The sequence below is a fragment of the Hetaerina americana genome, unplaced genomic scaffold (assembly GCF_022747635.1).
Source record: "Hetaerina americana unplaced genomic scaffold, ioHetAmer1.1.p SCAF_9, whole genome shotgun sequence".
Classification (NCBI taxonomy): Eukaryota; Metazoa; Arthropoda; class Insecta; order Odonata; family Calopterygidae; genus Hetaerina; species Hetaerina americana.
Genome location: NW_027287538.1, coordinates 74,929,552 through 75,001,640, shown reverse-complemented (window position 1 = coordinate 75,001,640; position 72,089 = coordinate 74,929,552). Strand labels below are relative to the sequence as shown.

Below are 72,089 nucleotides of genomic sequence, written 5' to 3'. Positions count from 1 at the left end.
TGGGGGAAATCCTATGCAGGCAAGAAAAGTGGATGGAGGGCATATTGATCGGTAGTGGGATGCTGGAGACTGTAAAAGAGGGAGAATGAACGATTTTATGAACTCCCCACTGACTTTCACTACTTTCTCCAGTTCTTCCCATGCCTCTTGATCCATTTCCTCCACGTGTACGTCGAAAAGCACCGGTGATCAGCAAATGTCTATCATTCCATTCTTTCTATCGCTACGGATAGCTCCATTTCTCCCAGCCACAATCGCATACAAACAATTTGAGACATGTACAGGTTTCCGGATAGTGATATGATAGTAATATTTAGTAAATAGTGATATTAATATTTTAATTTTTGATTCTATTTGATTTTTTTTCATGGCGGCGATCGAGAGTCGAGGTCTGATTTTCGTTGGCGAAACGGCCTCAAACTGATAGACAAATAAGAACGGTATGTGCATCTGAATCGTGTTGAACGCTAACATGGAGGCGGATTAATTTCTGTACCAAACACGAGCGATTGAGATGGAAGCAAAAACTTGAGGTCAATATTAATGCCAAGCATTGGAATCTTTTTTTTATGCTTCGCACATTTTTTGTCCCAAATAGTAGGAAACTGCTAAATTGCGAAAATGAAACTGCTATTCGACAATTAATTATCAATCCAAAAAAATGTTTGCTGGCACCCAGGCCACAGGCAGGAGGAGGTGTGGGTGAAACAATAAAGTGCAATTAGATTTTCAAGCCTTCGTCTGATTTAATCATTTTTTACTGTCTAACTTTAGTTAACTTCGCCAGTTGATCAAGGAAATATTCCTCATTGGTATATTGTAATTAAGATTCGCAATGTAACATAGTTTTAATATACCATCATGTTAGGATGTATCATAAAAATATTTGAAATATTAACTTCAATGGATGTCGATAATCGGTTAAATTTAATTATGCGCAGAGATGTATTTTTTGGGGATATAATTTTCCAATTATTCTGTGACTACGACAAATAGTTTTCATTAAACTCTATTTATTCCGACGAATTCATCTCCGTCTACACAAAATCCTCCAAGCCGCTGCTAGGGCGTGTGGCGGGGGGTGATAGGAAACCACCCGTAAAACAGAATGCAGCCACATGCAAAACAAGCAAAAACATGCCAATTGACACCCACACAAACGAACGTATTCATGCAAAACACATTTCAACTCACACGCACGCAAATAGATGTACAAACAACTAACATGCACCTACGAATGAACAACATTTGCAGTGTTTAATCTTGTCCTCTCGCTTGTAATTTGAATGTCTTTACTGTTTCTCGTATTATAACCTGCATGGGTTGCATTGATCAATCGTGTAGTTACTGCATTTTCATGTTACTCTTAGTATATGTAGTCTTGGAAACACTAAATGTTAATTCCTGAGAATTTTATGGTCCTAGTCGTATTTACCTTTGATCTTCAATAAACACGCACAGCCTTCCTTCCGCCTCTCGAAAATTCTATGCTTAAATTATTGCACATAATTTTGAGTGATTCCAAACGCCTTTCTTGTCTAAAATAAATTACGACTTTTCGGCGTTTGACGAACTTTCCTCTCCGTAGTATGCGCACGGGGTTCTCCACAACATAGTGGATCACCCGTATAAAACCGATCAGTGCCCGAGTTCTCTTAGAGGTCACTGTGTTTTATTCACCTTAACCTCAGTAGAGTTTTTCGTGAATATTCACCTCCTCGTACCGTTCGGCTCTGGAAGCTGGCACGCATTTACAACTGAGTAAAGAAATGTATTTTATTGAGGGTACATCTACACATATTTAATATTACTCTTCGCTTACCGTAGCGTCTTCATTCTCACAGTGGCCATGTGGGTACAAGTAATCGTCTTACTTTAAAAAAGTCTGCTTTAACTTCGGGAGAATTTGATTTCACAACTTTGTCATATCTTTGCGTACTCCCAACACTCGCCCAACAAAAACAATTTATCATAACTGATTCCGGAGTTATTATTGTTTGTCAACAAACCAAAAATTGGAACCCAATCACAACATCAACACGCTCTTCAACAATACGACGATTCCATATTGACAGGAAATCAAAACAAAAATGAACATTTTTCGTTTTTCCAAAATCATCTTCCCAGGACATGTGATGTGGTATTGTGATGAATGTTTTGAAAAAACCTACGTTTTGGTGTAGCATTTGAAATCTGGTTCGTGCTAATGCAACGACACTGGTCAAATATTTCTGCTCCTCGCTGCTCTAGCTGGAGTTAACCTAAACGCCGGAGACGTCATCTGTGGCACCACGTGCTTGCCACGTAGGCTAGATGCCGTCTAGGGTAACTTATTAGGAATGGTAACGCCACCGCTATAGGCTGACCACTCGGTTCCTCATACCAACGAGTAAAGCTGGATAGTCATCCGTAAATTTCTTATTCAAAGTACGAGATGCTCTAAATTTCACACTCTAAGTACCGCAAGCGTCATAAGTGTTGCAATAGACTCCATTGCAAGTTTTGAAAGGCCTATATGAGCCGAATTTAGAGATTCTCGGAATTCTAAACGCATTTCTCCAATATTCTTGTTACATTTTCCAATATCCTGCTGTTAATGGGCTTCCCTAGCGATTTTTAATTAAGTTTAATGCCTTAATAATTGCAGAATATATGTGCTCTGACAGTTGCATCCGCCGTTTTTATGTAAATGAATTGAATGAATTTTCCCTTACCATAATTTTAAAAAGTGATACTTTCTCCGATATAACGCATTCTAACAAGTCTCGTATGCCAACGTGCTTTTATTACGTGTTATATGCCCACAGTTCATGTGTCTATGAATTACTCTTGAGGTCGTTCGTTGGTGCTTGGTCTTCAGCGGCGCGGCGAATAGGGACAGAGGCTCCTCATTCCTGTCTCTTCGGCAATTAATTTCCGTTAGTTTCGCGTTATGGCCTAGCATGCCAATGATATGCAGGACTAAAATTATTTGATTACTTCAGAATTTTAGTTGAATGCTTAGTATTTATTTATTCACTCGTTTGTGACTTGTGGGTACCGCAATTGGCCTCCGTTTCGGGGCATTTAATAAAAATTTGGCTCGTACTGCTTTGTAGTTTCGTACTGATCCTCACAAGCAAAACATGGAGTAAAAAGCGTCGACAAAGCGGGAGGTGTTTTATTAGCTGCTGGCGTGTTCATCTTTTTATTACCCTTGGTGAGAAACTTTGCAAAGAATAATTCCAATTCTTGAAACTGTCTAGAGTCCAATCTCCTGGATTGTGTTCACTTTTTTACCCCCCGATACAGTGCGAATCTAGATTTTAGACTCACAATTAGTACTTAACATAAGTATAAAATTAGTATAAAAATAATCGATCAATAACTTTATTCCCAGTTCGAGTCCATCTGAAGTGACAGGTCGTATCTCGAAGCCACTTTAAGAGGGTTACTCAGCAATTAATATAATTTATATGCATGCATAGGCATTAATGAATTTTTCCATCGCATTAGTTTTTCCAATAACTGTTTCACATATTCTAGATAATCATTTCAACGCCATGCCTCATAAGATACTCATGCAAAGATACCTCCGTGGCCGTTCCCTCGAACTGAAATATTAACGACGTCTAACCACGCTTAATTGCAAATTCCAAATCGTTACGGTGGGTTCTTTTCCCGCCCAGGACGGTAGTCTCTATGCTTACCATCATTTAATTACTATTTTCACTGCACAAGAATCCAGGAACTCTCCCATGCATTTTCCAACCTTGCATGACTCCAAATAGGTGGCTTTCGCTTTAATCGTTTGCCGTTAACCAATAACTAACAGACCCTCCTATCTCCGAACCTCCCAGAAAAAAAAATCTCTACACGAAGCTCAAACACTGCAAATTGATTTGTTGCCGACCCATGAGCCCGACGAGTCATTAATCATGAATTGAATGAGTAATGCCCGAATACATGAGCGGAACTTGAAGGAGGATGCTTCTTCTCGGACTCCAACGCGTTCAGAAGTTCTTTTATTTGAGTGGAACGCCGGGCTGACTGGGAGCTGATGTCCCCATCCGTCCGAAGACACGGGAGGCGTCATCCCGAATGATTTTATCCCAACCTCCCCGACTAGACTTCCTTTTTGTTTTCCCTCATGTAATTGCGTTCCATTAATCAAAGAGGGGACTCCAATCTCTTAACGGGTAACAATTTATTGACCCGACGCGCCCCCGCTCGAATAACTAACTCGGAGATTTCGCCGCATTCTCGGGGCGAGAATCCTTAAGAGGGAGGGCGGGCGCATGCAAGGAATTTGCCACAACCCGACCTCCGCACCTTGGCTGGTCTTCGCTTCGAATTGGCTCGAAAACACTTCCTCAAGAAATAGGATAACAGGATTGCCTTGAATGCCATTTGCCGATCTGTAAATTCAATTGTTACTTCAAATCAGTAAAAGGAAGACCGAGGTCGGAGTGCGTCGATGTTTCCGGCGTCCAATGCAACAAGACCCTTCAAACTGCGAGCCATCGCCAGGCAACGGGACGCGGGCTTGGCAATGAAAACGCAACAAAATTACGAGTGTTGCGTGAATGTCAATTGTAAATGGATCCGTGTCAATCCATACAAATTATAGAAATGTTTTGAATAGTAAGTAAGGGCACTACGTTAGCATTTATATATCTTTCCCTATGACGGAAGTCTTCAAAAATCCTAAAATTTCAACAAAAAAGCCTGGTTACTTTATAGAAAGAGGCATCAATATGCATATGTGTGTGTGTGAGAGTGCATTATTATATATATAAATATAAATATATATATATATATATATATATATATATATATATATATATATATATATATATATATACATATATATAATTCTTATTCTCATTACTTCTATATCTTCTGATGAAGCCGGAGTGTTTCCGTCGAAATATCAAAAAAAACCTGTGAGGGTTCTTCTTTTTTTGTGTTTCTATATTGTGTGTTACTTTTTGTTGTACTATATAATTCTTAATATATATATATAAATACATATATACATATTATTATTATCATTAGGTAATCTACCGGTTAAGGTAGGTTTTTGGATGGGCCAAATTACTAATTCAACAATTAGTGACCCCCTGCAAAACACAACATCTTACTCTACATTAGGTCCCCCTTCATCTCTTAGTATTGCCTTCCTCCCTTCATCCCGTCCAACATCCCTATCCTGTTCCTTCCCTTTCCTCGTTTGCCCAACATTCTCCCCTCTATTACAGTCTTCAACCTCCAACTGCCGGTCAATACCCCCTTCATCCACTTTACCTGCCTCCAAAGGTTTTCTCCCAACAACCCCTTCTCTTCGCCCACCCTACCAAGTACTTCCTCATTTGTTTTCTTCTCAGTCCATTTCACTTTCTCCATTCTTCTCCACACCCACATTTCTAAAGCCTCCAGTCTACGTCTATCCTCCTGCTTCAATGACCACGTTTCCGCGCCGTACATAGCTACGCTCCATATCAAAGTTTTTACGAGTCTTTTCTGAACATCCTTACTCAACGTCCCTGTGATCAACTCCCTCTTTCTCGTGAAAGCCTCTTTGCCTAGCGCAATTCTTCTTCTTACGTCCCTACTACTTTGACCGTGTTGGTCCGAAACACTACCGAGATACGTCAACTGTTCTACCTGCTCTAGTTTTTGCCATCCTATTTTAATGTTTAGCTTAGCCTTTTTCTTTCTAGAAAATCGCATAACCTTTGTTTTATTAATATTGATTTTAATCCCATACATTTCGCACTGAATTTCCAATTCACTTAGCAATGCTTGCAGCCCCTTGGCTGACTGGAAAACTATAGCTTGGTCATCATCAAACCTAACCGATTTTACGAATTCCCCGCCCACTTTCATTCCTACCTCCAATTCTTCCCACGCCTCTTTGATCATTTCCTCTGCATACAGGTTGAACAGCAACGGTGATAATGGGCAACCCTGCCATACACCTCTTCCTAACACTGCCCGTCCGGACTCCCCGTTCCCCACTCGCACCTGAGCAGTCTGAGACATGTACAGGTTGCGGATTAGCCTCCTATCCCTCCAATCTATTCCTATTTTCTTCAATATAATCATTAGTTTTTCCCAGTTTACTCTATCAAACGCTATAACGGGAAGAATCCACTCCAGCCGTACTCTTATAAATGGGCAGAGGATGGGTGAGGGAAATTGGAGAAGATACAAGCAGTAAATCAATAAAAATTATAAAAATAAATAATTAAGTGAAAATAAGACCAATAATAAATATTGTAAAAAAATAATTGAAATATTTATATACCGCAAACGGTTAGAACAGTGAAATGGAAGACTGCAAATAAATCAATCAATCATAAATACTATACAGCATTGATCCATGCTAGTCTCAAGCACTCAAACGCACGTAATAAAATAAAATTTAAAATAATAAAAAAATGAAAATTAATCACGCATTCTCTAGCTTGGATGTACTATGCCGCAGTGATCCTTGCTAGTCGCATACACTCCCACTGTATCAGGGCTTACGAGAGGTTTCCCTCTGCGTCGGGGGCACACCAATTACTCCCTTGCTAATTACTTACACCAATTACTCTCTATCCTTTTGTTTATGATCCTGAGAACAACTTTAGCTATGTGGGATATCAAACTTATTGTCCTATAGTCCTCACATGATATAGGTTTTACCTTTTTCGGAATAGGAACTAAAACTGATCTCACAAAGTCTTCCAGCCAGATACCTTCCTCATAAATACTACGAATCAACCAATATAGCCTCTTCCTCCCACATTTTCCTAAACATTTCAACAGTTCCGCGGGAATGTTATCCACCCACACGGCCTTATTTAGTTTCATCTCCCTTAATGCCCTTCCTATCTCATCGTCGAGTATGCCTGGACCTAAGCTATCTTCCTCTACGTCATGTTCATTTTCTATGTCTAACTTTGTTGGTCTAAGTTCTTTACGATACATTTCTTCTATATACTCCTTCCATCTCTCTTGTATCTTTCCTGCGTCAACTATTACCTTACCCGCCCCATCTCTAACTGTCAACATAGCTCTTCCTTTCTTACTTCCCGTTAACGATTTAACTTTGCTGTACAGCGCACCGAATTCACCCTTCCTCTGCAGACTTCCATATCCTTGCACTGCGTCTTCCACCATTTTTTCTTCTGCTTTATTTGCTGCCCGCCTCAATTTACTGTTTAATTCTTTGTACTCCATTTTACCTAATTCTGTTTTTACATTCTTCCATTTTCGCCGCTCATCCATCTTTGTAATCATCTCATCCGTGATCCATGGTTTCCTAGTCCTTTTAGCGTTAATTGTTCCAATAGTGTCTTTTGCGGCTTTAGACAACCCTTTCTTTACACTTTCCCATTTTTCTTCGATGGTACTTAGCTCTTTACCATCCTCCATGATTTCCTCTACCGCCTGTTTGTATTCCTTCCTTTTCAACCCATTTAATGTTTCTACATTCCATTTTCTAACTCGCCGCCCCTGCCTTATCTTTTTGAAACGTACGCTACATTTCATAACAACTAAATTGTGGTCTGAGTCCGCATCCGCTCCCGGGAAGCTGTGGGGAATTTATCATATTGTTCCTAAACCTGTCTAACCAGGATATAATGTAGCTGATACCTTTCTGAGCCACCTGGCATTTTCCATGTATACCTGTGTCTTTTGTGGTGTCTAAACCAAGTGTTGGTGATGACTAGTCCCTGTCTCCCGCAGAACGCAGCTGCTTTCTCCCCACGGTCATTCCTCGCGCCTAAACCGTAGTCCCCATGTCTTTCTTCGCCTACCTTCGCATTCCAATCCCCCATCACTATCAAATGCTTCCCTGCAGGAACACACGCAATTATGTCCTCTAACTGATCGTTTATCCTATCGACCTCTTCTTCCTTATGGTTGCTCGGTGGCGTGTGTACCTGAATAATAACCAAGTTCGTCGGTTCTGCTTTTATCTCTACAAGTAGTATTCTATCCGTTACCTGCTCTATGTCGACTACGCTTCTTCCTACCTCTTTATTTAATACTATGGCAACCCCTCGTTGGCTCTCGTCCCCGCCGCTGTATATCATTCTATAGTTATCGCTCCATTAATCCCCGCTATCTTTCCATCTCATCTCGCATAGACCTAAAATATCTATTTTTCCCCTTTCCATCTCTCGCTTAATATTCTCCAGATTCCCTGTCCTCATCATTGTCCTAACATTCCAAGTTCCTATTCTAACTAAAGTGGTATTCTTCTCTCTCGTCTCCGTGAGCCATCCTGGAAATCATTCCGGAAGGTTAAGAAATTTAGACTCGTTTGCATAGAGGCGGGATGAGATTCAATATAAATAATAAAAGGAATATGCGATTTTCTAGAAAGAAAAAGGCCAAGCTAAACATTAAAATAGGAGGGCAAAAACGAGCAGGTAGAACAGTTTACGTATCTCGGAAGTGTTTTGGACCAACACGGTCAAAGTAGTAGGGACGTAAGGAGAATAACTGCGCTAGGCAAAGAGGCTTTCATAAGGAGGAGGGAGTTGATGACGGGGACTTTGAGTAAGGATGTTCAGAAAAGACTCGTAAAAACTTTGATATGGAGCGTAGCTATGTACGGTGCGGAAACGTGGTCATTGAAGCAGGAGGATAGACGTAGACTGGAGGCTTTTGAAATGTGGGTGTGGAGAAGAATGGAGAAAGTGAAATGGACTGAGAAGAAAACAAATGAGGAAGTACTTGGTAGGGTGGGCGAAGAGAAGGGGTTGTTGGGAGAAAACCTTTGGAGGCAGGTAAAGTGGATGAAGGGGGTATTGACCGGCAGTTGGAGGTTGAAGACTGTAATAGAGGGGAGAATGTTGGGCAAACGAGGAAAGGGAAGGAACAGGATAGGGATGTTGGACGGGATGAAGGGAGGAAGGCAATACTAAGAGATGAAGGGGGACCTAATGTAGAGTAGGATGCGGGATTTTGTGTTTTGTTAGGAGTCACGAAAATATTTATTTGGAAGCAGTGTCCATTTGTAAACCTACCTTAACCGGTAGATTACCTTAGAATAATAGTGAATAATGTATGTGTCACTTTAATATTTACTGTTTAAATAAAAAAAGTGATTGATAAAGAAGCCCGAAGGAAGATTTAAATGGATTATTTACGATACCTTTGATGGAAGATATTATGTATTTGATCAGTCTGTTATAGTCTAGCGATCGCCTGATTGCGCCCCGTCGGGTTTACATTGCAAGTATCTCAATTTTGGTATAATTCCATTTCTCCTTGAAATTGGATGAGATCGTAAAATCGGAACCAATAAATCGGGAATTTGTCTTCGCTCCGTCTCAGCCCATTGCACGCAAGGACAATTAAATCCTAAGGATATTATTTAACGCGGTATTTCCTATTTTTTTTGGCGCGCGGTCGTGTTCTCACTCCGCCTCTCTCGACTTGCACCCGAGTTTCAATTAATGCCGCCCATAAAACTCTTCAGAGCCCACACGTACTATCGCGTCATATAATCGCAGCCAGCGGTGGTCGCATTACACTTTCACTTGTTCCCCAAGTTTTTCTCTCTCCAGTTAGTTCCGTCGTAATTCAGGCGGCACTTGGCGTCGCCACTGTCGCCGCCACACCGAAGGGCGCCTTCATTTCGGCAGGCAGCCCTTTTCGGTCGCCGAAAGGGAGAGAGAGGGTGGGGAGAGGGAGGAGAGGGGAGGGCCATGGTTTAAAAAATCTCAAAACCCAAGAAGGCATTACTCAGCCGCGCCGTGTCCGACAATAATTAAGGAACATCTGCGCCCGTAATTTTTACTGCTTTGGGTTTCTTGAAAGATGCGGTGCTGTTTTTTATGTAACTGTTACTGATAGCGCCTATTTAGTGACGGTAGCTATGGGAAATAATGAGAAGTTATGCCGTAAAATATTATATGGCGATAGAGAACCGAAATACCAAAATCTGATAAAAATTCCCTCCTCTTAAAAGGAAAGCGTTCTCTCCCCTCTCTTGAATACATATATTAAGAATTGTAGCGAGCTGTAGTGTTATTGCCTTGGGAAGGAATATCTTCCCGAGCCCGCGATGAAATTTTGAAATTAGTTCTCGAGAGGGAAGTAAATTCATCCATGAGCGCCGAAATTACATTAAATCTACTCCTTTCAAATCGAAACGATGCAATAATATTAAATAACTTGTTGTAAAGAATTTTTAATTTCATGGAAGAAAATTGAAACGAAGAATATTTAGGCCAGGCTTGTCGACTATATTATATTTGGCAGAACATGGGTTTACATTTAATTTTATAGAGGGTCTGCTTCAAACATTATTGACGATGGTAATTACCTTTCATTAATTTCTTTCCGAGGGTAAGACAGATTAAGAAGTGATATCAGTAAGTTAATTGAATAAAGTATACGTAATATTTCAGTTTTAAACACGTACAGGGTTCGTCCGGAAAATAAGTGTACTGAGCTTAGGAAAAAAAATTTATTACACTTTTACATATCTTAAGCTAATATTCCTCAAAATAGGACCCTTGTGAGTCGATACACTTGTTCCGTTCCTGGAACGCTCCCGTGAAGGCATCATCGGGAACCTCTCGAAGACTCGTCGTCGACCTCTTCTCTGCCCTCCACGAACATCTTGTGCCACCGAAAGATCATGTTTCTGGACATGGCTGACTCCCCGTAAGCCTGGTTAATCATAGCGACAGTTTCGGTAGACGATTTCCCAAGCTTTACCGCAAATTTGATGGAATAACGCTGCTCCAAAAACTTCGGCATCGCGTTCCGTGACGTGGGTCGAGCATGGAGGTTCGCGTTAACAGAGCTCCTCACTACACCACAGCTCAGAGCCGACTGCCTTTTTCAGCGTCGCTTGCCAGCATACCCCCCTCCAATCGCAGCCCGTCAGAGCGGTGCTGGGCGCGCCTGGAGCGGCGGGAAAAAATCAGTACACTTATTTTCCGGACGAACCCTGTATGTATTTTAGAAGTTTGGAGATGGATCTGAATACTGGAAAAGAAAACAAATTACAATGGATTTGAATTGGTAGATTGGGAGAGAGATTTGGATTGGAGGATTGGTTGATGCCATCAAGCATCAGTACTATTCCTGCGATATAGCTGACGCATGATATTAGACTTGTGGTGTGAATTTTGATTTGCCTAGTAATTCACTTATTATCAGTTTTTGATCCTCAAGACGCACTCCCTTATCTGGGACAACTTTTGAAAGTAATGCGGTATATTTGTGGATAATATAAACATTATCTTATCTCTGAGAGAACAAGAAATGAATAGGAATAGGTCTTCATCATTCATAGGATATTTGTCCGTAACTAGGATGCCTTACGCGTCATAAACCGCTCCTTCATTGGTTTAGGTTATAGTCGCGCGCGACCATCTTGAATACTCCCCCATTCTGTCGGATTTGCGGGTATCCTCCGCGACATTTAATTACTTCTGTCCCTTAAAATTTCACTAATCTATGCATGAATATTATATTCGATCAATTGACTCTGGTAGGTACTTAGGAATCCTCGTGATTTTTGTTTCAGTATTGCCATCCAATCAATATTACTTCCTCACATCATTTTATATTATTTTGGCGTCAAAGATTTCTTCTCCAAAGAAAGAGCCCGAATTTTCCGGTTAGATACGCTGTTATCTCTTCGTGAGTCGAGGAGGCGGAGTTAAAGCTGACCACGATGGTCCATGGCTTGGCAGTCGCGTCGCCTGGGGTGAACACGAGCGCTCCTTCAGGCAGTTGCCAAAGGATCCGAAGAAATATCCCTCTTATCTTGGGAATAACGGAGGAGGAAGTGGGGATCGACCAGTTTGAAGGCGGACCAGTGATAGGTGTCGGCAGCAAGACGCGGTCTTCATATGATTCGTGCATTCAGCGAAGCATTGATTAACGCCTTCATGGATGTTACACATAACCAATCTCAATTGAGACATGGGTAGAATAAACGACGTGGTGTTTATGCCAATTAGATTATGGTCGTTGTACACCAATCACTGTAATGCTCCTTTGACAAATTTCAACATAGAGAATGTCAATATAGTGTTGCATATATTTTTTTAAATATTATGGTAAGTTAAAATAATATTATGCCATATATATATCTATCCTCATCCAATAATTAAACATTATTAGTCAACCGGGTTTGGGTGGGTGTTCAATGGGCCCTTCTCCCATTACTGCGATCCTAAACACATCCATATAAGTTATGCCACACTTACTGAAATAGCTCATTCTTTAGCCCTGTATACTTTCAGCCTCCTTTCATTCCAACCAAAATGTTTATTCTTTTACTCCCTAGGCCTCGCTCTCCCAGCATGACTTCCCTCCATTAACATTTGTAGCGCCTCGTTGCCCCCTCTTGTCCCGCCTCCGAATGCTTCCCAGCATACGCCCCTCGTCCCCCTCCGTGCCTAGACATTCGTCGCTCGTTTCCCTTTCTCTTCATTTTATTTCCTCCCTCCCTCCCCATTTCCACGACTCGAAAGCCTCCAATCTACGCTTATAATCCTACCCCAACGGCCATGTTTCCAAGCTATGCATAAACTAGGACCCACATCAAAGTCCTTTCTTTACGTCTTAACTTAAGTTGGTTTACTGTCGTCAATTACCACCTCTTTGCAAACCCATCTCTCCCAAGCGGATTTCTTCTTTTAATGTTGGCCCCACCCACATCTCTGTCCCCCTCCAACACTTCCCAAATGGGCGAACTCTTGTCCTACATGTTCAATTTAATGCCGCCGGCATTCATGTTTCTCTTGATATTCTTATTTCTTGAGACTCTCTTTCCTTTATTGGGAATTCTTTTTTCAGGATTTGTTATACTTTTCACATCGCGTTTACATTGTGCTAAGTGATACTTGCTGACAGCAATAGATTTTATGCTGCAATTTCCTACATTTTATATTCCAGGATATGTGAAGTCATTATGTTACTATCATTACGATAGTTTTTCCAAATACATTTTCTCTGCGCGCATTTGATGAAAATTGATACATTTTATCAGTCAACGTTGGAGGTGTAAATACCAAAGGCGTTTATGCTAAATCTCAGACGAAAATTTCAGTTTTTAGGCACTGAGAGATCCGTTAACTAACTCAACAAAATGAAAAAATAGTTTCAACAAAATACTTATTTTTATAATTTACGTAACTTTCAGGATGTCCTGAAATGTTAAATCTAGTTGCCCATGGACTAAAAGTAATGTCCTCCTTTCCCTTGTGACAAATTTAATGATGGAATTCTCTAACCGACGGATCCGAAAATAGCAGCTGCTCTCCACCGAGCATCGGATTGAGTGCGTCAAGGGTGGAATCCACATGGAGTCATTTTGAATATATGCCGCGCAATCACCCTGTATCTGATTTTTCCCTGCGTACAACAAATATTCCCGGTAAACCGCGTGAGCGAACCGAATTTCTCCGTGCACTGCGGTAAAATTACAACGGGTGGCGGCGATGCGGACAACCGGGGGTGGGGGTGAGAGAGGAAGGTGGGGTGGGTGTCGGAGCTCTTTCCTTCGTCTCCCCACCCGCCCATCGCACCAGTCCATTAAAAGCCTTTGCCGTGTTATTTTAAAGTGCATATGTGTAACGCAAAATATAAATAAAATAAACTTGTCGGCGGCTTAATAGGTTTGAGGAATTAAAAGGGTGGAATGAGGCGGGGATAACGAGTTGGCGTGGGTGGGTGGTTGGCTGTCTGGGGGGGGCAAAAAAACGGTCCGTGACATCTGCCAGAGGTGGAGGGAGGGGCGGAGGAGAAGAACTATTGTAGGGGTTGGGGAGGGGCGGGCGGGGTGGGGTGGGGAGAGGACTTTTACCCTGCCTTGGACTGGTGTAATGGAGGGTGAATTATGGCCGCATAACGAGCTGGCGTGTGAAGAGAAAATTGGGGTCTAGTGTGCGCGGCTTTAGGGAGAAGTGAAGGGATGGTCGGAGGGGGGGGGGAAGTTCTGTCTGGGGGGGGAGATGGGAGTAGTCGGGCCCAGTGAGGGAAGTAGGTAAACCCCTGCCCCGAAAAGATAATAAAAAAGTAGGTGGTGAAGATATGGTGTGACTAGGCGTCTTATATTCCCACTCGCAGCGGCCCCTGGTGTCGACGAGAGGGAATTTCACACTGGAAATATATTACCGAAATTTTTGAGCGCCTTGTTTCCGGTTGGCTATTCAGTCTCGCAATGGGATGCAAGAGGGGAAGTGAATCCAAATGCTCTGTCATAGCGTTGGTTTGATACTTTTGTCCCATCATGTTGTAATGCCTCCCATGACATTGTTCACATTCATTCCTATCAGCCGCCCCATGCCGAAACGAACTTAGTTCTGACCTCAAAGGGGAGGAAGGGAATCGTAATGCACAGTGGAGATTACGTTGAATTTATCGGTTAACTGAAATATTGTCCCATCGATTTCAAAAGAGTTTTAATTCTTTTGTTTGCCAAACTATTCTAATTGCAGCGGAACTTTCCTGCAGCGGGTTTGTAATTACACTCGATAGAATATACAATGGGGAGCAGTGGGTGTATATATTTCTGGACGCCATCTTTTTGTTCAATTAACGAATACTGTCGAGAGAACCCCTAATATTTATTACCACTGAATCGACAGCAATTGAATTTGACATGAATTGCTATAAAATGGACGCAAAAACGTATTACTTTATTAATAAAGTATAATTAATAAAAATGAAACAATTATATTAGTCACGAACACAGTAATAAACCCGAAGTTTTGGTAGGTGGTTTGGGTAAGGGTGGTTTGGGCTAATCCCACCTGTTCAAGCAATTGACGGGGAACTATTTCCGAGCGCCATTTGGGAGTCTATTCTTATGGGCGCTGGGTTATTCCCAGCCGAGAACTCCATTTGTGTTCCCTAGCTCGCCTATGGCGGGCGATAAATATAAGCACTATGTGGACTCAAAGTTGGAAATTGTATTTCATTTCTACTAATTCTAATTGAATGCTTCGATGGCGCATTACTTCAAATAATCTTAGCTGCGAAGTAGTTTGCATCTTGAAACTGAAATTATTTCAGGAATAAAACGATAGAGGACGTTTGATTGCTATGGAGGGAGCATTTTATAAATAATCATCGCAGTTGAACGAACGGGTGTTAACATATGTTTGTTACATTTTGTTTCTCCAAAGGTCCGTTTAAAGTCTAATTAGAGCTATATGTGTTCCCCGGATACATCTCAGCGACTGTCATTGATTTAGTGCCCCTGTAGGTGCGGCTTGCTGAGGGTAGGTAGTGTGTGCACCACCGGTAACACCTGCAAATGAACTACTATCGATGACTCGCCTGATAGCCCAGATGATTGAGTCCGAAGGTAGAATGGAGATGATGTTGAATTGATTGCAATATTCTTTAATTTATTTTCGTTTGCATTCCTTCCTATACCAGCATTTAGACTCGAATTCGTAGAGAGGTATTGTACACTGGTATACCGTTGGGCATGTAGTCGTTGTAAAATTAATTCCTAATTTTTTAAAACTATTTATCAGCAACTAAAAATTAAGCCACAATTTGATGCCGCATTGAGGGTGTGGAATCACCTCACATGTCGCACAGTGACTGTTTTGTGAAATTTACCATTTTAATGGATAGATAAGCGTATTCAACTTATTAACGGAATATTTACTTAGGAAGCAAAAGCAGAAATAATTAGCCGAGATATGCCTGGCCATCTTTAAAAAAATGAGCTTGAAAATGAGATAAAAAAAGCCAACAAGACAATTTCCCTTCATTTTTATGAAGCGTTTGAAGAGAATAGCTTTTTAGCAGAAAAATGACGCGAAGCGTTAGAAAGTCAGACAAAATCTTGTTAACTCCATGCTTATATTTTCATTCCTGCTATTCAACGAACTCATTTCTATGTTCTTGAAATGCTTAGATCATCCTAAGTATGTTATAATGGATATGAACATAACACAGTTTCATTTTTTCGTCAAATGGGTAAAAACGGTTGAACCTGCAAGTCAGGACTGGAATACGAGTAACCTGTTAAGACGACAAGTAATATCAATGTGAACAACATCTTTGAAATCTTCGGGAGACCGAGAATATAATACAGGTAATAGGTAAGTATCTTGAAAAATATAATACGTGTCTTAAATTCAAAATAACTATCTATCGACATAAGCACGTGTATAGTTAAAGCGGCGTTGAAGTTATAAATTAAATTCATTATAAATATGTTTTCATCAGAATTACGAGGAAAATACCTGTGGTTTACCAATTATCGTCCATGACGGTCCATGGGCTATCATTTAATTCTCCACGACCAAGGGAAAAAACCCCTTATTTTAGAGACATCAATAAGAGCGCAATATATACATGAAAGGGATATTTAATGCGTTAAATGTGGTTTAGGTTGCGGACATTCAGTATCGCTACAAGAGTAACTCTTCATTTTCAAAAGAACGTCCCTTAATTGGCAATGAATTGGACATTACCGGCCGATGTGGGACTCTGGCTTTTTTTAAATAATGGTTCCATAATGGTAGTCAACTTTATTACTGCACTGGCGCAAGCTTCCGCACCATTTTTGATCAGTAGCTTAATAACCTTCTTCCCAATTGGTGGGCTCATCCAATCAAGAACTCGTTGGTAAGTTACCCGTAAAATGCTTATAACTGGGCGGCTGCCAAAATATTACAGCGGAAAACCTCCGAACTGCGTTCATAATCGATGAGCAAAAGAATTCATGAGGGAAACGGGGAAAAAAAGGCGAACGCTGAAGTTTTCGAAAGGATGGACGTCGTCACTTTGGCCTTCGCTTCGAGGCTCGAATTATTAATTCAAAATTTGATCTACCTCTGTGCAAACTGCTCTTTTTTAATTACTTCGCACTTCCAAACAACTACCAAAAGAAATTATTCTATGGGGAAAAGTTTGATGATGAAATAATCCAGGGAAATGTGTAGTTTTTATCGAGAAACTAATGTCAATTTCAGTTCGATGAAGATTTTACCAAAGTAACAAGTGTTTTAAAATCACTTTCAAAGCTTTTTCAAACATATTCACTTAATTTAAAATATTATTATTTTTAACTCAGTTTCTTCTAAACTTTTATCACATTTTCAAAGAAAGTGTTTTGTTTGAGTAAATACGGTAAGAAGTGACAAACAGCTCACTAATGAGTTCGTTGAGATTAAGTTAAATTAATACAATTAACAAATAATAAAGATTTACCAAGGAAAATTCAGAAAAAATAAAATCAACCTCAATAAAATGCCAAATGGAGCTTCCCTGTTTAATCCGAAAATTAACTTGTACTTATTGATGTTAAACTATTAGTACGGACTAACTTGAATAATTCGGACGTTTTCCTCCCAATAATATTAATAAGAAAAGTCGCCATTGGATTAACAAGCAGACTTAATCGGGAGAACGTTCGAAACGTAATGAGGAACCCTAAAGTGTGCTTGAGTGATGATATCCCTACGCTGAATTTTTTTCCATAAAAGTACGTTCCTTCGATTGCTTATTTAGAAGAATAAGATTAAGAGAAAACCAAAACGCAAAGATGCAAGGCTGTGGAATGCACAAGATGTAAGAGCCGTGCTGCAATTAATTGTTATCAAGGAGCACTAATTATGGTCGGTGCCATTGCGACTGACAATAACGTCTTAGAATGTCGTCTTTTAATAACAATTACTTTACCATTTACCACATTTAAGCCTATTATCCTACCAATTAAGGTAGAGAGATAAAAGGGTTTCGATTTTTATAAAAGAAAACCATAAACACAGTAATCAACCCGAGGTTCGGTTTGGTAGGTGACGGCAGAGTTAACCCGGTACTAAGCCCGACTGCGTGTGAAATTCACACATCAGGGTACGTGGGCCAGTTCCTTTCCCTGTGCCGGTTATGGTTTCCCAGGAAGATCTGGTACCCGAAAAATCACTTTAGCTTGGGTGGAGCTGCAGGTGCCCATAGTGCCCTGCCCGGGAATCGAACCCGGTACCCTCCGGTCAGCAGTCCAACGCTATACCCCTTGGACTACCGCGACACACTTCTCATAAAAATATAAGGTATTATAATTAGCTTTTTTACAACGCAATGTTCCTGAACGTGTGATTTCCTTGCCATATTAAAAATTATAAATTAATTCGCAATCATAATTTCATGGACGGTAAATTCGGGAAAGGCGGTACCCTATTGAATGCGACGTGGACAGTCCACAGAGGGTGATGTGAAACGTGAATAATCTTCATAAACTCCTAACATTGACCACGGTAAGGTGGTAACAATATTTTATAATGTAGGAAAATTATATCTGCATGTATTAGACGACTTGAAAATAGGCACTAATATTATTCGGAAACCTAAAAAGTTCAATATAGAGCTGAGCTCGAATTCTTGGTCAGTGATTCTGATCTAAAACGAATTTGTAGCATTTAAATGTAAATTGAGGAATTCCGGATAAAGAATAATAATAAAGTAATTATTAAGGTAGGGTATTTCCCAATGATACCATGGAATACAATAATGCTCCTATTCTTCAATAAAGGCTTTTCAGTTTTGTCAATCTTAGTGGGTTTCTCTTTGTTGTGATATACATTTGTACAAGCAGTTCCCCGAAGCCCATGAGTCGTATCCTTTCCAATGAAGAATGTGGTTATGCACCCAAAATATTAATAAAACAAAATTTTACCTTCCATTTTGTGTACGTCCAGTGTAATTATAAGAGTGTGTGATAAACGACAAATATAGCGTAGGTGGCCTTTTCATTTGATTGCGAAAGGCAAGTGCGGCATCTCTGTTCGGACGGATTGCCCATTCTTCCAGAATACGTTAGCAATATATTTCACGCCGTCCTTCGCATACGAATTTTACGCCTCAATGGTCGCGAAATAATATTGCCGTCCTCGTAATTTACATTCTACACGAGCTGAGATGAATTTTTCGATATGTGTGGGTACACACACACACACACACACACACACACACACATATATATATATATATATATATATATATATATATATATATATATATATATATATATATATATATGGGCTCCGGACAGCAGAAAGGAAAAGGGCGAAGAGGGCGTATGTGAGGCATCTAGCCGTTCCCCTCGAAGCCCTTTAATGGAAATGCCGCGGGCGGTGCCGACCCAGCCACCGCAGCAGCAGGGGCGGCCAGGGTCGACCCATCCGAACCCCTTTCAGAAGACACACCCCCCGCTCTCGTTTTATTCCCAGAAGTAGTCAGCCCCCCCCCCATACACTCTCCGCCTGCGAGCCGAGTCAACACGTTGCGAGGAGAGCGGGCAAGTCAGCAGGTAGCCGTCCGTCCTCCCTCGACCCACTCTCATTCGCACCATCCTTATTTCCAGCCTTTCTCTCTCTCCGCCCATCCCCTCCTCCTCCTTCTTTCTCTCCTGCCTCCTCGCTTAAAACGTTCCGTCACACCCTCATTCCTCTGTCACCCCCTGCCGCACACACCCCGATGCCTCCGTGCGCGACCCCCCCTCGCTTCCATCACCGTTTCCCGCCCACCCTCCCGCCCCGCCCCTCGAGAGCAAAACCAACTGACGCCACCATTACGTGAGCGAGGGTGTGAGAGGGTGGATGGAAGGGTGGGGTGCGGGGGCGGCCTGGTCCCCGTCCCACCCCCGCCCACACTCTTCCTGCCGAATTCATGAGGGATAGTGGGCGAGCCATCTCTCCCTCGTGGGGAAGGGTTTTTGAGGTGCGATCCGAATCGAGACAAAGGAAGCGCGGTAAGCAAAATGTGAGCGCTGCACCCAGGATTCCTTTTAAAGGGTGCGGGGATGATACCTTTCCCTGATAGCCTCACGCGAACCGCGATTCCAACGTAAAAGTGTATTCGCCTAGGAGGAGACTAGACTCCAATTCCGTGCCTTAGGGCTGAAGTGCGCTTGACCCCATTCCCTCTTGCCCGCCCACTCGGCCTTTGACCAGTCCTGCGAATCTGGCGTGGCCGCGTTTTGTTCTCATCAAACACATTCCTATCGCTTTATCCTGGAAAGTGATTTTTGTTTACGCTTGGGCTACCAATGATGCTAGGATTTTGATGGACACACTTACCTAACACTGCAATAAGCTTCCCTTAATAGCACTCGACATGAAATACACTGCAACCTTCACCTGCAAGAAAGCATTCCTCGATCCCGCATACTCCGTTCAACATTCCTATTCTTTGGCCCTCATTATCTTGATCACCCAGCATTCACTCCTCCCGTACCTCGGGAGTCTATCGCCACCCGCGCTATTCTCTAATCGAAATTTGCTGCCTACATTGAACTGAAATCCTGAAATCCCATCTATTCCATCCCACCATGCCCATTGTCCCTATTTGTCCATTTCGATTTGACAATTCCTCTCCACATCCATTTCACATAAACCTCAAATCTTGGCGAGCGATATCGACGACAAAAGAAACGGAACATCATCGGTGCCAAGACATAATCACTTACTTACTCCATGATCGTGGTATTTACATTCTGGAAGAATAATTCGAACAACAATTAAAGTAAATGGTTGATTGATCGAAGAACAGTGGTATGAGTGATATAATAACGTTGTATCTCGCAAATACTTGATGAGCAATTACTTAAATACTTGCATTACAACTTCTAAATGGATGTTTCTATTAATTTCGACAACTATTGGACTTTCAAATTCTCTCTGGAACCGGTTTTCTTTTCTTTTCGACGCGGCATCTAGGAAAGATGGCGCTCAGTCTACGGCGGATCCGTGGCCATTATTTTCCCTTTCCTTTCACTTACTTTACTCGACGATGATGAAGGATTTATCTTATTCTTTTTTTTTGTTTTGTTTCATTCTTTTGTTGCCACTATCAGTTTCAGATCCCAATTTTTTATTCACTCTGCCGCTGTGAAGTATCTTTCTTTAGCTTTTATTTCTCTTTCGCTGCCAATATTTTCTATTTAAATAAATTATCCGTTAAGTGCCAAAATTATAAAATACATGTGTTCAAATTAATTTAAAATGAATTCACTCAATGTGATTTTTGCGATTACGAAAACGTGTTTGAGCAATCCACAATAAACGGTTAGATCGGGCTTATCCGTTAATAATAATAATATCAAATTTTTCAGCGCTTCAGAATTACTCAAATGTTGCGCAGGAGTACAATACTCGATGAAGATTAGAAAACCTTTAGATATGTGATTCAACTGCGAGTGATTTTAAAAGAATACAATTTTCAAAATTTCGCGTAAACGCTTTGAAACAGGTATGTATTTATTTCCAAACCCGAAAACGCGCTCCAAAGTGAGTGCAAAATAAGCGTGTTCGAGCCAATTGCATTTGATTAGGGAAGTCTTACGGAAGCACTTGAAAAAACCTTGACTGCGGGTCAATTATCGTTTACTTACAGGACTGATTTTACGAATAATGATCATCAACTGACGTCTTAAAAAGCGTTAACCATTAATCACATCATAAAATGTCCAAAGAGACCTTTCCGGAACTAAGATTGTCGAATAAGATGACTGTGATGTACTTGACTAAGTGCCCCTGGTGATTGCTTTATTTTTTGAGTTCAGTTTATCGACCACTTTGGTTCAACTATCGGGTGAATCTGAAAGATCTAAAATGTGTCCTATTCCGCTACTCATGAAGTATCGTCATGGCTTCGATGGCCACCCAAGTGCCCAACTAACGCGTAGATAAAAATATTTAACTCTAAATACTTTGCGCAGTTGCCAACATAGCCTGAACCGTAATACACGTGGCATTGTTGGGCATCGGTGACATCTCTGACAAAGGTTTTGCTGCAGGTTCGGGTCACGTCGAGTGTGGTCTACGATTTTTTAACAAAAGTGCCATGGCACGCCAGTATATTATTGAAATTTTTTATCTCGCAATCCACGGCTGCTCGATTTATAATAGAAAATAATAGATATTCATTTAGCTTTAGTCCGAAAACGGCACTTTTTGGCCTTTACATCAGACTATTAACAGTGATAACAATGGACATGATTACGAACACCCAAGCCCGTAGGTGGGGGCTTGGGTGTTCTTAATCGGCCGTGGGTTCGATTCCCAACGAGGTGGGAATCGAACCCACGACCCTTGGCGTGGATTATCCTTAAATGTGGCGTCATTTGCTCTCCCCGAGATCTGATACCCTTCTTCGTCTTTCTTCCTTCCTTCCGCCAGCGAGGAGGAATGTGCATGAAATAACCTCAATCCCTCCGATGGAATAAACTGGCGCTTTCAGATAATATCGTATATTTCTGTATTAAAACGATACATTTAGTTGATAACACTGCCCGATCGATGGCGCAACTGCAGTAACCATAGGAGATTAACGGATTAACAAGATGACGTGTTTAAGAGAAAGGCATGCTATAGTATGCGAACACAATTTATGGCGGGATGTTAAATTAAACTTGCAAAAACTTCCCGAAAATTCTGTTTCTTTGATCAATTGAAAATGAAATTAGTGAAACCTTTTTTTCCTTGGTGTTAAGTAATCGCTCCCAGTTATTTATCCATGGCAACATTGTCAAAAAATATGGAGATCCAAATTAAACAAGATGTTTCGTTTCAGGGACGGGCTGTTTCACACACACACACGCACACACACGTCATGAGGAAAGGCACTTCCGTTGGGGTTTCAGTTAAGGAAACGGTCGTGGCAAATCTGGGCATATTTATGAAAACGAGTGAATGAATTGTTGAGATAGAACCGAAAGCATTCTAATTGAATTGGATATAAATGAGGAATCCCCAAGGTGCGTCACCCAGCACGAGACAACTATCTAAGAAGTCCTTAAAAGCCGATCCCCATAGGACTGCCCTCCACGACTGGAACTGAGGCCGACTCAGCGGCGCGAGGACTCCCCGGTATGCTGAGGTCGACTGCCGGCTGCCTCCGACCCTGGATTGGAATGCGAGCCGCTCGCTTTCATTCGAAATGTTTTCGTGGAACCCCCCTTAGCGAGGGAGAGGCGAGCCTCCGTTGACGGCTACCTCGTAATTCCCTGACCCGGATCCAGGACACATTTTTCCCTGTGGCCGCATTTTGAAAATTTCGCATCGTTTTTCCTCTTCGAATACTTTCATTGTTTTAGTTTCCCCTTGTTTCGCCGCTAAATGGGAATTGGATATGGGATCTGAATGGAGCGGCTAAGTCATAAGGCGATGGCGATGAGCCCACCACGAAACGACATTCCGATGACCACACACACGGCCGAGATGGGTAGCAACCGAGGGAAACTGAGGAAGAAGAAACGGAGAACAGTTCTGTCCATCTCTTCCTTGAGAACGGTGCTTCGGGCCACCGAAAATCCTAAACCTAGTGAGTTCCCTATCTTTTTTGTGTTTCTGTGTTTTAGTCGGTGCCCACTAGCGCTAAGTTTTATAAATTAAAAAAATGCATAAGTAAATAAATTTGAAAACCGCGTTAGTTTTGAACAAGCTTCATCTACCTACACGCAAGTAGCTCGCAAATGATGCTGCCTGCTCCATTATATGCTCTGGAGTTTAAAAAAATCGGACGTTAATGAGATCGGTCTGTAATTTCCGGGATCTCGTTTAAATCCGCTTTTACGGATAGGATTCGCTCAGGTTATTTTCCAGCCTCGTGGAGCTTTATCCTCTAATTGGGATTAATTAAATATTTTCTAGGTAGGGTGCACTTCCTGTAGTCAAAGTTCTTCAGTATTCACCATGGAAATTCTTCTAATTCCGGTGATTTGATGAACTTGCTATTGAATTAATCCTTCATCTATTGTACTATGTTAGTCAATGATTCGTTGACGACGATGACATTTTGTTTCACTGCTGTTATTGATACTTTCAAAACAATGTACGTATTGCTTTCCTTTCCTATGCTAATTTCATTCGCCATTAATTCACCATCTTTCGGAACTTATAATCACCATCGTCGTTGGCTGTTCTACCCAGTGGGCAACTACACTCATGGTTGACTTCGATTTCATTCTGTCCCGGGCCTTTCTCTCGGTTCTCCGCAGTCGTACACGTGTCCATCGGCCTACACCTCTTCCTTCCTCGTCCTCTCTCTCCCCCTCTATCATTATTCCCTCCGACAAAGTCTTTAATAGGTACTGACATTGCCCTAACCAATTAGCCTTTCTTTCCTCGATTATCTTTATTAATTGTCTCTCCTTTCCAACCCTTCGTGTCACCTCCTCATTCTATCTTCAATCTATCCTCCCATCTAGCTCCAGATCCACACTTATAATGCAGCTAATTCTTTTTGCTTCATCTTTCCGCAAATTCCATGCTCCTGCTCCACGTGACATCACACTCCAGATGTAACTACTGTAATAAATAACTAATAAGACGGACAATACCACCAATTACCTGAAAGTAACCAAAAATAATTTATGCAATCAGAAAATATAACCCAGAGTTTTCTATTGTAGACGTGTGGAATTATTTTTATAAGGTAATCTACCGGTTATGGTAGGTTTTTCGATGGACACAGCTACTAAATAAATATTTTGTGACTCCTAACAAAACACAAAATCCCGCATCCTACTCTACATCAGGTCCCTCTTCATCTCTGTGTACTTTCTTCCTCCCTTCATCCCGTCCAACATCCCTACCATGTTCCTTTCCTTTCCTCGTTTGCCCAACATTCTCCCCTCTATTACAGTCTTCAACATCACACTGCCGGTCAATACCCTCTTCATCCACTTTTCCTGCCTCAATAGAATTTCTCCCAACAAACCCCTCTCTTCGCCCACCCTACCAAGTACTTCCTCATTTGTTTTCTTCTCAGTCCATTTCACTTTCTCCATTCTTCTCCACACCCACATTTCTAAAGCCTCCAGTCTACGTCTAACCTCCTGCTTCAATGACCACGTTTCCGCGCCGTACACAGCTACGCTCCAAATTAAATTTATTACGAGTCTTTTCTTAATATCCTTACTCAAAGTCCCTGTCATCAACTCCCTCCTCCTTGTAAAAGCCTCTTTGCCTAGCGCAATTCTTCTCCTTACGTCCCTACTACATTGACCGTGTTGGTCCAAAACACTTTCCAGATACGTAAACTGTTCTACCTGCTCCAGTTTTTACCCTCCTATTTTAATGTTTAGCTTAGCCTTTTCCTCTCGAGATAATCGTATAACCTTTGTTTTAATGATATTGATTTTAATCCCATACATTTCGCAGTGAATTTCCAATTCACTAAGCAATGCTTGCAGCCCCTTGGCTGACTGGAAAACTATACCTTGGTCATCATCAAACCTAACCGATTTTACGAATTCCCCGCCCACTTTCATTCTTACCTCCAATTCTTCCCACGCCTCTTTGATCATTTCCTCAACATACAGGTTGAACAGCAACGGTGATAATGGGCAACCCTGCCATACACCTCTTCCTAACACTGCCCATCCGGACTCCCCGTTCCCCACTCGCACCTGAGCAGTCTGAGACATGTACAGGTTGCGGATTAGCCTCCTATCCCTCCAATCTATTCCTATTTTCTTCAATATAATCATTAGTTTTTCCCAGTTCACTCTATCAAACGTGTGGAATGCGAGGTCAAAATATAATCATGTTTTGAAGTTCTTGCGTGTAGCACGAGATGCCCTACTTAAGTTAAGCCCAAGATTCCTTGCAGGCATTGGTTTTCGTTTCGAGAGAAAATTCAATTTCCTTCGCGGCCTTTTTCACTCATCCGTTTGACTTGTGTTCTTTCAATTGTTTTGGTTTCCTCGACCGGAGCATATAATTCCACTCCTCTTCGCATCTGAGAACGATTTCATCATTTGATTTGTCCATTTTGCGATCACTTACACCATTTCTTTGGGTACATTGATTACCATTCGCGTATGAAAGTAAATATTTCTAAACGGCGCTGATTTTACGGGATTACAATCTATACTCGTAATTATGTTTTACCTGGTATGTTTTTCTTTTATAATCAATTACCACTTTATTGAAGTTTTAGTAATACATGTTGGGAAAATACTATAATGCATGATTCGCAGTTAATAGTTCTCCTTTTAAAGGTGAATGGTTTGTAGTTATAGTTGAATAAAACTCACTGCCGACAATTATAATACTCCCAAACTTTTTGGTGGGGAATATCAATGTCTAGTTTTGTATTTTACGTATTTATTGTACTTGTGGCGATTTCTCTTTTTTTTTTAGGAAACCAACATATTTTTGTCCACATTATTATTGCTACGCCGCAAAATATTAATTCGTTCTTAATGGTATGCGTCTGTGTAAAGCTGTGGATTAGGAATACAATGGCGATGGACCTTCTGCTACGAGGCTGGTTAAATCAGTTATCCCAGTATTTCTTATAACCAAATGAAATACCATAATTTTTAGCAGACCATATTTCCGTGTACAGCACTATAGGAATTTGGGAATGTCTGCAAATTCAAATAACCTTCGTAACAATCGAAGAGAAACTTTAAAATATGAGAGTATACAGGTACTTCCACTTAATATTACTTCCGGTTGTGTCGGTGTCGTATATGCTGCGTGCTCTGATTCCGCCAAATTGATTTGGCCGGCTAAAATTCCCCTGGTAAACTGTGCGCTTCACTTTGATCTACATAATTCCCCATTTGTACTAGCTAAATAAACTCCATGCCGCCTGAATTAGGAGGATAAATGCGTGTCATGAATAAACCAATAATGCGTCACGTACACCTAAAAATCGCATGCTTATCCACTCCCATCCACATCCACTAATTGCCAATTCATCATTAATATGATCCTACGTTAAATGGTTCATTTATTAAAACCGCATCAAAAATGAATGTGACGTTTCAAATACTGCGGGCATTTATATGTTTCGAAAGTTGTACCTGGGTAACCCAAAAAAAAAAATCATGCTAATATTTAAAAGGTTTTCAAACATTTTTGACAAAAAAGGGGAAAACAAAATTAAAATCATTGACATGATTACATAGAAAATGATTCTGTTTTTGTTTTAGCGCCGTACGTAATATAAAAGAAAATCATTAACAAGCCTTAGCGCATTGCAGTAACTAGCGGTGCAAAGAGAAGAGCGCACACGAATTACGGTCAATTGGAATTGAATAATAAACCCTTTACCAAAGATCAACCTTTATATGAATAAAAAATGAACGAGTCCAGATATTTGCGTCACAAAACAAAATTTGATGACGTGCACAGTTGGCGATTTTCTAACCGCCTGAAAAAAATAGATCTGTAAGCCAGAGTCGGTAATGTGATCGGAGACTGCCATAACATTTCCGAGACAGAAACTATAACTCTACAAATTCTGAAGACATATAAAATTGAGAAAAACTCTGTTTGGTCTCGCCAAGCAAATCAGCTGTTTGCCGAACACCCACGTGCCATCCGAACAAGAAAAATAGATTACACTAGTTGTATAGTTACGAATAGTATTAAACAAATATTATTTAAGCAATTAGCTCCTCTCATCTAATAAACCACATTTTAAATTTCTTTTTTAATTCATTTACAGGATTCATTTACTTTAAATCCTTATGTGAAACGTAAGAGCTACATTTGAGTCCTATTTTACTTCGCATCAATTTATGTAGTGTTTATTTCTTTTGAATTTTGCATCGGTGCACGAATCGAATGCACGTTTTTGTACATTATTTTTTTCTAAATTGCGTAGTTTCAGGCGTGATAAGGTGGAATTCGAACATATTAGAGAAAAGATAGTAACAATTTTCCGATAGATAAATCTTTTTCATCTGGTGGAAAATTGCTACTATCTTTTCTTAATTCTTATTTTTCATATTTAACCACGAAATGGTATCTCATTATAAGAACACATATTAAAAATTAGTCAGATGGCAATATTTTAATTTATAGAAAATGTGCCTTGCATCTTTCACTTTAACGATTCGACCCATTCTCTTTTGGGTTTTTCTGTTTCTTCATTTTTCCTTTTTCTTGAGCAAGTGGATCTCAATTTCTGTAATGAGATATTTTAATATACTCTCAACCAAATCAAATTACACTATCATGATCACATTCAGACTTATAACTCTAGTAATGCAGTGAGATAAACAAAGGATATAATTTCATTTCGATATAGCTATCCCCACTTACTAATTGTTTTTTTTTACTTATCCGGTGGCAGCAAATATAGTTCCAATTATTCATTGTATTTTTCACTTACCACACTTAATCACGTTAATTGAAATATCCAACGGGAATCTGCAGCGTTGGACCTCTGCTATGTCACGTGACTAAAAGGGATTTGAGTTTTATGGGGCTGTAGACAACCGCCATTCTCGAACAAGAATTATTCACGTAATTCCTAAAGTGAGCCTTTCTTCCTCAATGTGTTTTCAGGAAACGACGGTTTGGGGAATGCTGTATAAAAGAAGCTGCTTCCTGCCAATATTTCAGCTTGGGCAATAAAAAATTGCGCAAATTAAACTTAAATATAGAGTTTTCCATTTGAAAAAATGTGCGGTTTTCCCTATTCAAATGGGCGGTTATAACATTTCCATTGATACTCCCATCTTTGCTTCGAATAGCAAATCAAAAACGCTGTTCAATTTAAAACTGAATATACCTTAAATCACGTCCTGGGTGAGTCATCCAATCAACAGGAAGTTCGCTTGCGCGGCTATGGGTCAGGGAGCGGGCGACCGAGAGAGGCTCTCGACCATTTCCTTCGTGTATCAATTCTAAAGCAGATATAAAACATGACATATCACACCCTTCATTTCCCTCCGACTTATACAAAGAAAAAAATGAACATGGGGGGCGGGATGGTCCTTTCGTGATTCCGGGGAAATTAAAAAGGCATAAATTTCGAGTCGCTCTCCCCTCGCGAGTTCCTCTAAGGGCCTCCGGGAGTGGCACAGGGAGGCATGCGACTCGCACGCCCCCTCCCCCCCCCCACCTCCTCGCTTTTGGCTCCTTTCTTTTATTTCCAGCCAATGTGAAAGTTTCCAGATCACGTACATTATTTCCACCCAAGTTAATTGGAAGAAGGAAAATGAAAAGTGTTTCCCGGAACGAGGATTGCCGAGGCCCGGGACGCGACTAATTATATACAGGAGATCAGTCGGAATGGCCTAATGAGATTTTTGTGAAGTCCTTGGAATTATTTATCCGTCAGTAGTTTGAAAGCCAATCCTCTAATTTAAGAGGAGAAAAACTTTATGCGTAAAGCGAGTACGTTGTTTTGTTCTCCGTCGACCGAATGCCATGGAAATTTTCTCAAAATAATAATTATTACTATTTGACGATCAATACAATCGGAGACGAGCATTGAAGGTCCTCTAATATGGTTTTTTGTACTCAAGTGAAACTCATAGGCAAATATTCATACAAAAACTAATGGGAAATGGAGTTACCAAGGATATCCCAGTGGCCTTGCCCGAAAATATTTAGCGGTGAAATGTTGGTGCGCGATGGTGTCGACCCGCGTCTAACTTCGAATACCGCATCAGAATCTACGAAGCGCTTTTAGTTCTTCGTGCCTGATGAAATAAATTACAATGAACGACGAAAACAAGGAATGATCTGAGCAAATTCATTGCCCATTTTGAAAAGTTAAATATAATTATTCTTAAAGATTTTTTAATATTTTTGTATTTACAATAGATTTTAATACATTAAATCTGACTAGTACTGTAGACTAGTAGTGATTGGTTAATTCTAGACGGTAAATTTGACACCTTTTGGGTAAAATTTGTTGTTTCCGGTGTAACTTTATGGAATGTACATAACATATTGTAACGAAATTATTGCATTGGTGATTCCATACATTATTTTGCCCATTTCGCAGCAATTGAGACCAAATTAATTCCGACTTGGCGTTGAATAGTTTTTAAACCAGCTGGATCTCAGTGATTACTTTATTATTTACTTCATGATCCTGGATCACCGTTGGTATTTTGAAATATATTGATGAGTGCTTTGGACATCCTGGAACAACAACAATAATTCGAATGATATTGCTCTGGTACTCATGGGATATTTTCTACGGGCCCCTAATGAGCTAGGTGATAATTAATGCAAGGGCAACTTCAACAAATACTCCATTTCTCATTCATTAGTGATTTTTTTTTCTAATTACTACCGTAGGATCTGCTATTTATATAGTACATGAACGTTCTAAATTTTTCGCAAGTATATTAAATTATTAAAGGTGTCTCTTAATATTCCAGCGTGAATACATTTAAATAGGCTAAAATAGGGGTGAAAGCTGAGAAAGGGTAGCCAAATTACATCTATCTGAATAACCACCCATCAAAAAGGTGTTTGGCAGGGGGTGCATGCACTAAGTGGAATGGGTAAGGCATAAGGGTGAGGAATGATGGTACAAGGTTGTTAAAGGTGGATAAATTAATATTGTATTTGTGAAAGTTTTGCTGCACTCATTTAAGTGCAGTGAATTTCAATAGCCACCTGCGACTGCCCTAAATGTCATAGATACGTTTCTAGTGTCAGAAAATTTTCTTTTTTCATTAACTAATCCAGTAAACAGTTTTTAGACACGCTTTAGCTACTCGATCGACAACATTTACCAATTGATAACCTCAAATTCAATAATCGACACCATGTACCTATTTCAGTGATTGAACATGTGGCGAATGAATTATTTACTGTGAAATTAAATCCTGCTTAGGTAAATCCAACCGAGGAATACACCCTAGCATCGTTAAGGCTGGGCTTGTGCATTTTTCAATCCGTGGTAGCTTTCAAATTTATATTTGGTTGCTCTTGTGACTGTACATGCCTCTCCATATCTCCAATTGTCTTCCTGGATTGCTTTTTTACCTGTTTGCTGGTCAGCCACCAGTCAAGTTTTTCAATGCCTCTGCGGTGTAGTAGCAATGAGGGCCACCAGATTAATTTAAGAGGGAATCTTCGCATTTGCCCAGTCATGGCGTGCATGAATCACTTATTTGTGGTTTCCTGGAGAAAAAGCCAAAAATATCAACCACCTTCTTATTTCATTCCACGGCAGAGTCTGCGCATGCGCGGTCGTGGAATTCGTGTTCTAGCAAACCAACAATGATACTCCAGCCCTAATTTTTTTCCATTAAAAAAATGTTTTCTTCCACCCAACGAGGTTTATTTTCTCTCTCTCTCTTCGCATTTCGTCTCCTCTTTCCCTTTGGATTAATTTTTCCCCGAATAAAGGGATGCGAAAGGACCATAATAATGCATGCGCCCTTATGTTTATCCCCGCGCGTTTGTTTATTTTAAGGAGAGCTAATTTGCACCTCTTTGTGTGCTCACGGTCCATGGCTGGAAAAAAAGGAATTACTCATAAAAGTTTTAAGGAGGCTCTTCCATTAGGGACGGTCGCTAAACTCGACCCTTGATGACCCTTTTTTTCCCTCTTCCTCGTCCTCTTGGGGGAAGGGTGCGTGGCTATCCGCGGGACGCAGTCAGAAGAATGAGTGAACTGGGATTAGGAATTTTTTATTAGATTTTTGGTTTGCCTGCAGAAATTTAGGAGTTTATTTTTTTATTTCCTCTTCCATATTTTGGAAGCTGCTTTTGAACTTGGCGAATCGTTGTTTCCCTGAGTCCACCCACGTTTGCCTAAAGGGGAAATTTGCGGGGCCATTAATGGGCCGTTTCCACCATGCCGAAGGGTCAACATACCCTGCATTAACTGCTCAGCAAGCAATCACTGGGAAATGCGTTAAATTGCAAGCCAAACGTCACAAAGTGATATTTTCGAACGTTACATGGGGTAAAGTACTGCTCGCAGGCTTTAAAGAGAGACTGCTTTATGCTCTACGATACAAGAGAAACTTTCCTCCCATTGTCAACCATGGTAAACGCTGACAGAATATTTACCATGGTGTGTAAATACGAACGCTGAATCTTTGAAGGGTAGGCAATTGATATCACGGTGAGGTTTTTTCAAGCTATCTAGACATTTTATGAATCAATTTCAGGTGAATATGTGATCAACTGATACAATAATTATGAAAAAATATTTATTTTCGTTAATCTTTTTAAAATAGGAATCAAATTAAGACGCAGAAAGATTGTCGCTCAAAATGTTATCAATAATTCTGATAATTAATTGAGAAAATTGAAGATGAATCCATTATCGATAATTTCGAGGAATCGAGGTATAATCGAGGAATTTGACCTCTGAAACCACCGGAGGATATGACATGACACAGAAACGAATGGAATTTGAGATTTTATTTTCATTTGCATTTACGAAGGATACTGTTGTCGTGCTATCAATTCTACCTGCAATGGATACAACATATTTACAAAGTATTCTATGACGGAGTTTGCTAGTGCTTGCCTTCGATTTCCGAATGATATTATTGGCGTAGTTACTCGATTAAATCTCAAAGTCAACCGGACGCAGTCGAATAAAATACTTTATCGCTGAGATAACACGCGGCGAAGCATTGAATGTTTTTAAAAATTTATTTAAGTGCCCGGCAAGCCTCCGCTGGGGTGTGTGGCAGGAAGTGAATACACACCAGACTAATTTTGACCTGAATTTTACCCCTACCGTCGTCGGATAATGTTATTCTGATCCCTTATCTTTCGTGGAAAAAATAACTTCTTAAATCTATCTGTTCTACAATAAATCTCTTTAATTTTATAAAAATGATCTCACCTACCGTAATACGATGGGAGTTATGGTACATTTCCGACATCACCGTTTAAAAGAGACGTCCCTCTAATTTATGCAAGAGATTTAATATTACCTCTCTTTAATTTCGTCTGATTTTTGAAGAGGCCTATTCAGAGCCAAGAGAGGTATAAATCGGGTCTTTTTTTCCCCAAAATCATGTTTAGAAGATGACTTACAAGGTTTAAAGCAGGAAAGCAATGAATTTCAAAGGGTGGTTGACCCGGAACTACATTTAATGCTCTTACGGATGTAAATATCGCTCCTGCCATTGCAAAATAAGATCGCGAATAGATTTGATGACTCTCTCATAATATTGATAGTTTCATTGGTGCCTCCCACATTTTTATGGCCGGAGAATTGCAATTCATACATGTTTTTGCGCGGTTGGGTACGAACTTGTAGCTCAGAAGTGAGCAACAGGACATCGCTGGTTCAGAAATCAGAAAATCAATGTAATGTGCATTTCTCATCGTCCCTTTGGTCCAGACCAAGACCCTTGTGAATTTTTCCTGTTCTCCAATGAGAAGAAACACATCTGTGGAGACCATTTTTCGTCATTAGTAGCCGGGGGAGATGGTTGGAACATGTTCCAAATTGAGCCGTTGATGACCAAATGCTGTTGTCAAGTCCATCAAGTTTGTTCAAAATGCGCCGTCAGTTGTCGAGAGCGCACGCGTGCATCACGTTAGGAATATTACACCGAATTAAATCTTTGCCAGAATGAACTTGACGAATAAGAATAAATGAGTTATTGATTTTCCTGAGCGTACTTATGGCTATCAACCCAGAATTGACGCGGGATTCAAATCAATGATTAATGTTTTAATTATACGTGTTACCCAATCAATCCGATGCCCATGTTAACACTGAATCGGGCATAAATCCACTGAATAGGAAAAATATACCCTTGCTGGAGAAAAAGGTTAAAAGAGTTACTCATGTATTTTAGCAGTTGGTCAGATGATGAGAGGGATTGACGTAATATTTTTCCAAATTACATCCGCCACGAAATATATGTAGTTCACAGAAACGACGAAAGGCTAATTAGATTAGCGCCGAAAGTAGAACCGACGCAAAAGCTTCCGCAGGTCGCATTGTGTTGAAGGTTTCTGAGGGTCGACTACCGCTTGGATTGGAACTCAGCGTGGGCGGGCGAGGGAATGGGAATAGCCTTGCTTCATCTCGGCGGGGGTCAAGTGGAGAAGGAATCAAGTCAGCGCAAAAAAATTAATGTGTTTATTTAAATAAGGATGAACCCTGGGGATTCTCGGCATTTCCCGCATTTAATAATGAAATGTACTGACATAATTTAGATAATGGAGTTACATTCAATTCACAAAAGTTAACAAAGAAAATTTTAAGCCTACTTTATTTCACGCAAATTTTGTTATTCCTTGTTACTCTGAGGTTTAATAGACATACCTCCTCAAATCCAGGCGCAGTGAGAATTTTGAAACACCCGTTGGTATATCTGGAATAGATTGGGAAAAACTAACGGGATTCTGTTTAAAGAATTGAAGTTTAAGAGTCATTAATAATCAGCCATAGAGTCGCAGGTGGTTATCTTCTCAGGTGACGTCAAAAAGTCAAATTGCAGGATTTTTATAGAATAGCTTAAAAATTATTATTTAGACAACAATCCAAATATTGACAGCTGTAACCTTGCTGTCATTTCTTCTCTCCCTAAGAAAACATTTATTTATCTCTTCAAAGTTCTAAACTTTGGATTTTTTAGCCCTATTTTTTCTGTTCCCCGGGGCTTAGTATTTGAGCAAATGGACGTGCAATATTGATTGAATTGAGCTCTTACGGCTGGTAGTAGTGCATAAATAAATAAAACTCCAATCGCCTTTACTGACTGTATAACTTTACGTGTGCATCTGGATTTGCAATTGTAAGAGTAGGACTGATTGCGTAAACCACGCGGATGTTGTTTCGACATGCAGGATGAGGCCTGGGTAAATGTAGAAGATATTTTTTTCTGCGGTAGCCATGAGCATATCTGCACAATTAAGATGCGTCAAAGCTCTGTAAATGCGGGTGGCGAGAGTCACGGAAACGGCCGATGACACACGCTGACTGGCACTGGCAATGACACCGGCAATGATGCTCGTCATGTGGGGGATTTGTGCATCTGGATTAATCCATCCATCCATCTGGACCGTCAAGCATTTCACAATGGATCTGAGATCCATTGTGAAATGCTTGACGGTCCTGATTGTGTTGCGGTGAGATTTTGGCTGAGGCATTCCCTCGAATATCTATGGTTTGCAGGCTATTTTTAGGGCACTCTTTCCTGACCTTCCAATATGTAGCGGTCAATTAAGGGAGGAATATAATGTGAAGGTTTACAGCATTTCTCAATTCAGTGAACGGCGATATTAATCCATCTTAATAATTCAAAATATTCCACTTTTAAATAGAATAAAGCGCCTAGTATTCATATCGCTAATTTTGTAAAAAACGTTTCCTGTATATATTTTGCAATACCTTCAGTGTAGCTGGAAATTTAATAAAAAAATAATTTATTCGCGATAGAGCAGCCCAACATGGATAAATATTATATATGTTACTGCGTCTATAAACTTAATTGTACTCTTTTAACTTTTTAGTCGAGAGTGTTTGCAAATCGGTAATGTTTGTAGTACACGTTAACTGCCATTAATGTTAACATTGTTCCCTGTGCAGAGCACGGGTTTCCATGCCGCATGGTATTCCGTAGATGGAATTACCATGTCTCCTGTACCTATCATCCATGCAATGAGGAAAACGTGCGTGGACATTAGGTCAACTCAAATATGAGAGTGGATTCCCCTTCTCCCTCCCCTTCATATCCAGGGCTTCCAAATACCAGACGTCTGGCCCTGAATTTGTCCACAACTCCTCTGGACAAGTCTGTCTGTTACCGTCGACTGTTCGCGGCATATTTTCACGAAGTCACCCAATCGGCGATGGACATACATAGACGTAGTATGACTTCATAAGGTTAGGTTCGAGCCGTCATTCAAAAACTCAATTGGGCCACCACCTGCGATTTCAACTGGAGTCGAATGACTTCGCATTAACTTGAAACTGTCTCCTCATCCACCCCCCCTCACTCCCCCTCCTCCCATCGCCCCCCCCCGGCCCCACGTCACTTCCTTTGCCCGTACTGGGAGAGACCCACCCACGCACCACTCTCGCGCGCGAAACTCGTCGCTTGCGTAATTTATATTTTATTTCAATGACCGCTCCGAGCAGAGGGGGTATAGCTCAGTGGTAGAGCATTCGACTGCAGATCGAGAGGTCCCCGGTTCAAACCCGGGTGCCCCCTGGTATTTTTTATTCGTTGAACGGTCGAACGCATATGTTTTGTGCCTTTGCTGAAGGACAATTCGAAATCTCTTATCTTTTTATACTTCAATATATTTTTGTTGTAGCCAATATAGTCATTGAAGTAAAGTGACTGCGGAGGGCATGCAAAATTTTTTTCCACCGTCGCGTCATCATCTTATTTTGATATTGGTTGTCATCTGTTACAAATACATAATGCAATCAGCGTTTACGAAGTCTCTCAAGGAAGCCGTTACAGAAACTTCGATAGCGATTGAATATATCCTTTAAGATTTGGAGACAGTCGCGACCCTTCCCCACAAAGGCAGTGCGGGGGTAGAGCTCTGTAGTAAAATAACATTCGGCTGCAGTTTTAGAGGTCCCCGGTTCGACATCTTAGATTCATACAGCTCCTTAACAAGCCGCCGAAATAAACTGCAACTGAGGTAATGTCTTGTCCCTTGCGTTAAATATGAGCCACCTAGAAAGTCGTGCTTGATAACATTTTGCAATAAAATAAGGTCAATGAAATGAGGATGGGGAAAGAAGAGCATCATCACAAGTTAAATTAAGGAAGAGGGTACATTTAATATGTGGTAACGTATTGTGCACTATGGTACAATAATGCAATAACGCCATGATTACTATTGTGTATTGCAGTCAACTACTCACAAAAGCATGACTACTTAGAGTACAAGGGTTAATGTATTGGACCATATTGCAAAAAAACACATCGGACAAGGAGGAAATGCAGGGCGCATTTCTGTCAGTGCGTGTGATGGTTGGCTGCCTCGTAATATAGCATTTCGACGTCAAGCAATTTTTACTCGCTTGGAAGGACATTTTCTTGCATAAAGCTATGCTAGTCAGCGAATATATTCCCGCATTATATCCGCAAGTGCCTGTACGTATCTGTTTATTTATTTAACGACCTTATTGGGGCGAGATATAGACTTCATAGCCCCTTCTTCCACCTAACCCCTCTACATTACATTAAAGACAGTTACAAACAACCAGGTCCTATGTGAAGGATAACCCCCCCTAGGCGGGAACTGAACCCACGTCCTCTGGGTTGGCAAGCGAGGACGTTACCCCCGCCACCACCGGGGCCGGCCATATTCTATAACAATAATAATAATAATAATAGCAATCTAATAATATTAATCTATAATAATAATAATAATAATAATAGTATCTAAAACCTGAATTTCGATAAAACTCAGTAAAATGCAGTCACTATTGGTAAAAACAGGGCCTGGCGAAAAGGGGCTGCAAAGTTGTTGAACTCTTTTCCTTGTGACATGTGAGTGAGGGTAAAGGGGGTGTAATATAGTATTGCTGCAATGAAGTATCCCTCGGTAACGAAGTATAAGTAAAGAGTCGAGTGTTACGACCGATGATTGTCGTCGTTGAGGTTCTGAATGACTGCATTTAACGGTACCAGCACCAGGCATAAATACAGTTAGTGCATTTACGGAGCACCCGAGGAATATAAAATAATCCATCGTAATTCAGATGGTGATTATATTAAATAATCCGTGGTTGCGAGCTCGAATTTTATATTTTGAAATTCAGAAATAATAAGTTTAATTTTTATGCCTGCCTATATATAAATTCAAATTTTAAATGGAACAATAGGCAGAGAAATAGCTTGTAGAGAGCATACCTGTACGTCAGCAATCACATAGTAGAAAAGGCGGTCAAAGAGAAATAGAATTCACATCGTGCTCATTAAATAGAGGCAGTTTATAAAACGCCGACGTGGAACGGAGTGGTCAAAAATCACTTCGGGGAATGAAACAGAGGGAAAGAACGAACCATTATTTACAACGTACAAGTCCAATTGATGGGTGAGTACGTAAGTTGTAACACGAGAGGGGATCATCTCGTACAACAGTTTGTAGCGCGTGAAATTGAAACACGATCTGTATTATGCACGTATTTTCCTTTCTTATAATCACTGACGCTTCCCAGAATATTCTCGTGCGCTGTGTGTATTTCGTAGATGGGGTAGAGAGCTTCTTTTGAGCCCTGGACCATGCAGCCGGTAACTTTACGCTCTGCTCACTACGATAACATCACACCAAAAGGAAATGGCGAAGTCGAAGGCTCACTCGTGAAAAGGAGCGTTAGCGCAATAGAAGACTGCAAAATGGCATTAATTCCAGCCCGTAGAAGGGGACAGGGAAGTTGTGACTTGAGAGGGAATGCCGAGAATACGACAAATGACAATTAACGACGCGCCGTTTGAAGGTAATCTCCTAAATTAAGCAAGACAGACGCACTTCCAAGAATTATTTCATCCATCGTTTTCAGACCTCGACGACTGGCCGTTGAGACAGATTGTCTTATCTTCTCCGTAGACCATTGCGTCCATTCATTTCCTGTTCCTTTGTCTCTGGTAATACTGATTCCTGGGAAATAAAAGTCTTCCTTCTTTCCGCCGCTTTCTACGCTACTTTCATGTTTGTCACCTCGTCGCCTTCTTCCGTTGACCATTCATCCCGTTCCGATGACCTTTCTTTATGAGAATCTACTATTGGCGTTTTGGACCAGTACCTTTATACATTTGTTGCCTTCCATACTCCCCACCATCTTCCTCGACTATTTCTTCTCCTCCTTTGTTAGTCCTCTCTCCGGTAGAACGTTGCAAACTAATCGGTTTTCTTTGCACGTGAATACCAGAATAGTTATATTCGGTATTAACTTAGTAGGGTTACGACTTGATTGATAAATAACCATAATAATAATTTATTATTTTATCTCAATAGTTTCAGCCTCAACTTTGTGGAAGTTCATTTTAATAAATGAAAAAGAAAAACTTTGTTCCAATCCACCACTTTATTTCAGGTACGACTAGTTTCGACGTTGCGGCGTCATCCTCAGGTGCCTGAGGATGACGCCGATTGGAACAAAGTTTTTCGTTTTCATGTAATTTATTATTTGATTATTCTTGCTTATTGTACAGCTCATAATTGCCAATTTTTGCGTCTCTTGCGATTCGAAAGTATTTCTTTTGTCATTATACGTCTCCATACTCCATCTTGGAAAACCAGTATGATGATTCATCTACATCTACATATTACCCCGCAAACCGTCGGAAGGGAGTGTGATGCAGGGGGTGGTAGGTCACCAGCCATTCTACATATATTCACTCTATTTCCTCATGCACCTGGCACCCCGCGATCCGCCAAAAACCGCGTGGAAAGGCGAGGCGACCGAACACTAATCATACAATATTCCTACACTAATTACGAGTATTAAATGGTTAGCAGTTATACGAAGAGGACAAGAAAAAGCATTTAAAGAGGGCAGGCACACATTAACTTCAGATACTTGTTACCTGTTAGTCGTCTGCACATTCCGGACGAACAGGTCATAAATACAATTGCATTAATATACATTCACCAACTGACCCAAGGGTGTATGGCAGGAGGCGTTAGGACGACAGACTTGTGAGAATTGTGGCAGTTTAATATTGCATATCCCCATTTTCGACAATGCGTACTTATTACTTTCTCAAGTATTTTCAAGCAAATTAATCAGATTCTGCCAGCGAAGGCAGTGATAGCTAACCCTTCCGGGGCATTTTCATTTACATTTGAACTTCTTATTGAAATTAGGCTTCCATCAATGCCTCCGTTCAAACATTAGCTTTAAAATCAATATTAAACATTACTGGCTTCCTTTTTCCGAAAACCTCTTCTATCTTTCGCTCTTCCCTAAATAATTCTTTTCAGAATGCTTGTCTGTGTGCGTGCGTGCGTGCGTGCGTGCGTGTGTGTGTGTGTGTGTGTGTGTGTGTGTGTGTGTGTGTGTGTGTGTGTGTGTGTGTGTGTGTGTGTGTGTGTGTGTGTGTGTGTGTGTGTGTGTGTGTGTGTGTGCGTCTGTGTGTGTGTGTGTGTGTGTGTGTGAGCATTAGATGAGTGTAAACTGACGATGAGTGAATGAATTCGTAAGCATTGGTGGTGTCAATCATTTATATCAATCTATTAGCCACTTACAGTTGCTATGGTTACTATCTACATTCCGAGCGATACGGAGCCCTGTGAATAGGTGGATTGCTTCGCTCTGGCAAAATAAGCGTTGAAAGCGAATTCCCAATGAACGCAATAGCAATAGTGCAGGCGACCTCCCTCCCCTCCCCACCCTCTAGTGTTACTTCCCCTCCACGAGGCCCCCTCCCCCCGGGGGCCACCGCCCACGCTCCTTTTCCCCATCCTCGTCCGCACGTGTGGGGGTTCCCGCCCACTCCCTCGCGAGCCACTTGCACCGCAGACGACTTGCCAAACAAGTGCTTATCTTCAGCTCCTTTGGAATGGTGGGGGTATAGCTCAGTGGTAGAGCATTCGACTGCAGATCGAGAGGTCCCCGGTTCAAACCCGGGTGCCCCCTTCTATTTTTTGTACTTTCCGGGTTCCAGTCTATCTTTTCGCATAACATTGTACTCTACGTTGAAAGTACAACAATCTGTTATCAAGTATTTTTTCCCATTCTTGTACTCTTCTCGTCCTCTTGAGACAAATATTTCCGTGGCTCAAAGAACATTGAGTTTTTTTTCTTTACGGGTGAACTGTGGTAGTCTTTTGTCTCGACCGCTGGGCTTTCGGCCCAACCATTAAGGATACAGGTTCAGTTGACATCCGCGGAAATTATTGGTGATATATATACCGGGAGACTTAACGAGGTCACCAAATGGGATGCCCTTTCCTGAATAAACACTCTGCATAATTACCTCATGACTGCCTTAGGACTAAGAAAGAAACGAACCTAACCAACCGATAAAGTGTTCACGTGAATGACAGCTTCAAAAAAATAGGCTCCGGTATGTATTTGCGCATTTTGATCTGCACGGACTTACAACTGTCATAGTTGCATTCTTCCTTAATAATTATCTCTACTTGAAAATATAGAAAGATATTGCTCAGGCAGTAAGGCGTACGGGATTATAGCCACTCGCTATCAAGTCCCATTTGTTATTGCTCCAATCTTCGGTGCCTATACGAGGTGAATTAACCCCGTTACGAAAGAATTTTGTCGAAAGACGAAGAGAAATTGCTCATATCTTTCGACAATAAAAAACACAAGCCAGACTAATCGAAGTCAATTTCGCCACATCCAACGAATTAGCCTAACCTGAAATTGGTATAGCGAGTGACCCTCCGCCGCTGTAAAAGTCCAAGTGACGTAAACACCCTTCCTATTTTATTGTTATTTTGAATGCTTACACGAAGGAGGGATTCAAATTCGGCTCCGAATGTATGAAATGCGTCTCCGGCGAGATAATGTCTGGAAGAGAGGCTTTCATTGCCTCCTAATTAGTGCGTATGTATTATGCATTCCAGTGGAGTCTGATTTTATCCTAGGAAACGAACATGAATTGAACCACATTTGAATTATAGGTAAATGAAATTTGCGAACAGTTATTTCCGAAGTTGACCCAACTGGTCCGCAATTTCTTCACTGGTTAAGCGTCGGTCTGTGTTCAGCAGTGTCCTCACTCTGTCCACATTCGTGTCGGTTCTTGCCGTCGACGGCCGTCCGGAGCGACGGTCGTCTTCAACGAGCTCCCTACCCTCTTTAAACAACTTGTGCCACTCAAATACTGTGGAACGGCTTAAGGCAGTGTCCCCATAAGCCTGCTTTATCATATCGAGGGTCTCAGTGGCCGTCTTCCCGAGTTTCGCACATACTTCACGGAATAACGTTGCTCTAAATTCAGATTAATTTTGTTTTTCGACGCGAACAAAAAACTTGCTTCACTAAAAACGGTGTCCTCACTCAACAACATCCCGCAGGCAACTGAGGTTGGTGTCGGTCTGTTGCTAAGAGCCCCCTCCACCTTACCCTGCCAGGCAGACTCCCCTCCACCGCTCCGTTCGCGCCAGAGAAAATCAGCCCTACCACTCTTGGGTGCAACCCTGTATGGTCCGCATCTAATCGAGGAGATTCAGAAGGATATCTTTCGATGAGTTCAAATTCCTCCCAATTCTTCCGCCGATAAGGTAGAAGTCGAGCAAACATCTTCCACTGGCAAATATGGATATATTTAAAGAAAAAGTAAAAAAGTGGGCAATTTGTGATATTCAACTCACTTGCTAAAAGGGTGAAAACTGCTTTTAAAAAATGTTTTTTTAGGTTGAACATAAGTAGTCCGTAGATTTTCAAGAAATTAATATTAATGTTGTAGATATGCTCATTTTTGCATATTATTTTACCAATAGTTCTGTTGCAAAGAGTGGAAAATTGAAAGGTAATTGTTACAGAATATTGCAGTCATTTTAAAATGAATTTGAAATAATTATCCTTCTATAGTACAAAATGGACTTGTTATAAAAAGGGATTCATTATTTCAGTAAATAATTTGGCGTTTTCCGTATGGTTGGGGCAGTCAGACGGCTGTTTGAAAAAAATTCAATGAAAACAGAACAAGGAAATCAGTATTTCCTGTTATTTGGATGCTAAATACGACAATAGTGTGGGACGTGCTGGGAAAGCGAGGTGGGACGAGGAAAGGAATATGCATTTTGGATGGAATTAGGATAGGTAGGAGGTGTGCGGACGTAGATAATGTAGTATTGCAATATGAAGCGTGGGTTTGAGGGATTATACTCCTTGATCAAAAAGTTCCCGGAATAACCACCGTGTGGCGCTCCCATCGTTCCGATTTGAGTTCTGTTGTTTTTGTTAAATTGGTACATCTGTTGTTGATACTCCCTTTAAATCTTAGTGTCATAACTTGACATTTGCAAAAGTTACGTAGCCAAGAGTACATCTATCTCTGTGTGTGTTGGCGATTTTTTACAATTTCAGAAATGGATTTAAATTTGCAACAACGAACTTGTATTAAATTTTGCGTAAAAAACGGATTTAGTGGCGCACGGCCTGATTACGCTCTTTACGGCCTGCTTCTCCATGGGACATTTTCCGGCCATCTGGAAATCGGCAAAAGTCATCCTATTGCCGAAGCCGCCGAAGTCCGCTAGGAACGTAGAGAACTACCGCCCGATCGCCCTGCTAGCGACCCTGGGAAAGCTGCTTGAGAGGGTACTGCTGCCACATCTCCTGAAGCACATCGCGGCCTACTCAATCTTGCCGGCATCACAGTACGGTTTTCGAGAGGAACACTCCACCACACACCAGCTCGTCCGTCTCGTGGAACAGGTGACGGCCGGATTCAATCGGCGATGCTGCTCAACGGCGGCGTTCTTTGACATCAGGAAAGCCTTCGACCGGGTATGGCACGCTGGTCTCAGGCGAAAACTTGCAATACAGCGGTTTCCAAATTGGCAGCGCCGCTTGCTAACATCATACCTGACAGGAAGGACTTTCCGTGTCGCCTGGGGACGCGCGCTGTCACAGCCGAAACAGGTCCACGCAGGCGTGCCGCAAGGATCGGTGCTCGGACCGATACTTTTTAATCTATATACGGCGGACCTCCCGGTAGACCTTGGACGACATACCATGGTTGCCCTGTATGCGGATGACGCAGCAATAGTGACCACTTCGCGGAGAGCACACAAGGCGGCAACATACCTACAGCGAGCAGTAGACAAACTGCTGGAGTGGTACGCCCTGTGGCGAATCAGCGTCAACAGCGCAAAGACACAGACGATTCTTTTTTCACCTGGAGGACTGCGAGAACCAGGAGAAATCCTCGTGGGCACCGAGGAGGCGCCATGGAAGGAAGAGGTGACCTATCTAGGCGTGATACTGGATAAAAGACTGACATTCAAAAGTCACGCCCTCGCTGCCACCAGGAAGGCAAGAGGAAGACGACTACAACTCTCGCCGCTGCTGCGTTCACTGTCCCTCTCTATCAAGACAAAGACGTATCTGTACGTGGCGGCAATTCGCCCAATCTTGATGTACGCTTCACCGGCATGGAGTGGCAGAATGACTCAGACGGCCTTCCACCACTTGGAGGTAACGGAAAGAGGGGCATTCAACAGTGTACTTGGGCTTGGCTGGAACTATGCCGCAGAAATTCTCCACGCCTTAACTGAAACTGCGCCCATTGGAGATGTCATCAAGACTCGCGCGACGGCCTTTTACGAGGAGCTTGAAGGCAAAAAAGAAGAGCACTTGCGGTCGATCGGCGGCTTAAAACCTGTCTCCTGGGAAAGGCACAAACGCCCAAGAGCAGCAACGGGACGGGACGACGACCAACCACCATTGAAAAGGAAAAGGAGTTGATTGGACCTTCCTTCATCGACGGGCTAAGAAGCCGCAAACACAGCAGCTGAATGATTAAATCATCGGGCAGCTGCAAGCCAAGCGTCAAGAGGGAACGTTTTGGCAAAAAAAAGAAGACGGACGTTGGAAATGTTGGAAAAGTGTTTCGGCAACGATTCTCTAAAAAAAACGGTCGTTTACCAGTGGCACGAGCGGTTCAGAAGTGGTCGTGAGTCAATCGAAGATGATGAACGCAGTGGCAGACCATCGACATCGAAAGTCGGTGAAAAAATTGATAAAGTAAAAGAAATGTTGGTCAATAACCGCAAATTAACCATCAGAGAAATAGCGGAGGACTTGAACATTGCCTATGGATCCGTCCAAGACATTGTGGTTAATGATTTGGGTTTCCGTCGTGTAGCAGCAAAGTTGGTGCCAAAAGACCTCAATTTCATGCAAAAAAGAGACCGTGTTGACGTCGCAAAAGACATGATTTGCGAGGCTGAATCCGATCCCACATTCATCAAAAGGATCATTACTGGAGACGAGACGTGGGTTTATGAGTACGACACGCAATCCAGACATCAGGCAAGTGAATGGCGTTCACCAAATGAGCCGAGACCAAAAAAACCACGTCGTTTTCAGTCAAAAAAGAAGGCAATGCTGACGGTTTTCATGGATTACAACGGTGTAGTGCATCATGAATTTTTGCCAGAAGGCCAGACAGTAAACAAAGAGTATTATTTGGGCGTTATGAGACGTTTGCGTGAAGCAATTCGCCGAAAGAGACCAGAAATGTGGGCAGAAAACTCGTGGATTTTGCACCATGATAACGCACCGTCGCACAGTGCTATCATTATTCGTAATTTTTTGACGAAAAATGCAACAAATACCATCCAACAGCCACCGAATTCACCTGATTTGGCTCCCTGTGACTTCTTTCTGTTCAATCGAGTTAAAAAACCATTACGGGGAACGCGTTTTAGCAGCCGAGAGGAAGTAATGGAAAAATCGCAGGAAGCACTGATGGACATACCGAAAACCGAATATAAAAAATGTTTCGAGGATTGGATCAAGCGCTGGCATAAGTGTGTTGCAGTCGATGGGGATTACTTTGAAGGGGACAATATAGATTTAGATGAATAAACTTGTATTTTTAATTTTCTGAATAAATTCCGGGAAATTTTTGATCAAGGTAGTAGATTTAAATGAATAAACTTGTATTTTTAATTTTCTGAATAAATTCCGGGAAATTTTTGATCAAGGTAGTATGTCATATTAATAAGGGCATCAGAGTTGAGTATCCTCTTGTGGTACGGACTATCAAATTACCCACCGTAAGCAGCCGTAGGCTATTTCTTATACATTTATTCCAATGCTCTTTCTCTTGAAAACTGTTTTATCGAAGAGTAATAGCCAACGAAAGTTCTCATTTTATTTAATTTTTAGTTACGCAAAAGTATGTCAACTTCATAACTTTTTTCCATGATAAAATAGATATAAATAGAAAAGGATTCTACAATTATCCTACCAAGAGTGGTTGTTAGGCTGGTGTAAGGCAATGGAGATTTGTAAGGAAATTCCTGGGTCCTTTACAAAAAAATTCAGGGGGCACCCGGGTTTGAACCGGGGACCTCTCGATCTGCAGTCGAATGCTCTACCACTGAGCTATACCCCCACTTGACAAATGCTGAAGTGAAATTGAACACTTAACTCAGTTAGGCGAGTGTCGAGGGGGAGGAGGGGAGTGGTGCGTGGGTGTGTCACCCAACGGGGCGTGGGGAAGTGAAGAGGGGAATCGCGGGCCGATGGGATGGGGGGGGGGGGAGGGACGATAAGATTATAACGAATGCTATAAACGGACTTCCCTGCATCAATTACATCAAGGGTCACGTAATGAGAGTGTGTGTTTTTGCGGGTGATTGACTCGATATAAGATTCTGTATCGATTTCACAGCTATCAGCGATTGGAGGTATGTCCTGCCTAGTTCATCCTACTAGTGCTACAACATACAGGGTGTGACAACATGACGTCCCTTTTTCAAAAGCAAAACGCTTTCAGAAAAAGACGTTCTGTTGCCATACCCAGTATATGATGCCATATGCCATAAGTAAGAGATTATTTGGGAAAGACGAAAATGGGCTCGTAAATCCAACACAAGCGGGTTGTAATCTTTGACGTTTTTCATAAATATTGAACGTCTTCCTCGATGGAAGAGTATTATTTATTATTAAATAGTTTAAAATAAATAATATGCATTGTTGTAATTATGCATATATTTTGTATTTTGGAAAATAAAATATAGATAACGCAGGAAGACCGAATCACTGTTAGTAATACCTATGAATTAAACTTTTTGAGATTATTATCTTCGTATTTCAAATTTATTTGCTTATTTATTTTAATACCCTGCAAGCCACCGCGAGGGTTTGTGGCAGGGGGTGAATAAACATCAGACTAATTTTTACCCGGCTATGACCCTACCGCCGTCTGATAATATTGTTATGATCCCTTATCGTTCGAGAAAAAAATTACATCTCCAATCTATCTGTCCTACACTTGATCTATCTAATTTTACAGATATGATCTCTCCTACGATGGGGCTAAAAATACATTTTCAACATCACTGCAAAAGAGACGCCCTGCCAATTTTGTGCAAGAGCTTCAATCTGTTATTTGATCTTCTCGCCATTTGTGATTTCCAGTTTAGCTGCTCTAATAATTTGGATACGCCACTAAGTTTATCATAGCAACATTTACCAATCTAGCTCCTCTACCCCGCATTCGATCCAATTTGGCAATTCATCCAACTTATTGAAGATTAATTGCTGAACCAGTGACATAATAACCTAACCAGTGGCAGATAACATTTCTCTTTGACCTTTTCAACACATTTACCCAGTACTCTTCTAATAAATCCTAATTTCTTTAGCTTGTCCACATATTCCCCGTAGGAGTTTCGCCGAGGAGAGGTCGTGAGTGAGGGTAACGCCTAGGTTGACTAGCATTGGTAGCATACATCTACATAATATCCCGCAACTCGCCTCAAGGGTGTATGGCGGGGGGTGTTAAGTCACCACCCGTATACGAGAACAAAACCACATTCAAAATCAACACATCCATGCAAACCTAAACCCAATGGCGTATGCATTCTCGCAAAAATCTTTTCAGCTTATAAAAATGCAAATATATGAATCAGTATATGAATATCAACTAACAAACAATCACACCTTGGAATGCATTAATAAATGTATACAGTAACGTGCAAGCTAGTGTTTGAAGAGTAAGAAGACGAAATTCCATCGCAAGCGTAACAGCTTGTCCGCAACATTCCTGGCTCATTATTTCCATTCAGGAAACGTAAAAAAGATAGCTCCAACATACACGCGAGTCATTTATCTCATCAAATGGTTGAAGTTATGAATTTATTTTGGTCAACTCATTGGAAGTTGGCCCCGAAGGATCTCTCTCATTCATCTGTCATGTAATCCTACGGAGAAAAAAAACATTTAAGGAAAATTTCATCTTGGACCTGGATTCGACTGTTCTAGAGGTACCTTTACTTTAAATATTACATAATGGGGCTGTCTTCCATTATTTTTTCACATGAATTAATACTCATATTTTATGATATTTTTAGTTCCTAATTTCTGAACGGGTTATAAAAAGTCAATGGCATTGATACGTTAAATTTTACCTATTTTTTGTTGCTTTGTTGCTAAAATATTCTTTTATTCTTTGATTAGAATAAAACTTCTATTTCGCAATATTCTTGTATCACTTTTGCAAAATTTCATTGGCACATGGATACTGATAAATATAAACTTCAATCAAATGTTTTTATCTGATTCATTTTTTTATATACACCCTACCTCTAGGGTGGGTGGCAGGGGGTGAATACACACCAGAATAAATTTACCCGAAAATGACCCTACCGCGGTCGAACAATTTTATTAAGATCCCCTTTCGTCCGTGGAAAAATGACACCTTAAATCTTTCTGTTCTAAATTTAATATCTCTAATTAAATGTTTAATGAGGAACGCCTTAGATTTCCTGGGCCTTGTTTCTCTCAAGTATAGTTCCGTATATTATGTACTATATTATTAAATTTTTATTAAACTAAAATGTATTTTCGAGTATTGCTCGTTACTAGAGTAAAATATGTCTTCTTCAATCGGAAGAGGTGGAATTGGTCATATATGGGTATCCTTATTGATTCATTTGAAATTGTTGCGGCTGAGCTTTTTTCCACTAACTCAGTAAAGTGCCCAGATATACATATATTTGAAGAAGTAAAAGCGAGCACCGTATTTTGAGACGCTAATATTTTTTAAGCGATAATTTTCATGGTCTTTGAGAATGATTCGGGCGTAACCTATCCTTCTGTTGACGTCGAATATTTCACATGATTTTTTTTGTTGCCTTTTGGAAGTTTTACATACTCGTGCGTGATAATACTTCGAGACTCGAAGCAAGTCAGATTTCTTCGCCTAACATGTATTGACTATTCGTGATCTAACGCAAAGGTCGGGTGACCTCCGTTTCTTGTCCGTGGCGGTATTTGCCTCGGGGTAAAAATTTAGCGCCTCCGTTATTTCACCCCAATGTCGAGGCGCGGCCAGTAGACGCCCGGCGCCATTCGGACAAGCGATAAAGGAGTGCCTATGCGAAAGAGGCCGCCTCTCCTCTCCCACCTTATGAGTCCCGCCTGCCTCTCCCGTCTCGGGTCGCGAATTTCCGGGAAAACTGCGCTCAGGTGCTTCGCCGTGCGATATCCATTTCGCTTACGACTCTCCCTTACGACGGATACTTGCTAAGCGTGTCTCTCTCTCTGTCTGCGACGCTTCGCCCCCCCCCCTCCGGCCTCTTTCACCGCCGGCGGTGCTGCGCGTCGTCTTTCCGCGGGCTGGCGATGGGGGGGTTGGGGGGGGGCAGACGGCGCTGAGTCATCGTCTACGATGCATGGAGTAACTCTGCCCTCGGCTTCATTACGGCCCTCGAAATATTCACGTGCACCGCGCTCCGATTTTCCTCGGCGGGCGGCATAAGGGAATGTGCTCGCTCACAAGTCGCGCGATTTTATTCCTTTCCAGCCGAGGGTCTCGTTAGTGTGGGGACGATTATTCCCGTGTTTCAGACTGCTGTAATCCAATCTCCATCGCAGTCAAAATCCCGAGTACTCTCTCTCTCGCCGATATTTATGAATGCTTGTTAGTCAGTCCATAGTTTCGTTTGGATAAAAAGAAGCTCTCAGGAAACATCACTTGGGTATTGTGGGATTGAATCCTTCCAATTAGTTTTCAGACATTTCGGGGTCTCTCACATTAGCCCGAAAATCAGACGCAAATCCACTTCCCGTTGGCGCAATAGTCGTTGCCACGGTCGACTATTCCCCGACTACGTGTGGTAAGTAAAACTTGTTTATTTGAAAAATCTTGAATTATATACTCATCAAATGAATACATTACTTAATTAACAACTCAATCATTTCAAAATCACGAATTAGCCTCCCAAAAGGCTTCACGCATGCTTGCACTCACACGGGGTAAATCCATTTGATAGGCACATCGCGGAAGATGACGGTGGGATTCCAACGGGAAGTCTTTCCAAGAGGTTCGGTTAAGCCGGCTAAAATGCTTGCATCGGTCATCCGACGTCATGAAGCTTCTTCAATTACATTGGAGAAATCTTCGATTCAAATGAGGTAAAACCGAGCAAGTGTTAACATTTAATCGGTTGCCATTAAAATACTCGTGTTCTAGGTTGAAATACCAGTACATTTCAGCTGGTGTAAAATGACATTTCGTTGCAGCCAAACGAAATGTAAATAGAGATAATGAAGGCGACATATCGGCGCCAGATATTCATGTAAAGATCGTAATGCCGATTAAATGGCGCCTTGAGTCAGCAGCTTAGAAATCGGGAAGATATTAATCTTCGTTCTCTTTGATAAACTCTATCGAGTTCCATCATCCCACTCAGAACACCCAATCGTCTTCCCCTTCATGAGATTTGGTATCGGATATGAAACATTCTATGAGACTAGTATCCTAAACTGTCCAACTTCCTCCGGTACATATTTCCACCTATTTCATAATTCTCGCAGTGGACTGAATATATTGATAAATATTTACCGCTGAAATACAAACTTCAAGCATGAAATATTGTTACAACACACTTTTCAGAGCGCCGTTTCTCGGAACTGTTAAACATTTATAACTAACTGCTAACAATTATATTCAAATAATTCCTCCACAACATTGCCGTGATTGTATTAAAAATCATTTTAAATCACACCTTACAGTGGTTATACGAGTTCTGTGTTGTTGGAGCATTATGTGTACAACATGCAAAAACCCTCGAATTGACGTGAATCTTTAAGATAATGGCCTTTCGGTGAATAAACTATGCTTTTCGTGACAGGCTATGGATTGAAGACCCGTAATTATGAATGGATTCTTGTTAATTTATGGCAAGGGATAGAAAAGCCTAACTTCAAGGGAAAAAACGACCATTGTTTCAAAATAAAAATAAGGACTCAAAAAACAAATAGGAAAAAATACTCTTTTTTAAATAGAACTATAATTGATTGGAACCAGCTGCCTGGAGGTTTGTTTGAGCCCTTTCCATCCAATTTTAGAAGTTTTAAGTTGAAATGTAAAGCAGCCACTGGGTAATAAAATTCATTGTAGATATGAAAATATTGTTTGTATGTATTATGGACGGCATTTTGTATGTGATGTGGAAGTGCCATTGTATGTAAAAATATTTTGTCTCTTATCTGTTTTTATAGTGCGTGTCCGTATGTAATTTTCGTTGTAAGAGATACCTGTGACCAAACTTGACCGTTGCCACCGGGAAAATCGCCGCTAATTGCAACGTAATTGTGTAAATAAATAAATAAATAACTCAGGGTTGTTTAGTCTCTAAGGTTTGCGAATAGTGTCTAAAAAACTGAATTTGAATATAATGTTATATAGCTTACGGAGGAACAAGCGTCCTTTCGCTCATTTAATCCGGCGTTCCCCAATTGTGTCTGTTCTCCTTATTACATTTATATATCAATCGTAATGAAGAGGTTGTAAGATTTTTTTCGATTTCTTCAGGAGCTAGGCGATCCACCGTCGCTGGATTACGATCGACGTTTGTTCAGATTGCGAGAGGCGAACTGAATTACGTTCCGAATGCCTCTTCCCGTCCCTTCAGCAGAATGTATCCGCGGAATTCGTTATCTTGGTCCACCATTAACTCGCAACTCGCCGGATTCTGCTGACCTAAATAATTCCCTCCTTCGCGAGTTCCTCTCGGACCGCAGACTCCTCTCATTACTCCGCCGCTTCTACACGCGTTCATCATCGGAGCCAAATGGGCTTTCCACCGTCTTACTCCCCTGTTCATAATGCGATCAACGAGTCGGCATTGAAAACCACTTGCACGGCAAAGGCTCTCGCCGTGATAAATCGCGAACCGCTTACAACAGCCCGACGCGGCTGGATGAAAGGGATATGCCACTATATGGTGGCGGCGTCGACGCTGACAGTCTAATGCACGGGGAATGGAGGGAGATTCTCTCTTTGGTGGCTATATTAAAAGAGAATAAATGTCTCGCAATTTAGTATCACAGGCACCAACTCTTCGGTACTACATACCTTCCATGTACCTATATATATATATATATATATATATATATATATATATATATATATATATATATATATATATATATATATCCCTCCCCGGACTACAACCTTGACGTGGTGGAAGGGCTTGTGCGTTCCGATGACCCCTAGAGCTGTACTGGCGGGAGTAATAAAAATTGCTCCTGGTAGGGTCACCCACGCCAGATAGGTCGAAGGTTAGGAGCCAGACGAAAGGTAGTCCACGCAGCGTCTGTTCCTCAGTGAGGCGGCTGCAATGGCGTCTGACCCCAGTGGGGCGGCCAGTAAGTGATGGTGTCACGTTAAAAACACTATTGAGGAAGGCAACGGGAAACCACCTCAATTATCATTCCCTAGAAAAATATGATGGACAATAGAGATATTTTGAGTCCTGGGAACCACGGGGCTCGGCCCAATCGGCCGTGTGTCGTGCCCGGCAGCGGGGGAGGCAAGGCTTCCGCGGTCGTCATCCCACGAAACCCTTGCAAGGGAAAACCAGCAGCAGCAGGACAGAAGATGCAGGAGAAGAAGACCAAATTAGTTAGAATAGGAACGTGGAATGTTAGGACAATGATGAGGACGGGGAAATTGGAGAATGTTAAGCGAGAGATGGAAAGGGGAAATATAGAAATTTTAGGTCTATGCGAGGTGAGATGGAGAGATAGCGGGGATTACTGGAGTGATAAGTATAGAATAATATACAGCGGTGGGGACGAGAGCCAACGAGGGGTTGCCATAGTATTAAATGAAGAGATAGGAAGAAGCGTAGTCAACATAGAGCAGGTAACGGATAGAATACTACTAGTGGAGATAAAAGCAGAACCGACTAACTTAGTTATTATCCAGGTATACATGCCACCGAGCAACCATAAGGAAGAAGAGGTCGATAGGATATACGATCAGTTAGAGGACATGATTGCATGTGTTCCTGCAGGGAAACATTTGATAGTGATGGGGGATTGGAATGCGACAGTAGGCGAAGGAAGAGATGGTGATGAGGTAGGGGACTACGGTTTAGCCACGAGGAATGACCGCGGGGAGAAAGCAGTTGAGTTCTGCAGGAGACAGGGCTTAGTTATCACCAACACTTGGTTCAGACACCACAAAAGACGCAGGTATACATGGAAAATGCCAGGTGACTCGGGAAGATATCAGCTAGATTATATCCTGGTTAGACACAGGTTTAGGAACAGTGTGATAAATTCCCACAGCTTCCCGGGAGCGGATGCGGACTCAGACCACAATTTAGTTGTTATGAAATGTAGCGTACGTTTTAAAAAGATAAGGCAGGGGCGGCGAGTTAGAAAATGGAATATAGAAGCATTAAATGGGTTGAAAAGAAAGGAATACAAACAGGCGGTAGAGAAAATCATGGAGGAAGGTAAAGAGCTAAGTACTATTGAAGAAAAATGGGAATGTATCAAAAAAGGGTTGTCTAAAGCGGCAAAAGACACTATGGGAACCGTTAACGCTAAAAGGACTCGTAAACCATGGATCACGGATGAGATGATTGCAAAAATGGATGAGCGGCGAAAATGGAAGAATATAAATACAGAATTAGGCCAAATGAAGTACAAAGAATTGAACAATAAATTGAGGCGGGCAACAAATAAAGCAAAGGAAGCATGGTGGAAGACGCAGTGCGAGAATATGGAAAGTCTGCAGAGGAAGGGGGAAATCGGTGCGCTTTACTGCATAGTTAAATCTTTATCGGGAAGTAAGAAAGGGAGATCAACGATAGCAGTTAGAGATAAAGCCGGTAAGGTATTAGTTGACGTAGGAAAGATCCAAGAGAGATGGAAGGAATATGTAGAAGAACTGTATAGTAAAGAGCTTAGACCAACAAAGTTAGACATTGAAAAGGAACATGACGTAGAGGAAGATAGCTTAGGTCCAGGCATACTAGACAATGAGATAGAAAGGACATTAAGGGAGATGAAACTAAATAAGGCCGTGGGGGTAGATAACATTCCCGTGGAACTTTTGAAATGCTTGGGAAAATATGGGAGGAACAGGCTATATGGGCTGATCCGTAGTATTTATGAGGAGGGAATCTGGCCGGAAGACTTTGTGAGATCAGTTTTAGTTCCTATTCCGAAAAAGGTAAAGGCCACGTCATGTGAGGACTATAGGACAATTAGTTTGATATCCCACGCAGCTAAGGTTGTTCTCAGGATCATAAACAAAAGGATAGAGAGTAGGGCAAATGATTACGTAGGGGATGATCAGTTTGGGTTTAGGAAGGGGAAAGGTACGCGTGATGCCATTGCAGTAATGAGATTATTAATCGAGAGGAATATAGAACACAACCAGGAGGTATTTGCCTGTTTCGTAGATTTCGAAAAAGCGTTTGATAGAGTAAATTGGGAAAAACTAATGAGTATATTGCAGAAAATAGGAATAGATTGGAGGGAAAGGAGGCTAATCCGCAACCTGTACATGTCTCAGACTGCTCAGGTGAGGGTGGGAAACGGGGAGTCAGGATGGGCAGTGTTAGGAAGGGGTGTAAGGCAGGGTTGCCCATTATCACCGTTGCTGTTCAACCTGTACGCAAAAGAAATGATCAAAGAGGCATGGGATGAACTCGAGGTAGGAATGAAAGTGGGCGGGGAATTCGTAAAATCAGTTAGGTTTGCTGATGACCAAGCTTTAGTTTGTCAGTCAGCCAAGGGGCTGCAAGCATTGCTTAATGAATTGGAAATTCAGTGCGACAGGTATGGGATGAGAATCAATATTAATAAAACAAAGGTTATGAGATTTTCTAGAAAGAAAAAGGCCAAGCTTAACATTAAAATTGGAGGGCAAAAGCTAGAGCAGGTAGAACAGTTTACGTATCTCGGTAGTGTTTTGGACCAACACGGTCAAAGTAGTAGGGACGTAAGGAGAAGAATTGCGCTAGGCAAAGAGGCTTTCACAAGGAGGAGGGAGTTGATGACAGGGACTTTGAGTAAGGATGTTAAGAAAAGACTCGTAAAAACTTTGATATGGAGCGTAGCTATGTACGGAGCGGAAACGTGGTCATTGAAGCAGGAGGATAGACGTAGATTGGAGGCTTTTGAAATGTGGGTGTGGAGAAGAATGGAGAAGGTGAAATGGACAGAGAAGAAAACAAATGAGGAAGTACTTGGTATGGTGGGCGAAAAGAGGGGTTTGTTGGGAGCAATCCTATGGAGGCAGGAAAAGTGGATGAAGGGGGTGTTGACCGGCAGTGGGATGTTGAAGACTGTGATAGAGGGTAGAATGTTGGGCAAAAGAGGAAAGGGAAGGAACAGGATAGGGTTGTTGGACGGGATGAAGGGCGGAAGAAAGTACTCAGAGATGAAGAGGGACCTGATATAGAGTAGGATGATTGATTTTGTGTTTTGTTAGGAGTAATAAAATATTTGTCTGGTAGTTGTGTCCGTCCAAAAACCTACCTTAACCGGTAGATTACTTAAAAAAATATATATATATATATTATTTAGTAATCTAATGGTTAAGGCAGGTTTTTAGATGGACATAATTACTAATTAAATAATTTGTGACCCCTAGCAAAACACAACATCCTACTCTACATCAGGTCCCTCTTCAGCTCTGAGTACTTTCTTCCTCCCTTCATCCCGTCCAACATCCCTATCCTGATCCTTCCCTTGCCTCGTTTGCCTAACATTCTACCCTCTATCACAGTCTTCAACATCCCGCTGCCGGTCAATACCCCATTCATCCACTTTTCCTGCCTCCATAGGTTTTCTCCCAACAAACCCCTCTCTTCGCCCACCATACCAAGTACTCCCTCATTTGTTTTCTTCTCTGTACATTTAACCTTCTCCATTCTTCTCCACACCCACATTCCAAAAGCCTCCATTCTACGTCTATCCTCCTGCTTCAATGACCACGTATCCGCACCGTACATAGCTACGCTCCATATCAAAGTTTTTACGAGTCTTTTCTTAACACCCTTACTCAACGTCCCTGTCAACTCCCTCCTCCTTGGGAAAGCCTCGTTACCTAGCGCAATTATTCTCCTTATGTCCCTACTACTTTGACCGTTTTTGCCCTCCTATTTTAATGTTTCGCTTAGCCTTTTTCTTTCTAGAAAATCGCATAACCTTTGTTTTATCAATATTGATTCTCATCACATACCTGACACACTGAATTTCCAATTCACTCAGCAATGCTTGCAACTCCTTGGCTGACTGGTAAACTAGAGCTTGGTCAACGTTGAACCTAACTGATTTTACGAATTCCCCGCCCACTTTCATTCCTACCTCTAGTTCTTCCCATGCCTCTTTGATCATTTCCTCTGCATACAGGTTGAACAGCAACAGTGATAATGGGCAACCCTGCCTTACACCTCTTCCTAACACTGTCCATCCGGACTCCTCGTTTCCCACCCGCACCTGAGCAGTCTGAGACATGTACAGGTTGCGGATTAGCCTCCTTTCCTTCCGATCTATTGCTATTTTCTGCAATATACTCATTAGTTTTTCCCAGTTCACTCTATCAAAAGCTTTTTCGAAATCTACGAAACAGGCAAATACCTCCTGGTTGTGTTCTATATTCCTCTCGATTAATAATCTCATTACTACAATGGCATCACGCGTACCTGTCCCCTTCCTAAACCCAAACTGATCATTCTTTTGTTAATGATTCTGAGAACAACTTTACCTGCGTGGGATATTAAACTTATTGTCCTGTAGTCCTCACATGATGTAGCCTTTACCTTTTTTGGAATAGGAACTAAAACTGATCTCACGAAGTCTTCCGGCCATATTCCTTCCCCATAGATTCTACGAATGAGCCCATATAGCCTCTTCCTCCCACATTTTCCTAATAATATATATATTATAGTTGTATTTCCGGGAATTAGTGACCACACAGCAGTGTGTGCTCAGATGAATTGGTATAGATCAGCAAAGTATGGAAGAAAAAAAGAAAATTAGGTAATATATCTACACCTACTCAATGCCCCACCAGCCACTGTAAGGGCTTCTGGGGCATTAAAGGCAAAAATGGGTGTCCATTATTGAAATAGAAAGAAAGACTCGTACTTTTCCACAGATTTTATTATACGGCACGACGCGTTTCACCGACTTGCGGCATCATCAGGTACCGCAAGTCGGTATCATGATGATGCCGCAAGTCGGTGAAACGCGTCGTGCCGTATAATAAAATCTGTGGAAAAGTACGAGTCTTTCTTTCTATTTTAATAATGGATATCAATTACTTCCACGAAGTGAAGCCTGAAACAATAGAATATTTTCGCAAAAATGGGTGTAGGAAATGTGCTCCCCATGAAAGGCCTGGTGTTAGAACTACCCCCAAATATTTAACTTGATTGGCTGTAGTCAGTACTGAACCCTCTATTTCATAGTTTAGTCCTGCTCGCCACTTCCTTTGTTCCAAAATTTCATAACTGTGCAATTATGTATATTAAGCATTGATCCCTTGCACCAATCCGAGATTGTATCCAAGTCTCTAGAGAGCATCTCGCGAACTAGTTGCCTCTTTATTTGCCTGTATACCACCTTATCGTCAGCAAATAACCTCAGATTGCTACTAGCGTGTGTGCTTAAGTCATTAATATATATTAATAACAGAAGAGGCCCTATTACACTTCCCTGGGGGATGCCCGAAGTTACATCTCTATCCGTTGAGCACAACCCATCTATGACTACTATTTGTTTGCGATTCGACATGCAGTCTCTGGTTCAATTAATAATTATCTCATTAATACCATAGAATTTAAGTTTGTGTATTAATTTAGTGTGTGGGACTTTATTGAAGGGTTTTTTGCAATCTAGGACTACTTCATCGACTTGAGTGTGGTTTTCTCCCGATCTTAGTGAGGGATTTATTTGATCTTGTGCCTGATCGCCCCCTGCTGTTTTGCCCGCCCACCCTATTTATGAAAGGTTTAAATCCCTGGATCTGACGATATGATCTTGGGGATTTTCAGAGGAAAAGTCAGCATGTATATCCAGCGAGTGCATATCTTCGCTTGGACTGCTATACACAGCAATTATCTGCAACCATTTGCTATTTTTTGCGTCAGATATCCTAACACACATCATTCTCACAGTCAGTTTGTTGCTAATATAAAAAGCTCATTATGTTGCCACAAACACAAACGAATACTCCTCCGCCCCTCCCAGCTCAATATCTTGTAGAGTCATTTGATGGAAAAATGTCGGCCGATGTAAATCTATTGTGAAGCCAAGATTCTGTGCCAATTATGATGCTTGGATTACGCGCTACTATTACGGTCTCAAATTCCCTAGTTTTGTTGAGGATATTTCTACGGTTCCCTTGAGGATATTTAAGCCCTTTCCTTTATCTTTACCGTCTATACCGTGTAAACCTAACCTTAGTTGTGTGATTTTTCGGGTACCAAACTTCCCAGGAAACAATAGGCTCACAGGGAATAGGAACTGACTCTTTTTACTACCACGTTGATAATAATAGTATTGATAATTCGGCTGTATTTTTGCGAGATTGAGACTGTGGTAGTCCCTTATTCTACATCTACATAATATCCCGCAAGCCCGCAAGGGCGTGTGGCGGGGGATGCTTGTCCATATAACCTATCGTCACATGCATTCAATGAAAATATAATTACATTTGATAGCTAAATAATAAATAAAAAGAACTAAATAATGAAAATAGATTAACAATGACTATGCATGAATACAAAGAGAGTGGAAAGATATGCACAGTTGTGGGGAAATCGTAAAGGAAAAGGCTTTTATCTTTGACGAAAAATCTCACCACAGGAAAACACCCACACATGAAGGGGAGTGTGAAAAACCTGCAAAAAAAATAATGTTAATGTGATTATTTGCTAAATTGAAAACAATAAATCTATGTATGAAAAATAAGATCAAAAACCAAAGGATCCCTGATATTCATTAATAAATATGGAGAAAAATTAATGAAAATAAAATTACATTTGATGTGTGAATTTCACGCCCCGTCGGGCGTGGTATAGCGTGAAATGTTCCACCCACTGTACAACCGACCTCTAGGATAATGTGTTCTTTTATATAATACGTACCTATATTCATGTGAATATATTAGCCGACGCGTATATGTTCATAATACTCTACAGACCACCGGCAAGGTGCGTGGCAGGGGTTATACCGGCTAGACGAAAGACTCGGGGTTCAAGTCCCGGTGAGGGAAATATTTTTGCACTTGTAATATATCGATCGACTTGTGCTTAGTCATTAGCTCTTGTACGTAGAGCTATCAAGAAGTCGATAAAGGACAAGAATAAGATGCACACATCTGATAATATTCATAATATTACTATGAACGATATATTAAAAAGAAGTTCTATCAATATAATCCTTTTTATTATTGTAAAAGTCTTGCTTTTGCATAATGAGCTTCGGCGGAGATTTGAAATGAAGGCAACCAAGGATAGGTTTTGATAACATTTTCTTACTGTAATTCGATTGAAACCTAGCTTCTTTAAGGCGGAATCGACCTTTATTGAATCAAGCTAGTGGAAATTATAAAATTACCGCTTTGCGGTATCAATAAGTTTCTTTGGATGACGATAAGTCACACTGAGTCTATAACCAGTGAAATTTGTAGAAACTAAAAGTTACAGTGCACCAATTTCAGAGGGCAAAAATCATTCGCCTTGACTGGGATTCGAACCCGGATCCCTGGATGCTCGGCCGAGGGCAGCCGCCAGCTACCGAGGCGTACTACCAATCTCAAAATTTTGGAGGCTTTTAAAAGAGCAAGATGTTGTGACGAAATACCGTTCATACAATTTCACAGACATTGAATGTACGGTACGGCATGCAATGTCGCGGCATCTCTCGAAGTTTCCAGGAACTAAAAGTTGTTGTTAAGTACGGTTATTTCCTGGACTGTTTCCGATCAAACAGCTTCCACTTACGGTTGCTTTGAGTTTGATTATTCCCGCACATCCCCATACTGCATCAAAATGATGTCATCCCTTTGACAGGAAGCGTATCCACTTTCATTTGATTATTATTGCTAATTCGTTTTCATGGATTTTCTATTCCCGTTACATCGGAGAATATAAATATTTTTTTTCTAATCCCGCGGACCAAAGGACGTTCCAAGGCATCCACCCTTCGGCAGAAGCATCCATCGAAAGGAGGCGAACCGTGGAAACGGCCTTCCTTGGAAGGGGGTGGGGAGCGGGAGGGGGAGGGAAGGAGGCCATCGGTGGACGCGCCGTGATTTCCAAATCTCCAGTACCGGGGAGAGCGGCAGAGGGGACTCGATTTTCGGGAACGGCTCGGGGGCACCGGGCCGAGATAACCAGAGGGGGGGCGGCGATAAGGGGTTCCTGCCCATCTCTTGGGCTGACGCCTCCAGGGCCACGCCCCTGGAATAAGGACTCCGCTATCTGTGTCTTCCCTCCTTGGATATCTATCTCCGCCCCGATCTCGGCCAGAGGACTTCTCGGGTGCCGCCAATCGCCTTTCCCCAGGCGGACCCGTTCTCCTGCGACGGAAGTGAGCCGAGGTCAAAGGTTAAGAGGGAAGGAGCCCGTCGTCTCTCCATGATTCGTTGGCGGAGGGAGACAAAGGCGGTCCTTGACTCTCCTCAGACTGCCTCAAGGGCTCGTAGTACTTTGAAATGAGAATGAAATGCCTAGCCTTCCTCTCCATCGTACGTGTCTTGCGAAAGGGACGGATGGAGACGACACATTCCGGGTGCGAGTACGCTCGTTTTCAAATAGAACCTGTACACACTTATTAATTTATTGAAATGTTCTTTATGTGTGTAGTTTATTTTTTTATTGAAATGTTTCTCTCGTGACTGAGAGACGGTAAAGGAACGATTTGCTAGTTATTTTAGATCAGCAATCTATTTCTATCATTTTCTTCCAGGACCCCTGACCTGCGTATTTGCATTCAAGTACTTCACATGAAGGTACTATGTCCTCTTCTGCCACTGAAGGGGCTGACGTGCCGAATCATCCATCGCCCGTAAGTGTCTCGACATACTTCCTTTAAAGTAAAGTAAATGTATATATATATATATATATATATATATATATATATATATATATATATATATATATATATATATATATATATATATACGCATATAAATAAAATATTTAATCTGGGTTTTAACAGCGTATTGAGTTATTCTGTATGTTACTTTATATTTTGTAGTGCTAGCCTTATATTTAAAAAGTAATTTTATTTGAGAAGTTCTCTCGGGTTTCCCACCGGGTCAGGTGGCAGTACACCGACGTTTCGAAGGCTGACTCTGCCATCGTCTTCAGGGTGAAGACGTGAAGAGGGCGAAGACTTCACCCTGAAGACGATGGCTGAGTCAGCCTTCGAAACGTCGGTGTACTGCAACCTGACCCGGTGGGAAACCCGAGAGAACTTCTTGAATACCATACGCCGGGAAAACCTGAGATCCTTCATTAATTTTATTTGACCTTCTGCATATCTTAACGTGTTAGCTTTCAACGCTTTGAAAGATTTTATCAAATCGAGAGACTTATTGGCATTTTTCACAATCGTTGAGTAATTCGTATTTCTTTTTTTAATTTTAATTGATTCCTCCATCGATTTGTTATGCAACAGTATACGAGTACCCATGTATGCATGCATTGTATTCTTGTAAAATCAAACAATTTCATATTTATCACCTTTACTTGGGTAGAATAATTAAAGAATAAAGAAAATTAAGGCCTTGTCGGCCCCGGTGGCGGCGGGGTAACTCCCTCGCCTGTCAACTCAGAAGTCGCGGATTTGATTCCCGCCTTGGTGTTTTTCTTCCAACTAGGGCTTGGTTACATGTAATTTTCAAATTGTCATATCTTTGTCGAAGGCCGAAGTACTGTTTATTTATTTATATCCCCTGACAGCCACCGCCATGGTGTGTGACAGGGGGTGACTAAAAGTACACACCAGAATAATTTTACCCGAACATGACCCTACCACTGTCGAACAATGCTATTATGGTACCCTATCGTTCGTGGAAAAAATGACATCTTAAATCTATCTGTTCTTTACTTTATCTCTCTAATTTCATTGACATGATCTCCCCTACTGTATTACGATGGGGGTAATAATACGTTTTCATCATCACTTCCAAAAATACGTCCTTCGAATTTACGCATGAGATTCCATCTGTTATGTAACCTGCGCTCCGTGGGTGACTCTCAGCCCAGCTAATCTATTATTTTGGATGCTCTACTAAACTTATCATAACAGCGTGTTACAAATCTAGCTCCTCTACGCTGCATGCGATCCAATTCGGCAATTAATCCAACCTCGTGACGATCCCATATACCTAAATGAGGCCTAACCAGCGACAGATATCATTTCTCTTTGACCTTTTCATCACAATTACCAAGTACTCTTCTAATAAATCCTAATTTTTTGTTAGTTTGTCCACATGTTCCCCGTATATGCTTCACCCGGGTGAGATCGTGTGTGAGGGTAACGCCTAGGTATTTAATTGAGTCTACACATTCCATTTCGGTGTTCCCAATGCAGTAGGAGTTCGGATGGGAATCGCTCTTGCTCCAAACATTTATGACTACGCACTTTTTTAAGTTTAGTTCTAATTGCCAAGTATCGCACCAGCGTACTATAGCATTAAGGTCATATGACAAAGCTGCTGAGTCCTCAGGATCACGGATATTATAGAAAACCACTGCATTATCGGCAAATTAACGTATCTTACTGGTAACTACGTAGTCAATGTCGTAAACCTTGAGTAGGAATTTAATAGGCCCGATTACATTTCCCTGGAGAGTATCAGAAGTAACTTCTACTGCATTTGAGCTAACTCCATCTATCACTAGTATTTGTACCCGACCATTCAAAAAGTCTTTAATCCAACCCCGGATATATTTATCTACCAGTATGCCACATGCGTCTAGCATTGTGAGCAGTTTAATATGAGGTACTTAGTCGAAGGCTTTCTTAATATCTATAAAAATCGCATCCACTAGAACATTCCTCTCTCCCGAAATAAGAATATCATGAACAAAAAGCGCAAGTTGTGTTTCGCAGGATCTACCTTTTCGGAAACCGTGCTGATTTTATACTAATAACCTCTGATTATCGAGTTGTCTCACGATCGAACTAGCAACTATAGGTTCCATATCCTTACACGAAATGAATATGAGGGAAATAGGTGTGTAATTGCTCGGTTCCTCCTTGTCTCCGTATTTTAATATTGGTGCTAAGTTTGCCGTTTTCCAATCTCTGGGAACGTTGTGATTTATCAGCGACTTCTTAAGTATGATTTATAGATACGGCGCAGCTTCCGAAGCTAGATACTTAAATATAATAGCGAGTATTTTATTGGGCCCGGAGGATTTATTACGCATGACATCTTTCAGCAAAAATGTTTTCGGACTAATGCAATATAAAAAGAAATTTCCAGGCTTTGGGTAAAGTTTATCTAGGCAATTAATTTTTACAAGGATTGCGTTGAAGGATGACCATCGATGGACTAAGAAACAAAGGCATAGTTTTGAGTGACAAGCATAGTGGAAAAATCCTGCTTCAAGAAAGTAAAATCAACTAAGCACTTGATCTTGAAAAAAATGGAAAAATAAACCACTTCAAGTCCACCCGTCAGTTCTACTTACCTATGGGTGCAATACGTGGGCGGAGTCAGCCATTTGTGGATGCATTGAATAAGGGAATTATTTCAAGGAAAGATGGAAGGGAAAATGGGTGCAAAGAGACTTTGTAAAAATCTTAGACGGGTCTGACTCTACTGGAATATATCGAGACGCTAAGGAACGAGATGCACCCCATGCCACATACCATGCGATGACCTGCAGGGTGCCAGTTTGAAAAAAAATTGAAAAAATGCGTAGTAATACATTTTTGGGAAAAGAGTAACACCCCATCATTTAGTTACAAAGTGAAGCAAACAGAAATCGCGAGGGTAGATTCCTTTAAATACTTGTGTGTAACAATTACTCACGATCTGTCCTCGGGAAAGCACATACGGGAAATATGCGGTCGCGCTAATAAAAAATTGGGATTTGTAAAAAGAGTGCTGGGTAAATGTGACGAAAAAGTGAAGGAACGATGTTTTATTGCCCTAGTCAGGCCCCACCTAGAGTATGCTGCCAGTATATGGGATCCTCAAGAGATACATTTGATTTCGGAATTGGAACGAGTTCAGCGGAGGGGGGCTGGATTTGTCAAAAATTGCTATGACCAACGCAGTAGCGTAACTACTTTGTTAGAAAATTTAGGCTGGGATTCCCTTACACAGCGGCGTTTACAATATAGATTAAACTTATTAAAAACATTTAAAGATGGTTCCTTTTCCGATGACATCAAGAACATAATACGAACCCCAACGTATTACGGGCAGAGGGATCAAGAATGTAAGATTAGAGAGATTGACTGCAGGACAGACAGATTTAAATGGTCATTTTTTCCGAGAACAATAAGAGACCAGAATTCTTGTAATCGAAATCCCCCAGGAGCCGGCTCGACATAATAAGTATTAACCTACAAGGTAGCGACTGCGCAGGGTTATACGATTATATTTATATATATATATATTTTTTTTTTTTATGCATATTTTTTTGCAGGTTCCCCTTACTTTTTCCCATCCATTTGAAAAACCCTAACCCCCTCATCCCTTACCCTTTCCTCGTGGTGCTGCACCCCCTGCCACACACCTTTTTGGTGGCTTGCAGGGTATTGATGTAGATGTAGATGCGGATGTCGATGTACATCCACATCTACTTCGATGTAGATGTACATGTTAGATGTAAACGTTTCCCCGGCCTCATGCCCTCCAGGTCTGATTTATATTTCCCTACTTTCCGTTTTCGCGAACATCAGTTTCTCGGAATACTCCGAAGATGCTCGCGACGACATTTCCTCAGGTTAGATCTGATCAAAAGAGACAACTACTGGGCATTAACTCATAGTCGCCAAATCGTATGCCCAGCCCTTTAAGCCTCAAGGTGTAAAGGGCATGAAGATCCCACAATTACATTCTTGCACATTCTTGCACACTTGATTGAGGAGCACACTCCCAGCACCAAGCCACGATATACTCACTTTGAGAGTGCTTGAGGGAGTCTCTCAGACTGGTTTCTTTCACTTACACCGCACTAGGTTAGCCTATCATCGAGAAGCAAACTGACATTGCAGTGCTTTAAAATTTAAATCACCCACTTGAATGAGAAAGATGAGGTTCCCATCACTCTCCCCTGCAGCACGCCAGAGTCTACATTCACGTAGTCGCATGTAATACAATCTATTATTTGGCTTTGCGGGCTGCTTAGCAATTTTACGAATGCAGCGAGCGTGCCCTTGCTCGCTGTTTAGCCTGTAATGCGACGCAGACATTCCAGGTGTGCCCCCCCCCCTGCCCTCGAGGGCCCTCTCCTCTCTCCTCCCGGGGGCTTTTGCTAATGAGGGAGAGGCGGCGTCGGAGGGCGACTTTCCGCTGAATGGCCTGCCATCGGCGAAGGCATTAAGGAGTCGAGTGGGCATGGGGTGTGGGGGGAGGGGGCAAGTGAGAGGGGCACTCTCGTCGGGAGCGAGACATGGCACTTGCAGCCGCCGAGGCGAGAGTCTCTTCTCCCGGGGGGAGGCGAGGGGGGGGGAGGCAGCCGAGAGGAGGGACTGCTGATAAGGAGGGGATTCAGACCCATTTGGTCCAGGAGGGTGACGGGAGAGAACACCTCCGTCAACAGACACCCCTCTCTCCTCCCGCCCCACTCCTGCCCCCGAGCGCCGTGGTACTGCCGGGCACCAGTCCGTCTGTCTGTGTAGGCGGACGCTGCGTCGTAGTCCTCGGGTCGACCCTCTAAGGAGGCGCGACGGGTCATTTCACTGCGCCTGTAGTTCGGCATAGTTCACTGGGAATCTCATGCTTTTGCTCACTTCGAGCGTCCACTTGTCGTTTGATTTCTCGGCAAAATTATGAAATCATGGATATTTAGGCGGCTTTTCAAGTTGCTTGCTTCAATATCTGAAATCAGCACTGAAATCAGAATTCTCGAATCTAATTCAAGCCGGGTGATATGTGTCGGGTGAACCCTTTTGCTTAACTCGACTCACCTTTCCACCTTTATTAATATTTTGGTCCTTTAGTAGTCGTATATTCTATTCTAGTAGTATAGGGGATCGGGATGGTGTGGTGGCTAACGTACGAGGATGGTCCCAGAGGTACCCGGCCTGAACTAAAGATGGCGGTAGTTGTGTAAACAATATGTCTGCATTAGAAAGTACACAATCTATAAGGCATATGTTTCAAGTTTGAAGACGCTACATCGTTTAGTATTTGTTTTGCAGCCATCAATAGTGAACGTTTTCAGTGAATTTGTGAAAATAGAGATAATTGGTCATCGTTATATGATACAATTTTTAATTTGAAAGGCCTCAGCCCAACCAATAAACCAAAGCTGAACTGGATTCTACTCTGGGTGAATCTGCTCCTACGTTTACAACGGTATAATACCATTGGGTAGCTGAGTTTAAACGAGATTGTATGAGCTGTCAAGACGAGCATCGCATTGGTCGATCAAATGAGGTGACGACTTCAGAAACGGCGAAGATAAATCCACGAAGTCATACTGAATGATCGTCGACTGAAATTGCGCGAGCTAGCAGACGGAGTAGGCATTTCAAAAAGTGCGGCACGTCTCATAGTAATTGAAAATTTGGACATGAGAAAGCTGTGTTCAAGATGGGTGCCACGATTGCTCACACTCGAGCAAAACCAGTTTCCTGAAGATGTTTCAATTGAGTGTTTAGCAAAGTTTCACAGCAACAAAGCAAAATATTTGTGCCGTTTCATAACCATGGATAAAACATCTACACCTACATAATACCCCGCAAGCCGCCACAAGGACGTGTGGCGGGGGGTGCTAGGTCACCACCCGTGATAAGGAACAATACCACATGCAGAAACAACATCATGGAAAACTACACCCACAGCGGCGCACACACTCATGCAAAAATCCCTTCATCCAACACTCATGCAAACACATATACCTTAAACCAACAAACAGCTGCACCCCAGGATGCAGCACGGAAAACATGGGTCCATACTTCACACCCGAAACGAAAGAACAATCAAAACAATGGATTCAAGAGGGAGAACCGCCTCCAAAGAAGGCGAAGAATGTTTCATCTGCAGGCGTTGGTTTTTTGGGATGCGCGTGGGAAAATTTTCATTGGCTATCTCGAAAAAGGAAAAACTATCAACGGCGAGTATTATTCGGACTTATTGCAACGTTTGAGCGAAGATATCAAGCAAAAGCGGCCGAATTTGGTTCAGAAGAAAGCGTTGTTTCATCAAGACAGTGCACCAGGTCACAAGTCCGTTATTGCAATGGACAAAATTCATGAATTAAAGTTTGAATTGCTACCTCATTCATCCTATTCACCAGATTTAGCCCTCTCGGATTATTTTATGTTCGCAAACTTGAAAAAATGGCTCGGTGGTCAAAGATTTTCCAACCGTGAAGACGTGATGTCGGCAGTTAATGACTATTTTGAGGAGTTCTTATTTTAAACAGGGTATCGAACTTATTGAATATCGCTGGGAAAAGTGTATACAGCTAAAAGGAGATTGTGTTGAAAAATAAAGAATTTTTTTTTCCAAAATGCTTGTTTTTTCTTTGTTGGGTCGGGTTCTTCTGGGATTACCCTCGTATTGGCTTCACATCGATAGGCCCCGGATTCGAATCGCAGACAGCGAAAGATATTTTTCATTGGAATCACGATCTCTGCTTGAGGTGTATTGCGAAGGGCGCTTAGAGTGAGTACGCAGTCCGTCGGATGGGACGTTAAACTGCGGACCCCTTAGCGCCTTTCTTTAAAAGTAGACTAATGCCGACGCCGGGTTTCTCTCCACCCTTCATCCTTTCCCATCCGTCCCTAATGTCGCAAATGACCTTAGCTGTCGGTCACCTTCCCTAAAAACTACTTCTAGCAGTAAATGCTATTAGAGAGGGAGGGGGGGCAAAACAGATAGGATATATAATTCGACCAGGTTAGCCGGTAGGGGTAGGGCAGACTCTTTGGGGGTAGAGTGTTTCGTGGTGCATTTTCATGTGGTGTTTCAATTTCTTGCTTGTTGTGTCCTGGCTTCCGTGTTGTAGGATGGCTTTCGTGCTGCATCATGGGGTGCAGTTTTTTAGTTGTTTTGCGGTATATGTGTTTGCATGAGTATTGGATGAAGGGATTTTCGCATGAGTGTGTGCGCTGCTGTGGGTGTAATTTTCCGTGTTGTTTTTTTGCATGTGGTATTTTTCCTTTTTACGGTTGGTGACCTAACACCCCCCCGCCACACACCCTTGCGGCGGCTTGCGGGGTATTATGTAGATGTAGATGTAGATGTAGGGGTAGGATATTCGCGGAATTGGGGAAGGGTGGAGAGAGGCGAACCCAGCGTCACCGTTAGCGTACTAATTATGATTTTAGTGCCGAGCTGGATCCAACGGACCGCAACGTAGGATGGAGAGAATCACACCTTGAAGATTCTTCTTGGAAGATTGACGGTGTGATCGTTACTTGACTGCTCTTCGCCAATTTATTTGCTACCCTATCGTTTTGTCCTGAACCTCAGGTCAGCTCCTCAATGGCTCTTAGGACCAGCACATATTATTTTATTTTCTCAAGAGATTTTTTTATATGGATTTCTTGAAATGGTTGATAAAACTATAAATGAGCCCGCTTCGCATGCGTTCACATTCCCGTAAGGCATTCCGTAATGACTTTTCATGAAATTCTAAAATAATATCGCCATGGACGCAACGCTCAACTTTCAATTTTATATTCACACTATTGACGTTTCTCTCGAATATTAATGTCTGCCTCAGTGCAGAACGCATCCGTGCATATTTTTCTGTTCATCCAATAAGCCGCTCGGCAAAAACATACATTCCGCTCTCCAAGCAAAGGTTTCCGATACAAACGTCAGATAAACTTGAGTACGTCATCATATTCATTTTCTGCAAATATGTCAATTAAATCCATCGAATGGAATCGTGAATCATCAAATCTGAAATGATGAAAAAAATAAATGTTGCGTCACAAATCAACCCTTTTATTAGCTCCGCGTCAATCTCGAATCGAACGCGTGTATTTTCCCCACGGCATCCATACCCCGTCGTTTCGATCCTCTCCACAATGTCTCAATTAAATCCATAATGGGCTCATTATGCTATTTCCGCTCCGTCCGCGCAAAGACGAAGGTCGACACTTCCAGTCAGTCACCTTCCCAAGACGCATGCCATGCTCGGAACGAGCCCCGTCCTTCGTAGGCGCATACCAGACTTTAATGACGATTTCAAAATGAAGCCATTCCCTTGCATGAGTAAGCGATTTGACGAAGAATGGCGCGGACGAGGCGGGGAAAGGTGCGGGAAATAATGCCGGAGCCTTGTCCACGACGAGGTTATCCAAGGCGACCGCAGAGGTCCATCCCGCGGCAGTCGACAATGGACCCGCTTGATTCCACGTCGTCCCGAGGGGAGATTGCTTGTGGCTGCAATGGGTGGTGCCACGCGATGGTCTACCCGAAGGTGAATGTGCTGACCTCACGCCTTAGACGCGGACCATTGAGCCCTCAGAAGCGGAATAGGCTTACCAAAATATTTAGGCTGGGGTCAGGCACAAAGATCGCTGGGCGTTGATTCATCCGCGGTCGCTCGTGGACCAACGGACGAGTCATTATGGGCCCCGGATCGAGTGTCCTCCAGGAACAACGACGGATGTCTTTCCCACGACCTCTCGCGTTACCTTAATCCCCGAGCTCTTGTGTGAAGACCACCTCGGGATCATTATGACTTTACAAATGGAATCGTTGCCACAGAAACTCAGGCAACAAACCACGCAAATTAATAATAGACCCGGGACAAGCATGAGTAAACGCGCATTCATTGGTTGGCCTGATTTATTCGTTGTTACCAGCCAACTAATGGCGCATTAGACAATTTAAGCCCATTCCAACTCCATCATCGACTAAGCTCGCTTTATAATAATTTTGGCTGTGCATCATTGATTGTCATCCATATGATATTAAAGTGGCATACGAGGATAGCTCTATTTACTACATTGTCCGTTAAAAATGTTGTAAACTTCATTAAATCGAATAAACCTTAAGAGCCATCCCATTTTTTACGCACTCTCCCGTTTTTAATCATCGAAGGTATTTAGAAGGAGCTTTAAAGTTATGTTTTATGAAGGATTGGTAATATCGCCAGGCAAATTACATTGTGTATGCAATTCGATTATGTTGTGTGAAACCTTGATCTAAAGGAATCGGGGATATTGCGAGAGAGAAATTAACCTACGATTATTTACCTAAACTATCAGAGATTGATGCTGTTTATTTTTTCATTACATCTAGGTGCCCGTTTGCTAGCTTGCACCACACGAGTCGGGACTTGTGTTTGGACTCTACTCTTTACATATCACTTGAGTTCAGTTGAGAGGGACTCGCGGTCGCATTGGCTGCGTTGATATCACAACTTGACAGCGTGGAGTCGGGGTCACTTCCCTTGCTCCTGCTGGGAACACATGTTGAGCGAGAGGAGGAGGATTATCTGAATGAGTTCATCACGAAATACATATCTCTCTCGTCTGACCGAGTGCTTTTATCCACATATCTGTTTTTCCAGCAACCGATGACTATTTTTGCTAGAAACCTCATGTCTAAAAATATATATCTAGTGAATATACCTATCTAAACATACATATTTTCATCCCCGTATTGAGAGATATTAAATTTGAAGGGAAAATTTAAATTTATATAATTTTGATAAGCCTACGAGTATCCAAAAAAATAATATTAAATTCCGATTTAAATTTTTCAAGTGCCTTTCAGTTCTGACTACAAAAACACTTGTTCACATTCATGGGTTTAAATACTTTCGTTATTGGTTTCTATTCCAGGCTCTTAATGAACTTTTTCGTGAAAATCTCATGGAGAGTTCGTAAATTGAAACGAAGGTTTGATGATATCTTTGGATGTTATTTATTGCCGTAAACATGTATTTTATACACATTTTTCTTTATTGGCGAAATTGGAATGTCTTTATTTCCTGCATTTTGATTTTATACAGTAGGTACTAATTTTAATTAATGAAAAAACTCACGAGGTGCAGGTAGGCTCTGTTAATTTAACGTTTCAGAGATAATATGGAATTATCTGATGGTATTTAAAAGCCTTTTAGTTTTAAATTTAGAATTCGGGCAATTCTCGTGATGGCAGAATAGAAATACACGTGTTTCTTAAAACATTTGCATGAGTGTGTGCGCTGCTCTTGGTGTAATTTTCCACGTTGTTGTTTTGCATGTGGTATTGTTCCTTTTTACGGTTGGTGACTTAACACCCCCCGCCACACGCCCTTGCGGCGGCTTGCGGGGTATTATGTAGATGTAGATGAACATCTGCTACCACCTCATCTTGCACTCGTACTGTGAAAATAAAAATTTTCCTTTTTTTCCTCAGAAGCCCATTTCTAGCCCAGGAGGAGAGATTGAAGGAGAAGAGTCGAAATCGCACATATACAATCCTCGATTGAATTTTGGTCGACATTGAACCTACTTATATGAAGAATTTAGTCTCTACACGCTTCTCTAGTTTTCCCATGTATAACAACACATGCACCGCTACTGATTCAAATGACTACCTACAGCGTACTGCGGAATAGCTTGCAATTTCACACGGAAACTTCTCAGTTACGCCAACATGAGAGGAAAAATAATGATGCGAGCAGTTAGACGCCTTCTATGGGGACATGCTGAGTACTTTTCTGATCTTTCTCGTGTAATGATAAAAATTACAATGTATGCATTAATAGAAATTTTGAACTCTCATTTAAATATGCATAAAACGACTCAATTATTAATAGTAGCGAAACGCTACCTTCACACAATCGAGTATAAATACAGAAGTCGTTTTTCCATGAATATTCTCCGACGCGTTTTTATTTCTGATCCAGCCAACATTTACCTGGCGTTATACCTTTATTAGTTCCTATTACACGTTATTCATTTGTTACGATTGTTGGTACTTTTATTTTGTCAATGGGAATTTAAAGAAATATAATTTAACCCATCAATTTGAAGACGGCGAGAGATTAAGTTGCACCTCCTCGAGTTTCAACAACTCTGAGACCGAATTCATTCCAGTTATTCTCATGCGGATATCTTGGATCTAGGGCAGTCTTCGCCATTTCCTTCAAACACTAAGGATCTTTAGTGTACCTCACAATCAGGGGATAGTTAATAGAGGAGACTCCATTGTCTCAATCTCGCCCCAAAATAAAGACGACTATCCATCCAGGTCAATTATCTTATTTTTTTAATTAATAGTTTCTGATTTCCTAAAAGGGAGATTAGAAAGGCATTACTTTTCAACCCAA

At 41.6% G+C, this 72,089-nt stretch overlaps 3 non-coding genes across 3 annotated transcripts; 2 read left to right on the top strand and 1 right to left on the bottom strand.

Annotated features, from left to right (window-relative positions):
- Window positions 1–35,815: 35,815 nt before the first annotated feature.
- On the top strand, window positions 35,816–35,887 carry TRNAC-GCA (transfer RNA cysteine (anticodon GCA)). The gene has a single exon. It is a non-coding gene; the product is annotated as a tRNA-Cys (tRNA).
- A 4,322-nt stretch (window positions 35,888–40,209) lies between these two features.
- TRNAC-GCA (transfer RNA cysteine (anticodon GCA)) lies at window positions 40,210–40,281 on the top strand. Its single transcript has one exon. It is a non-coding gene; the product is annotated as a tRNA-Cys (tRNA).
- A 5,386-nt stretch (window positions 40,282–45,667) lies between these two features.
- TRNAC-GCA (transfer RNA cysteine (anticodon GCA)) lies at window positions 45,668–45,739 on the bottom strand. Its single transcript has one exon. It is a non-coding gene; the product is annotated as a tRNA-Cys (tRNA).
- Window positions 45,740–72,089: the final 26,350 nt, after the last annotated feature.